This window comes from Ammospiza caudacuta, chromosome 15, assembly GCF_027887145.1.
Source record: "Ammospiza caudacuta isolate bAmmCau1 chromosome 15, bAmmCau1.pri, whole genome shotgun sequence".
NCBI classification, from domain to species: Eukaryota; Metazoa; Chordata; class Aves; order Passeriformes; family Passerellidae; genus Ammospiza; species Ammospiza caudacuta.
This window is the reverse complement of record NC_080607.1, coordinates 2,103,501-2,174,773: the sequence shown is the minus strand read 5'-3', so window position 1 is coordinate 2,174,773 and position 71,273 is coordinate 2,103,501.

Here is a 71,273-nt window from a genome sequence, read left to right as displayed (position 1 = left end):
GCTGTTTTGGACAACTTTTCATTTCTTTATGCAAACACTTGGCAGACCTCCGTGCAACGTCCAGAACACGATGGGAGATGTTTTCTGTGTTCCGCATGTTTTCCTTGCCAGACAGAGTGGAAAAGCTTTCTGCTAGGATGTAGACCACAAAAGACGCTAAAGACGAAGGGACGATGCTCTCCGGAGCTAAGCACCGCTCCCGGGCTTCTTTCGGCAGAAGCGGCGCTAAGAGAGCACTGTGACCGGTACAATCGTCTTTGCGCGAAGAAGCCGCTTCTTCGGCTCCGGGAGCCGGAGAGAGCGGCAGCATCGGAAAGGTGAAGAAGGAAGCTGTACAACACTGGGATTGTGTGCGCAGCTTGCCAACTGATAGAAAACAGTACCTTACACTTTCCTGACCTTTCCAATCACATGAACATTCGATAGGAAGTTATTTTGGACAACTTTTCATTTCTTTATGCAAACACTTGGCAGACCTCCGTGCAACGTCCAGAACACGATGGGAGATGTTTTCTGCGCTGGCGCAGGTTTTCCTTGCCAGACAGAGTGGAAAAGCTTTCTGCTAGGATGTAGACCACAAAAGACGCTAAAGACGAAGGTACGATGCTCTCCGGAGCTAAGCGCCGCTCCCGGGCTTCTTTCGGCAGAAGCGGCGCTAAGAGAGCACTGTGAGCGGTACAATCGTCTTTGCGCGAAGAAGCCGCTTCTTCGGCTCCGGGAGCCGGAGAGAGCGGCAACATCGGAAAGGTGAAGAAGGAAGCTGTACAACACTGGGATTGTGTGCGCAGCTTGCCAACTGATAGAAAACAGTACCTTACAACTTTCCTGACTTTTCCAATCACATGAATATTCGATTGGAAGCTGTTTTGGACAACTTTTCTTCTCTTCTTGTCAAACACTTGGCAGACCTCCGTACAACGTCCAGAACACTATGGGAGATGTTTTCTGTGCTGGCGCAGGTTTTCCTTGCCAGACAGAGTGGAAAAGCTTTCTGCTAGGATGTAGACCACAAAAGACGCTGAAGACGAAGGGACGATGCTCTCCGGAGCTAAGCGCCGCTCCCGGGCTTCTTTCGGCAGAAGCGGCGGTAAGAGAGCACTGTGAGCGGTACAATCGTCTTTGCGCGAAGAAGCCGCTTCTTCGGCTCCGGGAGCCGGAGAGAGCGGCAGCATCGGAAAGGTGAAGAAGGAAGCTGTACAACACTGGGATTGTGTGCGCAGCTTGCCAACTGATAGAAAACAGTACCTTACCACTTTCCTGACCTTTCCAATCCCATGAACATTCGATAGGAAGTTATTTTGGACAACTTTTCATTTCTTTATGCAAACACTTGGCAGACCTCCGTGCAACGTCCAGAACACGATGGGAGATGTTTTCTGCGCTGGCGCAGGTTTTCCTTGCCAGACTGAGTGGAAAAGCATTCTGCTAGGATGTAGACCACAAAAGACGCTAAAGAAGATGGTACGAGGCTCTCCGGAGTTAAGCGCCGCTCCCGGGCTTCATTCGGCAGAAGCGGCGCTAAGAGAGCACTGTGAGCGGTACAATCGTCGTTGCGCGAGGAAGCCGCTTCTTCGGCTCCGGGAGCCGGAGAGAGCGGCAGCATCGGAAAGGTGAAGAAGGAAGCTGTACAACACTGGGATTGTGTGCGCAGCTTGCCAACTGATAGAAAACAGTACCTTACCACTTTCCTGACTTTTCCAATCACATGAACATTCGATTGGAAGCTGTTTTGGACAACTTTTCTTTGTTTCTTTATGCAAACACTTGGCAGACCTCCGTGCAACGTCCAGAACACGATGGGAGATGTTTTCTGTGCTGGCGCAGGTTTTCCTTGCCAGACTGAGTGGAAAAGCTTTCTGCTAGGATGTAGACCACAAAAGACGCTAAAGAAGATGGTACGAGGCTCTCCGGAGTTAAGCGCCGCTCCCGGGCTTCATTCGGCAGAAGCGGCGCTAAGAGAGCACTGTGAGCGGTACAATCGTCGTTGCGCGAGGAAGCCGCTTCTTCGGCTCCGGGAGCCGGAGAGAGCGGCAGCATCGGAAAGGTGAAGAAGGAAGCTGTACAACACTGGGATTGTGTGCGCAGCTTGCCAACTGATAGAAAACAGTACCTTACCACTTTCCTGACTTTTCCAATCACATGAACATTCGATTGGAAGCTGTTTTGGACAACTTTTCTTTGTTTCTTTCAAACACTTGGCAGACCTCCGTGCAACGTCCAGAACACGATGGGAGATGTTTTCTGTGCTGGCGCAGGTTTTCCTTGCCAGACTGAGTGGAAAAGCTTTCTGCTAGGATGTAGACCACAAAAGACGCTAAAGAAGATGGTACGAGGCTCTCCGGAGCTAAGCGCCGCTCCCGGGCTTCTTTCGGCAGAAGCCGCGCTAAGAGAGCACTGTGAGCGGTACAATCGTCTTTGCGCGAAGAAGCCGCTTCTTCGGCTCCGGGAGCCGGAGAGAGCGGCAGCATCGGAAAGGTGAAGAAGGAAGCTGTACAACACTGGGATTGTGTGCGCAGCTTGCCAACTGATAGAAAACAGTACCTTACACTTTCCTGACCTTTCCAATCACATGAACATTCGATAGGAAGTTATTTTGGACAACTTTTCATTTCTTTATGCAAACACTTGGCAGACCTCCGTGCAACGTCCAGAACACGATGGGAGATGTTTTCTGCGCTGGCGCAGGTTTTCCTTGCCAGACTGAGTGGAAAAGCTTTCTGCTAGGATGTAGACCACAAAAGACGCTAAAGACGAAGGTACGAGGCTCTCCGGAGCTAAGCACCGCTCCCGGGCTTCTTTCGGCAGAAGCGGCGCTAAGAGAGCACTGTGAGCGGTACAATCGTCTTTGCGCGAAGAAGCCGCTTCTTCGGCTCCGGGAGCCGGAGAGAGCGGCAGCATCGGAAAGGTGAAGAAGGAAGCTGTACAACACTGGGATTGTGTGCGCAGCTTGCCAACTGATAGAAAACAGTACCTTACACTTTCCTGACGTTTCCAATCACAGAATATTCGATTGGAAGCTGTTTTGGACAACTTTTCTTTGTTTCTTTCAAACACTTGGCAGACCTCCGTACAACGTCCAGAACACGATGGGAGATGTTTTCTGTGCTGGCGCAGGTTTTCCTTGCCAGACAGAGTGGAAAAGCTTTCTGCTAGGATGTAGACCACAAAAGACGCTAAAGACGAAGGGACGATGCTCTCCGGAGCTAAGCGCCGCTCCCGGGCTTCTTTCGGCAGAAGCGGCGCTAAGAGAGCACTGTGAGCGGTACAATCGTCTTTGCGCGAAGAAGCCGCTTCTTCGGCTCCGGGAGCCGGAGAGAGCGGCAGCATCGGAAAGGTGAAGAAGGAAGCTGTGCAACACTGGGATTGTGTGCGCAGCTTGCCAACTGATAGAAAACAGTACCTTACCACTCTCCTGACTTTTCCAATCACATGAATATTCGATTGGAAGCTGTTTTGGACAACTTTTCTTTGTTTCTTTCAAACACTTGGCAGACCTCCGTACAACGTCCAGAACACGAAGGGAGATGTTTTCTGTGCTGACGCAGGTTTTCCTTGCCAGACAGAGTGGAAAAGCTTTCTGCTAGGATGTAGACCACAAAAGACGCTAAAGACGAAGGGACGATGCTCTCCGGAGCTAAGCACCGCTCCCGGGCTTCTTTCGGCAGAAGCGGCGCTAAGAGAGCACTGTGAGCGGTACAATCGTCTTTGCGCGAAGAAGCCGCTTCTTCGGCTCCGGGAGCCGGAGAGAGCGGCAGCATCGGAAAGGTGAAGAAGGAAGCTGTACAACACTGGGATTGTGTGCGCAGCTTGCCAACTGATAGAAAACAGTACCTTACACTTTCCTGACCTTTCCAATCACATGAACATTCGATAGGAAGTTATTTTGGACAACTTTTCATTTCTTTATGCAAACACTTGGCAGACCTCCGTGCAACGTCCAGAACACGATGGGAGATGTTTTCTGCGCTGGCGCAGGTTTTCCTTGCCCGACAGAGTGGAAAAGCTTTCTGCTAGGATGTAGACCACAAAAGACGCTAAAGACGAAGGTACGATGCTCTCCGGAGCTAAGCGCCGCTCCCGGGCTTCTTTCGGCAGAAGCGGCGCTAAGAGAGCACTGTGAGCGGTACAATCGTCTTTGCGCGAAGAAGCCGCTTCTTCGGCTCCGGGAGCCGGAGAGAGCGGCAACATCGGAAAGGTGAAGAAGGAAGCTGTACAACACTGGGATTGTGTGCGCAGCTTGCCAACTGATAGAAAACAGTACCTTACAACTTTCCTGACTTTTCCAATCACATGAATATTCGATTGGAAGCTGTTTTGGACAACTTTTCTTCTCTTCTTGTCAAACACTTGGCAGACCTCCGTACAACGTCCAGAACACGATGGGAGATGTTTTCTGTGCTGGCGCAGGTTTTCCTTGCCAGACAGAGTGGAAAAGCTTTCTGCTAGGATGTAGACCACAAAAGACGCTAAAGACGAAGGGACGATGCTCTCCGGAGCTAAGCGCCGCTCCCGGGCTTCTTTCGGCAGAAGCGGCGCTAAGAGAGCACTGTGAGCGGTACAATCGTCTTTGCGCGAAGAAGCCGCTTCTTCGGCTCCGGGAGCCGGAGAGAGCGGCAGCATCGGAAAGGTGAAGAAGGAAGCTGTACAACACTGGGATTGTGTGCGCAGCTTGCCAACTGATAGAAAACAGTACCTTACCACTTTCCTGACTTTTCCAATCACATGAACATTCGATTGGAAGCTGTTTTGGACAACTTTTCTTTGTTTCTTTCAAACACTTGGCAGACCTCCGTGCAACGTCCAGAACACGATGGGAGATGTTTTCTGTGCTGGCGCAGGTTTTCCTTGCCAGACAGAGTGGAAAAGCTTTCTGCTAGGATGTAGACCACAAAAGACGCTAAAGACGAAGGTACGATGCTCTCCGGAGCTAAGCGCCGCTCCCGGGCTTCTTTCGGCAGAAGCGGCGCTAAGAGAGCACTGTGAGCGGTACAATCGTGTTTGCGCGAAGAAGCCGCTTCTTCGGCTCCGGGAGCCGGAGAGAGCGGCAGCATCGGAAAGGTGAAGAAGGAAGCTGTACAACACTGGGATTGTGTGCGCAGCTTGCCAACTGATAGAAAACAGTACCTTACCACTTTCCTGACTTTTCCAATCACATGAACATTCGATAGGAAGTTATTTTGGACAACTTTTCATTTCTTTATGCAAACACTTGGCAGACCTCCGTGCAACGTCCAGAACACGATGGGAGATGTTTTCTGCGCTGGCGCATGTTTTCCTTGCCAGACTGAGTGGAAAAGCTTTCTGCTAGGATGTAGACCACAAAAGACGCTAAAGACGAAGGTACGATGCTCTCCGGAGCTAAGCACCGCTCCCGGGCTTCTTTCGGCAGAAGCGGCGCTAAGAGAGCACTGTGAGCGGTACAATCGTCTTTGCGCGAAGAAGCCGCTTCTTCGGCTCCGGGAGCCGGAGAGAGCGGCAGCATCGGAAAGGTGAAGAAGGAAGCTGTACAACACTGGGATTGTGTGCGCAGCTTGCCAACTGATAGAAAACAGTACCTTACTACTCTCCTGACTTTTCCAATCACATGAATATTCGATTGGAAGCTGTTTTGGACAACTTTTCTTCTCTTCTTGTCAAACACTTGGCAGACCTCCGTGCAACGTCCAGAACACGATGGGAGATGTTTTCTGCGCTGGCGCATGTTTTCCTTGCCAGACAGAGTGGAAAAGCTTTCTGCTAGGATGTAGACCACAAAAGACGCTAAAGACGAAGGTACGATGCTCTCCGGAGCTAAGCGCCGCTCCCGGGCTTCTTTCGGCAGAAGCCGCGCTAAGAGAGCACTGTGAGCGGTACAATCGTCTTTGCGCGAAGAAGCCGCTTCTTCGGCTCCGGGAGCCGGAGAGAGCGGCAGCATCGGAAAGGTGAAGAAGGAAGCTGTACAACACTGGGCTTGTGTGCGCAGCTTGCCAACTGATAGAAAACAGTACCTTACCACTTTCCTGACTTTTCCAATCACATGAACATTCGATAGGAAGTTATTTTGGACAACTTTTCATTTCTTTATGCAAACACTTGGCAGACCTCCGTGCAACGTCGAGAACACGATGGGAGATGTTTTCTGCGCTGGCGCAGGTTTTCCTTGCCAGACAGAGTGGAAAAGCTTTCTGCTAGGATGTAGACCACAAAAGACGCTAAAGACGAAGGTACGATGCTCTCCGGAGCTAAGCGCCGCTCCCGGGCTTCTTTCGGCAGAAGCGGCGCTAAGAGAGCACTGTGAGCGGTACAATCGTCTTTGCGCGAAGAAGCCGCTTCTTCGGCTCCGGGAGCCGGAGAGAGCGGCAGCATCGGAAAGGTGAAGAAGGAAGCTGTACAACACTGGGCTTGTGTGCGCCAGCTTGCCAACTAATAGAAAACAGTACCTTACACTTTCCTGACTTTTCCAATCACATGAACATTCGATAGGAAGTTATTTTGGACAACTTTTCATTTCTTTATGCAAACACTTGGCAGACCTCCGTGCAACGTCCAGAACACGATGGGAGATGTTTTCTGTGTTCCGCATGTTTTCCTTGCCAGACAGAGTGGAAAAGCTTTCTGCTAGGATGTAGACCACAAAAGACGCTAAAGACGAAGGTACGATGCTCTCCGGAGCTAAGCACCGCTCCCGGGCTTCTTTCGGCAGAAGCGGCGCTAAGAGAGCACTGTGACCGGTACAATCGTCTTTGCGCGAAGAAGCCGCTTCTTCGGCTCCGGGAGCCGGAGAGAGCGGCAGCATCGGAAAGGTGAAGAAGGAAGCTGTACAACACTGGGATTGTGTGCGCAGCTTGCCAACTGATAGAAAACAGTACCTTACCACTTTCCTGACTTTTCCAATCACATGAACATTCGATAGGAAGTTATTTTGGACAACTTTTCATTTCTTTATGCAAACACTTGGCAGACGTCCGTGCAACGTCCAGAACACGATGGGAGATGTTTTCTGCGCTGGCGCAGGTTTTCCTTGCCAGACAGAGTGGAAAAGCTTTCTGCTAGGATGTAGACCACAAAAGACGCTAAAGACGAAGGTACGAGGCTCTCCGGAGCTAAGCACCGCTCCCGGGCTTCTTTCGGCAGAAGCGGCGCTAAGAGACCACTGTGAGCGGTACAATCGTCTTTGCGCGAAGAAGCCGCTTCTTCGGCTCCGGGAGCCGGAGAGAGCGGCAGCATCGGAAAGGTGAAGAAGGAAGCTGTACAACACTGGGCTTGTGTGCGCACCTTGCCAACTGATAGAAAACAGTACCTTACACTTTCCTGACGTTTCCAATCACATGAATCTTCGATTGGAAGCTGTTTTGGACAACTTTTCTTTGTTTCTTTCAAACACTTGGCAGACCTCCGTACAACGTCCAGAACACGAAGGGAGATGTTTTCTGTGCTGGCGCAGGTTTTCCTTGCCAGACAGAGTGGAAAAGCTTTCTGCTAGGATGTAGACCACAAAAGACGCTAAAGACGAAGGTACGATGCTCTCCGGAGTTAAGCGCCGCTCCCGGGCTTCTTTCGGCAGAAGCGGCGGTAAGAGAGCACTGTGAGCGGTACAATCGTCTTTGCGCGAAGAAGCCGCTTCTTCGGCTCCGGGAGCCGGAGAGAGCGGCAGCATCGGAAAGGTGAAGAAGGAAGCTGTACAACACTGGGATTGTGTGCGCAGCTTGCCAACTGATAGAAAACAGTACCTTACCACTTTCCTGACTTTTCCAATCACATGAACATTCGATAGGAAGTTATTTTGGACAACTTTTCATTTCTTTATGCAAACACTTGGCAGACCTCCGTGCAACGTCCAGAACACGATGGGAGATGTTTTCTGCGCTGGCGCAGGTTTTCCTTGCCAGACAGAGTGGAAAAGCTTTCTGCTAGGATGTAGACCACAAAAGACGCTAAAGACGAAGGTACGATGCTCTCCGGAGCTAAGCGCCGCTCCCGGGCTTCTTTCGGCAGAAGCGGCGCTAAGAGAGCACTGTGAGCGGTACAATCGTCTTTGCGCGAAGAAGCCGCTTCTTCGGCTCCGGGAGCCGGAGAGAGCGGCAACATCGGAAAGGTGAAGAAGGAAGCTGTACAACACTGGGATTGTGTGCGCAGCTTGCCAACTGATAGAAAACAGTACCTTACCACTTTCCTGACTTTTCCAATCACATGAACATTCGATTGGAAGCTGTTTTGGACAACTTTTCTTTGTTTCTTTCAAACACTTGGCAGACCTCCGTGCAACGTCCAGAACACGATGGGAGATGTTTTCTGTGCTGGCGCAGGTTTTCCTTGCCAGACAGAGTGGAAAAGCTTTCTGCTAGGATGTAGACCACAAAAGACGCTAAAGACGAAGGTACGATGCTCTCCGGAGCTAAGCGCCGCTCCCGGGCTTCTTTCGGCAGAAGCGGCGCTAAGAGAGCACTGTGAGCGGTACAATCGTCTTTGCGCGAAGAAGCCGCTTCTTCGGCTCCGGGAGCCGGAGAGAGCGGCAACATCGGAAAGGTGAAGAAGGAAGCTGTACAACACTGGGATTGTGTGCGCAGCTTGCCAACTGATAGAAAACAGTACCTTAAAACTTTCCTGACTTTTCCAATCACATGAATATTCGATTGGAAGCTGTTTTGGACAACTTTTCTTCTCTTCTTGTCAAACACTTGGCAGACCTCCGTACAACGTCCAGAACACGATGGGAGATGTTTTCTGTGCTGGCGCAGGTTTTCCTTGCCAGACAGAGTGGAAAAGCTTTCTGCTAGGATGTAGACCACAAAAGACGCTAAAGACGAAGGTACGATGCTCTCCGGAGCTAAGCGCCGCTCCCGGGCTTCTTTCGGCAGAAGCGGCGCTAAGAGAGCACTGTGAGCGGTACAATCGTGTTTGCGCGAAGAAGCCGCTTCTTCGGCTCCGGGAGCCGGAGAGAGCGGCAGCATCGGAAAGGTGAAGAAGGAAGCTGTACAACACTGGGATTGTGTGCGCAGCTTGCCAACTGATAGAAAACAGTACCTTACTACTCTCCTGACTTTTCCAATCACATGAATCTTCGATTGGAAGCTGTTTTGGACAACTTTTCTTTGTTTCTTTCAAACACTTGGCAGACCTCCGTACAACGTCCAGAACACGAAGGGAGATGTTTTCTGTGCTGGCGCAGGTTTTCCTTGCCAGACAGAGTGGAAAAGCTTTCTGCTAGGATGTAGACCACAAAAGACGCTAAAGACGAAGGTACGATGCTCTCCGGAGTTAAGCGCCGCTCCCGGGCTTCTTTCGGCAGAAGCGGCGGTAAGAGAGCACTGTGAGCGGTACAATCGTCTTTGCGCGAAGAAGCCGCTTCTTCGGCTCCGGGAGCCGGAGAGAGCGGCAGCATCGGAAAGGTGAAGAAGGAAGCTGTACAACACTGGGATTGTGTGCGCAGCTTGCCAACTGATAGAAAACAGTACCTTACCACTTTCCTGACTTTTCCAATCACATGAACATTCGATAGGAAGTTATTTTGGACAACTTTTCATTTCTTTATGCAAACACTTGGCAGACCTCCGTGCAACGTCCAGAACACGATGGGAGATGTTTTCTGCGCTGGCGCAGGTTTTCCTTGCCAGACAGAGTGGAAAAGCTTTCTGCTAGGATGTAGACCACAAAAGACGCTAAAGACGAAGGTACGATGCTCTCCGGAGCTAAGCGCCGCTCCCGGGCTTCTTTCGGCAGAAGCGGCGCTAAGAGAGCACTGTGAGCGGTACAATCGTCTTTGCGCGAAGAAGCCGCTTCTTCGGCTCCGGGAGCCGGAGAGAGCGGCAACATCGGAAAGGTGAAGAAGGAAGCTGTACAACACTGGGATTGTGTGCGCAGCTTGCCAACTGATAGAAAACAGTACCTTACAACTTTCCTGACTTTTCCAATCACATGAATATTCGATTGGAAGCTGTTTTGGACAACTTTTCTTCTCTTCTTGTCAAACACTTGGCAGACCTCCGTACAACGTCCAGAACACGATGGGAGATGTTTTCTGTGCTGGCGCAGGTTTTCCTTGCCAGACAGAGTGGAAAAGCTTTCTGCTAGGATGTAGACCACAAAAGACGCTAAAGACGAAGGGACGATGCTCTCCGGAGCTAAGCGCCGCTCCCGGGCTTCTTTCGGCAGAAGCGGCGCTAAGAGAGCACTGTGAGCGGTACAATCGTCTTTGCGCGAAGAAGCCGCTTCTTCGGCTCCGGGAGCCGGAGAGAGCGGCAGCATCGGAAAGGTGAAGAAGGAAGCTGTACAACACTGGGATTGTGTGCGCAGCTTGCCAACTGATAGAAAACAGTACCTTACCACTTTCCTGACTTTTCCAATCACATGAACATTCGATTGGAAGCTGTTTTGGACAACTTTTCTTTGTTTCTTTCAAACACTTGGCAGACCTCCGTGCAACGTCCAGAACACGATGGGAGATGTTTTCTGTGCTGGCGCAGGTTTTCCTTGCCAGACAGAGTGGAAAAGCTTTCTGCTAGGATGTAGACCACAAAAGACGCTAAAGACGAAGGTACGATGCTCTCCGGAGCTAAGCGCCGCTCCCGGGCTTCTTTCGGCAGAAGCGGCGCTAAGAGAGCACTGTGAGCGGTACAATCGTCTTTGCGCGAAGAAGCCGCTTCTTCGGCTCCGGGAGCCGGAGAGAGCGGCAACATCGGAAAGGTGAAGAAGGAAGCTGTACAACACTGGGATTGTGTGCGCAGCTTGCCAACTGATAGAAAACAGTACCTTACAACTTTCCTGACTTTTCCAATCACATGAATATTCGATTGGAAGCTGTTTTGGACAACTTTTCTTCTCTTCTTGTCAAACACTTGGCAGACCTCCGTACAACGTCCAGAACACGATGGGAGATGTTTTCTGTGCTGGCGCAGGTTTTCCTTGCCAGACAGAGTGGAAAAGCTTTCTGCTAGGATGTAGACCACAAAAGACGCTAAAGACGAAGGGACGATGCTCTCCGGAGCTAAGCGCCGCTCCCGGGCTTCTTTCGGCAGAAGCGGCGCTAAGAGAGCACTGTGAGCGGTACAATCGTCTTTGCGCGAAGAAGCCGCTTCTTCGGCTCCGGGAGCCGGAGAGAGCGGCAGCATCGGAAAGGTGAAGAAGGAAGCTGTACAACACTGGGATTGTGTGCGCAGCTTGCCAACTGATAGAAAACAGTACCTTACCACTTTCCTGACTTTTCCAATCACATGAACATTCGATAGGAAGTTATTTTGGACAACTTTTCATTTCTTTATGCAAACACTTGGCAGACCTCCGTGCAACGTCCAGAACACGATGGGAGATGTTTTCTGCGCTGGCGCAGGTTTTCCTTGCCAGACAGAGTGGAAAAGCTTTCTGCTAGGATGTAGACCACAAAAGACGCTAAAGACGAAGGTACGATGCTCTCCGGAGCTAAACGCCGCTCCCGGGCTTCTTTCGGCAGAAGCGGCGCTAAGAGAGCACTGTGAGCGGTACAATCGTCTTTGCGCGAAGAAGCCGCTTCTTCGGCTCCGGGAGCCGGAGAGAGCGGCAACATCGGAAAGGTGAAGAAGGAAGCTGTACAACACTGGGATTGTGTGCGCAGCTTGCCAACTGATAGAAAACAGTACCTTACAACTTTCCTGACTTTTCCAATCACATGAATATTCGATTGGAAGCTGTTTTGGACAACTTTTCTTCTCTTCTTGTCAAACACTTGGCAGACCTCCGTACAACGTCCAGAACACGATGGGAGATGTTTTCTGTGCTGGCGCAGGTTTTCCTTGCCAGACAGAGTGGAAAAGCTTTCTGCTAGGATGTAGACCACAAAAGACGCTAAAGACGAAGGGACGATGCTCTCCGGAGCTAAGCGCCGCTCCCGGGCTTCTTTCGGCAGAAGCGGCGCTAAGAGAGCACTGTGAGCGGTACAATCGTCTTTGCGCGAAGAAGCCGCTTCTTCGGCTCCGGGAGCCGGAGAGAGCGGCAGCATCGGAAAGGTGAAGAAGGAAGCTGTACAACACTGGGATTGTGTGCGCAGCTTGCCAACTGATAGAAAACAGTACCTTACCACTTTCCTGACTTTTCCAATCACATGAACATTCGATTGGAAGCTGTTTTGGACAACTTTTCTTTGTTTCTTTCAAACACTTGGCAGACCTCCGTGCAACGTCCAGAACACGATGGGAGATGTTTTCTGTGCTGGCGCAGGTTTTCCTTGCCAGACAGAGTGGAAAAGCTTTCTGCTAGGATGTAGACCACAAAAGACGCTAAAGACGAAGGTACGATGCTCTCCGGAGCTAAGCGCCGCTCCCGGGCTTCTTTCGGCAGAAGCGGCGCTAAGAGAGCACTGTGAGCGGTACAATCGTCTTTGCGCGAAGAAGCCGCTTCTTCGGCTCCGGGAGCCGGAGAGAGCGGCAACATCGGAAAGGTGAAGAAGGAAGCTGTACAACACTGGGATTGTGTGCGCAGCTTGCCAACTGATAGAAAACAGTACCTTACAACTTTCCTGACTTTTCCAATCACATGAATATTCGATTGGAAGCTGTTTTGGACAACTTTTCTTCTCTTCTTGTCAAACACTTGGCAGACCTCCGTACAACGTCCAGAACACGATGGGAGATGTTTTCTGTGCTGGCGCAGGTTTTCCTTGCCAGACAGAGTGGAAAAGCTTTCTGCTAGGATGTAGACCACAAAAGACGCTAAAGACGAAGGGACGATGCTCTCCGGAGCTAAGCGCCGCTCCCGGGCTTCTTTCGGCAGAAGCGGCGCTAAGAGAGCACTGTGAGCGGTACAATCGTCTTTGCGCGAAGAAGCCGCTTCTTCGGCTCCGGGAGCCGGAGAGAGCGGCAGCATCGGAAAGGTGAAGAAGGAAGCTGTACAACACTGGGATTGTGTGCGCACCTTGCCAACTGATAGAAAACAGTACCTTACCACTTTCCTGACTTTTCCAATCACATGAACATTCGATTGGAAGCTGTTTTGGACAACTTTTCTTTGTTTCTTTCAAACACTTGGCAGACCTCCGTGCAACGTCCAGAACACGATGGGAGATGTTTTCTGTGCTGGCGCAGGTTTTCCTTGCCAGACAGAGTGGAAAAGCTTTCTGCTAGGATGTAGACCACAAAAGACGCTAAAGACGAAGGTACGATGCTCTCCGGAGCTAAGCGCCGCTCCCGGGCTTCTTTCGGCAGAAGCGGCGCTAAGAGAGCACTGTGAGCGGTACAATCGTGTTTGCGCGAAGAAGCCGCTTCTTCGGCTCCGGGAGCCGGAGAGAGCGGCAGCATCGGAAAGGTGAAGAAGGAAGCTGTACAACACTGGGATTGTGTGCGCAGCTTGCCAACTGATAGAAAACAGTACCTTACTACTCTCCTGACTTTTCCAATCACATGAATATTCGATTGGAAGCTGTTTTGGACAACTTTTCTTCTCTTCTTGTCAAACACTTGGCAGACCTCCGTACAACGTCCAGAACACGATGGGAGATGTTTTCTGCGCTGGCGCAGGTTTTCCTTGCCAGACTGAGTGGAAAAGCTTTCTGCTAGGATGTAGACCACAAAAGACGCTAAAGACGAAGGTACGATGCTCTCCGGAGCTAAGCGCCGCTCCCGGGCTTCTTTCGGCAGAAGCGGCGCTAAGAGAGCACTGTGAGCGGTACAATCGTCTTTGCGCGAAGAAGCCGCTTCTTCGGCTCCGGGAGCCGGAGAGAGCGGCAGCATCGGAAAGGTGAAGAAGGAAGCTGTACAACACTGGGCTTGTGTGCGCAGCTTGCCAACTGATAGAAAACAGTACCTTACCACTTTCCTGACTTTTCCAATCACATGAACATTCGATAGGAAGTTATTTTGGACAACTTTTCATTTCTTTATGCAAACACTTGGCAGACCTCCGTGCAACGTCCAGAACACGATGGGAGATGTTTTCTGCGCTGGCGCAGGTTTTCCTTGCCAGACTGAGTGGAAAAGCTTTCTGCTAGGATGTAGACCACAAAAGACGCTAAAGACGAAGGTACGATGCTCTCCGGAGCTAAGCGCCGCTCCCGGGCTTCTTTCGGCAGAAGCGGCGCTAAGAGAGCACTGTGAGCGGTACAATCGTCTTTGCGCGAAGAAGCCGCTTCTTCGGCTCCGGGAGCCGGAGAGAGCGGCAGCATCGGAAAGGTGAAGAAGGAAGCTGTACAACACTGGGCTTGTGTGCGCCAGCTTGCCAACTAATAGAAAACAGTACCTTACACTTTCCTGACTTTTCCAATCACATGAACATTCGATAGGAAGTTATTTTGGACAACTTTTCATTTCTTTATGCAAACACTTGGCAGACCTCCGTGCAACGTCCAGAACACGATGGGAGATGTTTTCTGTGTTCCGCATGTTTTCCTTGCCAGACAGAGTGGAAAAGCTTTCTGCTAGGATGTAGACCACAAAAGACGCTAAAGACGAAGGTACGATGCTCTCCGGAGCTAAGCACCGCTCCCGGGCTTCTTTCGGCAGAAGCGGCGCTAAGAGAGCACTGTGACCGGTACAATCGTCTTTGCGCGAAGAAGCCGCTTCTTCGGCTCCGGGAGCCGGAGAGAGCGGCAGCATCGGAAAGGTGAAGAAGGAAGCTGTACAACACTGGGATTGTGTGCGCAGCTTGCCAACTGATAGAAAACAGTACCTTACCACTTTCCTGACTTTTCCAATCACATGAACATTCGATTGGAAGCTGTTTTGGACAACTTTTCTTTGTTTCTTTCAAACACTTGGCAGACCTCCGTGCAACGTCCAGAACACGATGGGAGATGTTTTCTGTGCTGGCGCAGGTTTTCCTTGCCAGACAGAGTGGAAAAGCTTTCTGCTAGGATGTAGACCACAAAAGACGCTAAAGACGAAGGTACGATGCTCTCCGGAGCTAAGCGCCGCTCCCGGGCTTCTTTCGGCAGAAGCGGCGCTAAGAGAGCACTGTGAGCGGTACAATCGTGTTTGCGCGAAGAAGCCGCTTCTTCGGCTCCGGGAGCCGGAGAGAGCGGCAGCATCGGAAAGGTGAAGAAGGAAGCTGTACAACACTGGGATTGTGTGCGCAGCTTGCCAACTGATAGAAAACAGTACCTTACTACTCTCCTGACTTTTCCAATCACATGAATATTCGATTGGAAGCTGTTTTGGACAACTTTTCTTCTCTTCTTGTCAAACACTTGGCAGACCTCCGTGCAACGTCCAGAACACGATGGGAGATGTTTTCTGCGCTGGCGCAGGTTTTCCTTGCCAGACTGAGTGGAAAAGCTTTCTGCTAGGATGTAGACCACAAAAGACGCTAAAGACGAAGGTACGATGCTCTCCGGAGCTAAGCGCCGCTCCCGGGCTTCTTTCGGCAGAAGCCGCGCTAAGAGAGCACTGTGAGCGGTACAATCGTCTTTGCGCGAAGAAGCCGCTTCTTCGGCTCCGGGAGCCGGAGAGAGCGGCAGCATCGGAAAGGTGAAGAAGGAAGCTGTACAACACTGGGCTTGTGTGCGCAGCTTGCCAACTGATAGAAAACAGTACCTTACCACTTTCCTGACTTTTCCAATCACATGAACATTCGATAGGAAGTTATTTTGGACAACTTTTCATTTCTTTATGCAAACACTTGGCAGACCTCCGTGCAACGTCCAGAACACGATGGGAGATGTTTTCTGCGCTGGCGCAGGTTTTCCTTGCCAGACTGAGTGGAAAAGCTTTCTGCTAGGATGTAGACCACAAAAGACGCTAAAGACGAAGGTACGATGCTCTCCGGAGCTAAGCGCCGCTCCCGGGCTTCTTTCGGCAGAAGCGGCGCTAAGAGAGCACTGTGAGCGGTACAATCGTCTTTGCGCGAAGAAGCCGCTTCTTCGGCTCCGGGAGCCGGAGAGAGCGGCAGCATCGGAAAGGTGAAGAAGGAAGCTGTACAACACTGGGCTTGTGTGCGCCAGCTTGCCAACTAATAGAAAACAGTACCTTACACTTTCCTGACTTTTCCAATCACATGAACATTCGATAGGAAGTTATTTTGGACAACTTTTCATTTCTTTATGCAAACACTTGGCAGACCTCCGTGCAACGTCCAGAACACGATGGGAGATGTTTTCTGTGTTCCGCATGTTTTCCTTGCCAGACAGAGTGGAAAAGCTTTCTGCTAGGATGTAGACCACAAAAGACGCTAAAGACGAAGGTACGATGCTCTCCGGAGCTAAGCACCGCTCCCGGGCTTCTTTCGGCAGAAGCGGCGCTAAGAGAGCACTGTGACCGGTACAATCGTCTTTGCGCGAAGAAGCCGCTTCTTCGGCTCCGGGAGCCGGAGAGAGCGGCAGCATCGGAAAGGTGAAGAAGGAAGCTGTACAACACTGGGATTGTGTGCGCAGCTTGCCAACTGATAGAAAACAGTACCTTACCACTTTCCTGACTTTTCCAATCACATGAACATTCGATAGGAAGTTATTTTGGACAACTTTTCATTTCTTTATGCAAACACTTGGCAGACGTCCGTGCAACGTCCAGAACACGATGGGAGATGTTTTCTGCGCTGGCGCAGGTTTTCCTTGCCAGACAGAGTGGAAAAGCTTTCTGCTAGGATGTAGACCACAAAAGACGCTAGAGACGAAGGTACGAGGCTCTCCGGAGCTAAGCACCGCTCCCGGGCTTCTTTCGGCAGAAGCGGCGCTAAGAGACCACTGTGAGCGGTACAATCGTCTTTGCGCGAAGAAGCCGCTTCTTCGGCTCCGGGAGCCGGAGAGAGCGGCAGCATCGGAAAGGTGAAGAAGGAAGCTGTACAACACTGGGCTTGTGTGCGCACCTTGCCAACTGATAGAAAACAGTACCTTACACTTTCCTGACGTTTCCAATCACATGAATCTTCGATTGGAAGCTGTTTTGGACAACTTTTCTTTGTTTCTTTCAAACACTTGGCAGACCTCCGTACAACGTCCAGAACACGAAGGGAGATGTTTTCTGTGCTGGCGCAGGTTTTCCTTGCCAGACAGAGTGGAAAAGCTTTCTGCTAGGATGTAGACCACAAAAGACGCTAAAGACGAAGGTACGATGCTCTCCGGAGCTAAGCGCCGCTCCCGGGCTTCTTTCGGCAGAAGCGGCGCTAAGAGAGCACTGTGAGCGGTACAATCGTCTTTGCGCGAAGAAGCCGCTTCTTCGGCTCCGGGAGCCGGAGAGAGCGGCAGCATCGGAAAGGTGAAGAAGGAAGCTGTACAACACTGGGATTGTGTGCGCAGCTTGCCAACTGATAGAAAACAGTACCTTACTACTCTCCTGACTTTTCCAATCACATGAATATTCGATTGGAAGCTGTTTTGGACAACTTTTCTTCTCTTCTTGTCAAACACTTGGCAGACCTCCGTGCAACGTCCAGAACACGATGGGAGATGTTTTCTGCGCTGGCGCATGTTTTCCTTGCCAGACAGAGTGGAAAAGCTTTCTGCTAGGATGTAGACCACAAAAGACGCTAAAGACGAAGGTACGATGCTCTCCGGAGCTAAGCGCCGCTCCCGGGCTTCTTTCGGCAGAAGCCGCGCTAAGAGAGCACTGTGAGCGGTACAATCGTCTTTGCGCGAAGAAGCCGCTTCTTCGGCTCCGGGAGCCGGAGAGAGCGGCAGCATCGGAAAGGTGAAGAAGGAAGCTGTACAACACTGGGCTTGTGTGCGCAGCTTGCCAACTGATAGAAAACAGTACCTTACCACTTTCCTGACTTTTCCAATCACATGAACATTCGATAGGAAGTTATTTTGGACAACTTTTCATTTCTTTATGCAAACACTTGGCAGACCTCCGTGCAACGTCCAGAACACGATGGGAGATGTTTTCTGCGCTGGCGCAGGTTTTCCTTGCCAGACAGAGTGGAAAAGCTTTCTGCTAGGATGTAGACCACAAAAGACGCTAAAGACGAAGGTACGATGCTCTCCGGAGCTAAGCGCCGCTCCCGGGCTTCTTTCGGCAGAAGCGGCGCTAAGAGAGCACTGTGAGCGGTACAATCGTCTTTGCGCGAAGAAGCCGCTTCTTCGGCTCCGGGAGCCGGAGAGAGCGGCAGCATCGGAAAGGTGAAGAAGGAAGCTGTACAACACTGGGCTTGTGTGCGCCAGCTTGCCAACTAATAGAAAACAGTACCTTACACTTTCCTGACTTTTCCAATCACATGAACATTCGATAGGAAGTTATTTTGGACAACTTTTCATTTCTTTATGCAAACACTTGGCAGACCTCCGTGCAACGTCCAGAACACGATGGGAGATGTTTTCTGTGTTCCGCATGTTTTCCTTGCCAGACAGAGTGGAAAAGCTTTCTGCTAGGATGTAGACCACAAAAGACGCTAAAGACGAAGGTACGATGCTCTCCGGAGCTAAGCACCGCTCCCGGGCTTCTTTCGGCAGAAGCGGCGCTAAGAGAGCACTGTGACCGGTACAATCGTCTTTGCGCGAAGAAGCCGCTTCTTCGGCTCCGGGAGCCGGAGAGAGCGGCAGCATCGGAAAGGTGAAGAAGGAAGCTGTACAACACTGGGATTGTGTGCGCAGCTTGCCAACTGATAGAAAACAGTACCTTACCACTTTCCTGACTTTTCCAATCACATGAACATTCGATAGGAAGTTATTTTGGACAACTTTTCATTTCTTTATGCAAACACTTGGCAGACGTCCGTGCAACGTCCAGAACACGATGGGAGATGTTTTCTGCGCTGGCGCAGGTTTTCCTTGCCAGACAGAGTGGAAAAGCTTTCTGCTAGGATGTAGACCACAAAAGACGCTAAAGACGAAGGTACGAGGCTCTCCGGAGCTAAGCACCGCTCCCGGGCTTCTTTCGGCAGAAGCGGCGCTAAGAGAGCACTGTGAGCGGTACAATCGTCTTTGCGCGAAGAAGCCGCTTCTTCGGCTCCGGGAGCCGGAGAGAGCGGCAGCATCGGAAAGGTGAAGAAGGAAGCTGTACAACACTGGGCTTGTGTGCGCACCTTGCCAACTGATAGAAAACAGTACCTTACACTTTCCTGACGTTTCCAATCACATGAATCTTCGATTGGAAGCTGTTTTGGACAACTTTTCTTTGTTTCTTTCAAACACTTGGCAGACCTCCGTACAACGTCCAGAACACGAAGGGAGATGTTTTCTGTGCTGGCGCAGGTTTTCCTTGCCAGACAGAGTGGAAAAGCTTTCTGCTAGGATGTAGACCACAAAAGACGCTAAAGAAGATGGTACGATGCTCTCCGGAGTTAAGCGCCGCTCCCGGGCTTCTTTCGGCAGAAGCGGCGGTAAGAGAGCACTGTGAGCGGTACAATCGTCTTTGCGCGAAGAAGCCGCTTCTTCGGCTCCGGGAGCCGGAGAGAGCGGCAGCATCGGAAAGGTGAAGAAGGAAGCTGTACAACACTGGGATTGTGTGCGCAGCTTGCCAACTGATAGAAAACAGTACCTTACCACTTTCCTGACTTTTCCAATCACATGAACATTCGATAGGAAGTTATTTTGGACAACTTTTCATTTCTTTATGCAAACACTTGGCAGACCTCCGTGCAACGTCCAGAACACGATGGGAGATGTTTTCTGCGCTGGCGCAGGTTTTCCTTGCCAGACAGAGTGGAAAAGCTTTCTGCTAGGATGTAGACCACAAAAGACGCTAAAGACGAAGGTACGATGCTCTCCGGAGCTAAGCGCCGCTCCCGGGCTTCTTTCGGCAGAAGCGGCGCTAAGAGAGCACTGTGAGCGGTACAATCGTCTTTGCGCGAAGAAGCCGCTTCTTCGGCTCCGGGAGCCGGAGAGAGCGGCAACATCGGAAAGGTGAAGAAGGAAGCTGTACAACACTGGGATTGTGTGCGCAGCTTGCCAACTGATAGAAAACAGTACCTTACAACTTTCCTGACTTTTCCAATCACATGAATATTCGATTGGAAGCTGTTTTGGACAACTTTTCTTCTCTTCTTGTCAAACACTTGGCAGACCTCCGTGCAACGTCCAGAACACGATGGGAGATGTTTTCTGTGCTGGCGCAGGTTTTCCTTGCCAGACAGAGTGGAAAAGCTTTCTGCTAGGATGTAGACCACAAAAGACGCTAAAGACGAAGGGACGATGCTCTCCGGAGCTAAGCGCCGCTCCCGGGCTTCTTTCGGCAGAAGCGGCGCTAAGAGAGCACTGTGAGCGGTACAATCGTCTTTGCGCGAAGAAGCCGCTTCTTCGGCTCCGGGAGCCGGAGAGAGCGGCAGCATCGGAAAGGTGAAGAAGGAAGCTGTACAACACTGGGATTGTGTGCGCAGCTTGCCAACTGATAGAAAACAGTACCTTACCACTTTCCTGACTTTTCCAATCACATGAACATTCGATTGGAAGCTGTTTTGGACAACTTTTCTTTGTTTCTTTCAAACACTTGGCAGACCTCCGTGCAACGTCCAGAACACGATGGGAGATGTTTTCTGTGCTGGCGCAGGTTTTCCTTGCCAGACAGAGTGGAAAAGCTTTCTGCTAGGATGTAGACCACAAAAGACGCTAAAGACGAAGGTACGATGCTCTCCGGAGCTAAGCGCCGCTCCCGGGCTTCTTTCGGCAGAAGCGGCGCTAAGAGAGCACTGTGAGCGGTACAATCGTCTTTGCGCGAAGAAGCCGCTTCTTCGGCTCCGGGAGCCGGAGAGAGCGGCAACATCGGAAAGGTGAAGAAGGAAGCTGTACAACACTGGGATTGTGTGCGCAGCTTGCCAACTGATAGAAAACAGTACCTTACAACTTTCCTGACTTTTCCAATCACATGAATATTCGATTGGAAGCTGTTTTGGACAACTTTTCTTCTCTTCTTGTCAAACACTTGGCAGACCTCCGTACAACGTCCAGAACACGATGGGAGATGTTTTCTGTGCTGGCGCAGGTTTTCCTTGCCAGACAGAGTGGAAAAGCTTTCTGCTAGGATGTAGACCACAAAAGACGCTAAAGACGAAGGGACGATACTCTCCGGAGCTAAGCGCCGCTCCCGGGCTTCTTTCGGCAGAAGCGGCGCTAAGAGAGCACTGTGAGCGGTACAATCGTCTTTGCGCGAAGAAGCCGCTTCTTCAGCTCCGGGAGCCGGAGAGAGCGGCAGCATCGGAAAGGTGAAGAAGGAAGCTGTACAACACTGGGATTGTGTGCGCAGCTTGCCAACTGATAGAAAACAGTACCTTACCACTTTCCTGACTTTTCCAATCACATGAACATTCGATTGGAAGCTGTTTTGGACAACTTTTCTTTGTTTCTTTCAAACACTTGGCAGACCTCCGTGCAACGTCCAGAACACGATGGGAGATGTTTTCTGTGCTGGCGCAGGTTTTCCTTGCCAGACAGAGTGGAAAAGCTTTCTGCTAGGATGTAGACCACAAAAGACGCTAAAGACGAAGGTACGATGCTCTCCGGAGCTAAGCGCCGCTCCCGGGCTTCTTTCGGCAGAAGCGGCGCTAAGAGAGCACTGTGACAGGTACAATCGTGTTTGCGCGAAGAAGCCGCTTCTTCGGCTCCGGGAGCCGGAGAGAGCGGCAGCATCGGAAAGGTGAAGAAGGAAGCTGTACAACACTGGGATTGTGTGCGCAGCTTGCCAACTGATAGAAAACAGTACCTTACCACTTTCCTGACTTTTCCAATCACATGAACATTCGATTGGAAACTGTTTTGGACAACTTTTCATTTCTTTATGCAAACACTTGGCAGACCTCCGTGCAACGTCCAGAACACGATGGGAGATGTTTTCTGCGCTGGCGCATGTTTTCCTTGCCAGACTGAGTGGAAAAGCTTTCTGCTAGGATGTAGACCACAAAAGACGCTAAAGACGAAGGTACGATGCTCTCCGGAGCTAAGCACCGCTCCCGGGCTTCTTTCGGCAGAAGCCGCGCTAAGAGAGCACTGTGAGCGGTACAATCGTCTTTGCGCGAAGAAGCCGCTTCTTCGGCTCCGGGAGCCGGAGAGAGCGGCAGCATCGGAGAGGTGAAGAAGGAAGCTGTACAACACTGGGATTGTGTGCGCAGCTTGCCAACTGATAGAAAACAGTACCTTACCACTTTCCTGACTTTTCCAATCACATGAATATTCGATTGGAAGCTGTTTTGGACAACTTTTCTTTGTTTCTTTCAAACACTTGGCAGACATCCGTGCAACGTCCAGAACACGATGGGAGATGTTTTCTGTGCTTGCGCAGGTTTTCCTTGCCAGACAGAGTGGAAAAGCTTTCTGCTAGGATGTAGACCACAAAAGACGCTAAAGACGAAGGTACGATGCTCTCCGGAGCTAAGCGCCGCTCCCGGGCTTCTTTCGGCAGAAGCGGCGCTAAGAGAGCACTGTGAGCGGTACAATCGTCTTTGCGCGAAGAAGCCGCTTCTTCGGCTCCGGGAGCCGGAGAGAGCGGCAGCATCGGAAAGGTGAAGAAGGAAGCTGTACAACACTGGGATTGTGTGCGCAGCTTGCCAACTGATAGAAAACAGTACCTTACCACTCTCCTGACTTTTCCAATCACATGAATATTCGATTGGAAGCTGTTTTGGACAACTTTTCTTCTCTTCTTGTCAAACACTTGGCAGACCTCCGTGCAACGTCCAGAACACGATGGGAGATGTTTTCTGCGCTGGCGCATGTTTTCCTTGCCAGACAGAGTGGAAAAGCTTTCTGCTAGGATGTAGACCACAAAAGACGCTAAAGACGAAGGTACGATGCTCTCCGGAGCTAAGCGCCGCTCCCGGGCTTCTTTCGGCAGAAGCCGCGCTAAGAGAGCACTGTGAGCGGTACAATCGTCTTTGCGCGAAGAAGCCGCTTCTTCGGCTCCGGGAGCCGGAGAGAGCGGCAGCATCGGAAAGGTGAAGAAGGAAGCTGTACAACACTGGGCTTGTGTGCGCAGCTTGCCAACTGATAGAAAACAGTACCTTACCACTTTCCTGACTTTTCCAATCACATGAACATTCGATAGGAAGTTATTTTGGACAACTTTTCATTTCTTTATGCAAACACTTGGCAGACCTCCGTGCAACGTCCAGAACACGATGGGAGATGTTTTCTGCGCTGGCGCAGGTTTTCCTTGCCAGACTGAGTGGAAAAGCTTTCTGCTAGGATGTAGACCACAAAAGACGCTAAAGACGAAGGTACGATGCTCTCCGGAGCTAAGCGCCGCTCCCGGGCTTCTTTCGGCAGAAGCGGCGCTAAGAGAGCACTGTGAGCGGTACAATCGTCTTTGCGCGAAGAAGCCGCTTCTTCGGCTCCGGGAGCCGGAGAGAGCGGCAGCATCGGAAAGGTGAAGAAGGAAGCTGTACAACACTGGGCTTGTGTGCGCCAGCTTGCCAACTAATAGAAAACAGTACCTTACACTTTCCTAACTTTTCCAATCACATGAACATTCGATAGGAAGTTATTTTGGACAACTTTTCATTTCTTTATGCAAACACTTGGCAGACCTCCGTGCAACGTCCAGAACACGATGGGAGATGTTTTCTGTGTTCCGCATGTTTTCCTTGCCAGACAGAGTGGAAAAGCTTTCTGCTAGGATGTAGACCACAAAAGACGCTAAAGAAGATGGTACGAGGCTCTCCGGAGTTAAGCGCCGCTCCCGGGCTTCATTCGGCAGAAGCGGCGCTAAGAGAGCACTGTGAGCGGTACAATCGTCGTTGCGCGAGGAAGCCGCTTCTTCGGCTCCGGAAGCCGGAGAGAGCGGCAGCATCGGAAAGGTGAAGAAGGAAGCTGTACAACACTGGGATTGTGTGCGCAGCTTGCCAACTGATAGAAAACAGTACCTTACCACTTTCCTGACTTTTCCAATCACATGAACATTCGATTGGAAACTGTTTTGGACAATATTTCTTTGTTTCTTTCAAACACTTGGCAGACCTCCGTGCAACGTCCAGAACACGATGGGAGATGTTTTCTGTGCTGGCGCAGGTTTTCCTTGCCAGACTGAGTGGAAAAGCTTTCTGCTAGGATGTAGACCACAAAAGACGCTAAAGAAGATGGTACGAGGCTCTCCGGAGCTAAGCGCCGCTCCCGGGCTTCTTTCGGCAGAAGCGGCGCTAAGAGAGCACTGTGAGCGGTACAATCGTCTTTGCGCGAAGAAGCCGCTTCTTCGGCTCCGGGAGCCGGAGAGAGCGGCAGCATCGGAAAGGTGAAGAAGGAAGCTGTACAACACTGGGATTGTGTGCGCAGCTTGCCAACTGATAGAAAACAGTACCTTACACTTTCCTGACCTTTCCAATCACATGAACATTCGATTGGAAGTTATTTTGGACAACTTTTCATTTCTTTATGCAAACACTTGGCAGACCTCCGTGCAACGTCCAGAACACGATGGGAGATGTTTTCTGCGCTGGCGCAGGTTTTCCTTGCCAGACAGAGTGGAAAAGCTTTCTGCTAGGATGTAGACCACAAAAGACGCTAAAGACGAAGGTACGAGGCTCTCCGGAGCTAAGCACCGCTCCCGGGCTTCTTTCGGCAGAAGCGGCGCTAAGAGAGCACTGTGAGCGGTACAATCGTCTTTGCGCGAAGAAGCCGCTTCTTCGGCTCCGGGAGCCGGAGAGAGCGGCAGCATCGGAAAGGTGAAGAAGGAAGCTGTACAACACTGGGATTGTGTGCGCTGCTTGCCAACTGATAGAAAACAGTACCTTACACTTTCCTGACGTTTCCAATCACAGAATATTCGATTGGAAGCTGTTTTGGACAACTTTTCTTTGTTTCTTTCAAACACTTGGCAGACCTCCGTACAACGTCCAGAACACGAAGGGAGATGTTTTCTGTGCTGGCGCAGGTTTTCCTTGCCAGACAGAGTGGAAAAGCTTTCTGCTAGGATGTAGACCACAAAAGACGCTAAAGACGAAGGGACGATGCTCTCCGGAGCTAAGCACCGCTCCCGGGCTTCTTTCGGCAGAAGCGGCGGTAAGAGAGCACTGTGAGCGGTACAATCGTCTTTGCGCGAAGAAGCCGCTTCTTCGGCTCCGGGAGCCGGAGAGAGCGGCAGCATCGGAAAGGTGAAGAAGGAAGCTGTACAACACTGGGATTGTGTGCGCAGCTTGCCAACTGATAGAAAACAGTACCTTACACTTTCCTGACCTTTCCAATCACATGAACATTCGATAGGAAGTTATTTTGGACAACTTTTCATTTCTTTATGCAAACACTTGGCAGACCTCCGTGCAACGTCCAGAACACGATGGGAGATGTTTTCTGCGCTGGCGCAGGTTTTCCTTGCCAGACAGAGTGGAAAAGCTTTCTGCTAGGATGTAGACCACAAAAGACGCTAAAGACGAAGGTACGATGCTCTCCGGAGCTAAGCGCCGCTCCCGGGCTTCTTTCGGCAGAAGCGGCGCTAAGAGAGCACTGTGAGCGGTACAATCGTCTTTGCGCGAAGAAGCCGCTTCTTCGGCTCCGGGAGCCGGAGAGAGCGGCAGCATCGGAAAGGTGAAGAAGGAAGCTGTACAACACTGGGATTGTGTGCGCAGCTTGCCAACTGATAGAAAACAGTACCTTACCACTTTCCTGACTTTTCCAATCACATGAATATTCGATTGGAAGCTGTTTTGGACAACTTTTCTTCTCTTCTTGTCAAACACTTGGCAGACCTCCGTACAACGTCCAGAACACGATGGGAGATGTTTTCTGTGCTGGCGCAGGTTTTCCTTGCCAGACAGAGTGGAAAAGCTTTCTGCTAGGATGTAGACCACAAAAGACGCTAAAGACGAAGGGACGATGCTCTCCGGAGCTAAGCGCCGCTCCCGGGCTTCTTTCGGCAGAAGCGGCGCTAAGAGAGCACTGTGAGCGGTACAATCGTCTTTGCGCGAAGAAGCCGCTTCTTCGGCTCCGGGAGCCGGAGAGAGCGGCAGCATCGGAAAGGTGAAGAAGGAAGCTGTACAACACTGGGATTGTGTGCGCAGCTTGCCAACTGATAGAAAACAGTACCTTACCACTCTCCTGACTTTTCCAATCACATGAATATTCGATTGGAAGCTGTTTTGGACAACTTTTCTTTGTTTCTTTCAAACACTTGGCAGACCTCCGTACAACGTCCAGAACACGAAGGGAGATGTTTTCTGTGCTGGCGCAGGTTTTCCTTGCCAGACAGAGTGGAAAAGCTTTCTGCTAGGATGTAGACCACAAAAGACGCTAAAGACGAAGGGACGATGCTCTCCGGAGCTAAGCACCGCTCCCGGGCTTCTTTCGGCAGAAGCGGCGCTAAGAGAGCACTGTGAGCGGTACAATCGTCTTTGCGCGAAGAAGCCGCTTCTTCGGCTCCGGGAGCCGGAGAGAGCGGCAGCATCGGAAAGGTGAAGAAGGAAGCTGTACAACACTGGGATTGTGTGCGCAGCTTGCCAACTGATAGAAAACAGTACCTTACACTTTCCTGACCTTTCCAATCACATGAACATTCGATAGGAAGCTGTTTTGGACAACTTTTCTTTGTTTCTTTCAAACACTTGGCAGACCTCCGTGCAACGTCCAGAACACGATGGGAGATGTTTTCTGTGCTGGCGCAGGTTTTCCTTGCCAGACAGAGTGGAAAAGCTTTCTGCTAGGATGTAGACCACAAAAGACGCTAAAGACGAAGGTACGATGCTCTCCGGAGCTAAGCGCCGCTCCCGGGCTTCTTTCGGCAGAAGCCGCGCTAAGAGAGCACTGTGACAGGTACAATCGTGTTTGCGCGAAGAAGCCGCTTCTTCGGCTCCGGGAGCCGGAGAGAGCGGCAGCATCGGAAAGGTGAAGAAGGAAGCTGTACAACACTGGGATTGTGTGCGCAGCTTGCCAACTGATAGAAAACAGTACCTTACCACTTTCCTGACTTTTCCAATCACATGAGCATTCGATAGGAAGTTATTTTGGACAACTTTTCATTTCTTTATGCAAACACTTGGCAGACCTCCGTGCAACGTCCAGAACACGATGGGAGATGTTTCCTGTGTTCCGCATGTTTTCCTTGCCAGACAGAGTGGAAAAGCTTTCTGCTAGGATGTAGACCACAAAAGACGCTAAAGACGAAGGTACGAGGCTCTCCGGAGCTAAGCACCGCTCCCGGGCTTCTTTCGGCAGAAGCGGCGCTAAGAGAGCACTGTGAGCGGTACAATCGCCTTTGCGCGAAGAAGCCGCTTCTTCGGCTCCGGGAGCCGGAGAGAGCGGCAGCATCGGAAAGGTGAAGAAGGAAGCTGTACAACACTGGGATTGTGTGCGCACCTTGCCAACTGATAGAAAACAGTACCTTACCACTTTCCTGACTTTTCCAATCACATGAATATTCGATTGGAAGCTGTTTTGGACAACTTTTCTTTGTTTCTTTCAAACACATGGCAGACATCCGTGCAACGTCCAGAACACGATGGGAGATGTTTTCTGTGCTTGCGCAGGTTTTCCTTGCCAGACAGAGTGGAAAAGCTTTCTGCTAGGATGTAGACCACAAAAGACGCTAAAGACGAAGGTACGATGCTCTCCGGAGCTAAGCGCCGCTCCCGGGCTTCTTTCGGCAGAAGCGGCGCTAAGAGAGCACTGTGAGCGGTACAATCGTCTTTGCGCGAAGAAGCCGCTTCTTCGGCTCCGGGAGCCGGAGAGAGCGGCAGCATCGGAAAGGTGAAGAAGGAAGCTGTACAACACTGGGATTGTGTGCGCAGCTTGCCAACTGATAGAAAACAGTACCTTACCACTTTCCTGACTTTTCCAATCACATCAACATTCGATAGGAAGTTATTTTGGACAACTTTTCATTTCTTTATGCAAACACTTGGCAGACCTCCGTGCAACGTCCAGAACACGATGGGAGATGTTTTCTGTGCTGGCGCAGGTTATCCTTGCCAGACAGAGTGGAAAAGCTTTCTGCTAGGATGTAGACCACAAAAGACGCTAAAGACGAAGGTACGAGCCTCTCTGGAGCTAAGCACCGCTCCCGGGCTTCTTTCGGCAGAAGCCGCGCTAAGAGAGCACTATGAGCGGTACAATCGTCTTTGCGCGAAGAAGCCGCTTCTTCGGCTCCGGGAGCCGGAGAGAGCGGCAGCATCGGAAAGGTGAAGAAGGAAGCTGTACAACACTGGGATTGTGTGCGCAGCTTGCCAACTGATAGAAAACAGTACCTTACTACTCTCCTGACTTTTCCAATCACATGAATATTCGATTGGAAGCTGTTTTGGACAACTTTTCTTCTCTTCTTGTCAAACACTTGGCAGACCTCCGTGCAACGTCCAGAACACGATGGGAGATGTTTTCTGCGCTGGCGCATGTTTTCCTTGCCAGACAGAGTGGAAAAGCTTTCTGCTAGGATGTAGACCACAAAAGACGCTAAAGACGAAGGTACGATGCTCTCCGGAGCTAAGCGCCGCTCCCGGGCTTCTTTCGGCAGAAGCGGCGCTAAGAGAGCACTGTGAGCGGTACAATCGTCTTTGCGCGAAGAAGCCGCTTCTTCGGCTCCGGGAGCCGGAGAGAGCGGCAGCATCGGAAAGGTGAAGAAGGAAGCTGTACAACACTGGGCTTGTGTGCGCAGCTTGCCAACTGATAGAAAACAGTACCTTACCACTTTCCTGACTTTTCCAATCACATGAACATTCGATAGGAAGTTATTTTGGACAACTTTTCATTTCTTTATGCAAACACTTGGCAGACCTCCGTGCAACGTCCAGAACACGATGGGAGATGTTTTCTGCGCTGGCGCAGGTTTTCCTTGCCAGACTGAGTGGAAAAGCTTTCTGCTAGGATGTAGACCACAAAAGACGCTAAAGACGAAGGTACGATGCTCTCCGGAGCTAAGCGCCGCTCCCGGGCTTCTTTCGGCAGAAGCGGCGCTAAGAGAGCACTGTGAGCGGTACAATCGTCTTTGCGCGAAGAAGCCGCTTCTTCGGCTCCGGGAGCCGGAGAGAGCGGCAGCATCGGAAAGGTGAAGAAGGAAGCTGTACAACACTGGGCTTGTGTGCGCCAGCTTGCCAACTAATAGAAAATAGTACCTTACACTTTCCTGACTTTTCCAATCACATGAACATTCGATAGGAAGTTATTTTGGACAACTTTTCATTTCTTTATGCAAACACTTGGCAGACCTCCGTGCAACGTCCAGAACACGATGGGAGATGTTTTCTGTGTTCCGCATGTTTTCCTTGCCAGACAGAGTGGAAAAGCTTTCTGCTAGGATGTAGACCACAAAAGACGCTAAAGACGAAGGTACGATGCTCTCCGGAGCTAAGCACCGCTCCCGGGCTTCTTTCGGCAGAAGCCGCGCTAAGAGAGCACTGTGACCGGTACAATCGTCTTTGCGCGAAGAAGCCGCTTCTTCGGCTCCGGGAGCCGGAGAGAGCGGCAGCATCGGAAAGGTGAAGAAGGAAGCTGTACAACACTGGGATTGTGTGCGCAGCTTGCCAACTGATAGAAAACAGTACCTTACCACTTTCCTGACTTTTCCAATCACATGAACATTCGATAGGAAGTTATTTTGGACAACTTTTCTTTTCTTTATGCAAACACTTGGCAGACGTCCGTGCAACGTCCAGAACACGATGGGAGATGTTTTCTGCGCTGGCGCAGGTTTTCCTTGCCAGACAGAGTGGAAAAGCTTTCTGCTAGGATGTAGACCACAAAAGACGCTAAAGACGAAGGTACGAGGCTCTCCGGAGCTAAGCACCGCTCCCGGGCTTCTTTCGGCAGAAGCGGCGCTAAGAGACCACTGTGAGCGGTACAATCGTCTTTGCGCGAAGAAGCCGCTTCTTCGGCTCCGGGAGCCGGAGAGAGCGGCAGCATCGGAAAGGTGAAGAAGGAAGCTGTACAACACTGGGCTTGTGTGCGCACCTTGCCAACTGATAGAAAACAGTACCTTACCACTTTCCTGACGTTTCCAATCACATGAATCTTCGATTGGAAGCTGTTTTGGACAACTTTTCTTTGTTTCTTTCAAACACTTGGCAGACCACCGTACAACGTCCAGAACACGAAGGGAGATGTTTTCTGTGCTGGCGCAGGTTTTCCTTGCCAGACAGAGTGGAAAAGCTTTCTGCTAGGATGTAGACCACAAAAGACGCTAAAGACGAAGGTACGATGCTCTCCGGAGTTAAGCGCCGCTCCCGGGCTTCTTTCGGCAGAAGCGGCGGTAAGAGAGCACTGTGAGCGGTACAATCGTCTTTGCGCGAAGAAGCCGCTTCTTCGGCTCCGGGAGCCGGAGAGAGCGGCAGCATCGGAAAGGTGAAGAAGGAAGCTGTACAACACTGGGATTGTGTGCGCAGCTTGCCAACTGATAGAAAACAGTACCTTACCACTTTCCTGACCTTTCCAATCACATGAACATTCGATAGGAAGTTATTTTGGACAACTTTTCATTTCTTTATGCAAACACTTGGCAGACCTCCGTGCAACGTCCAGAACACGATGGGAGATGTTTTCTGCGCTGGCGCAGGTTTTCCTTGCCAGACAGAGTGGAAAAGCTTTCTGCTAGGATGTAGACCACAAAAGACGCTAAAGAAGATGGTACGAGGCTCTCCGGAGTTAAGCACCGCTCCCGGGCTTCATTCGGCAGAAGCGGCGCTAAGAGAGCACTGTGAGCGGTACAATCGTCGTTGCGCGAGGAAGCCGCTTCTTCGGCTCCGGGAGCCGGAGAGAGCGGCAGCATCGGAAAGGTGAAGAAGGAAGCTGTACAACACTGGGATTGTGTGCGCAGCTTGCCAACTGATAGAAAACAGTACCTTACCACTTTCCTGACTTTTCCAATCACATGAACATTCGATTGGAAGCTGTTTTGGACAACTTTTCTTTGTTTCTTTCAAACACTTGGCAGACCTCCGTGCAACGTCCAGAACACGATGGGAGATGTTTTCTGTGCTGGTGCAGGTTTTCCTTGCCAGACTGAGTGGAAAAGCTTTCTGCTAGGATGTAGACCACAAAAGACGCTAAAGAAGATGGTACGAGGCTCTCCGGAGTTAAGCGCCGCTCCCGGGCTTCATTCGGCAGAAGCGGCGCTAAGAGAGCACTGTGAGCGGTACAATCGTCGTTGCGCGAGGAAGCCGCTTCTTCGGCTCCGGGAGCCGGAGAGAGCGGCAGCATCGGAAAGGTGAAGAAGGAAGCTGTACAACACTGGGATTGTGTGCGCAGCTTGCCAACTGATAGAAAACAGTACCTTACCACTTTCCTGACCTTTCCAATCACATGAACATTCGATTGGAAGCTGTTTTGGACAACTTTTCTTTGTTTCTTTCAAACACTTGGCAGACGTCCGTGCAACGTCCAGAACACGATGGGAGATGTTTTCTGTGTTCCGCATGTTTTCCTTGCCAGACAGAGTGGAAAAGCTTTCTGCTAGGATGTAGACCACAAAAGACGCTAAAGACGAAGGTACGAGGCTCTCCGGAGCTAAGCACCGCTCCCGGGCTTCTTTCGGCAGAAGCCGCGCTAAGAGAGCACTGTGAGCGGTACAATCGTCTTTGCGCGAAGAAGCCGCTTCTTCGGCTCCGGGAGCCGGAGAGAGCGGCAGCATCGGAAAGGTGAAGAAGGAAGCTGTACAACACTGGGATTGTGTGCGCAGCTTGCCAACTGATAGAAAACAGTACCTTACCACTTTCCTGACTTTTCCAATCACATGAACAATCGATAGGAAGTTATTTTGGACAACTTTTCATTTCTTTATGCAAACACTTGGCAGACCTCCGTACAACGTCCAGAACACGATGGGAGATGTTTTCTGCGCTGGCGCAGGTTATCCTTGCCAGAGTGGAAAAGCTTTCTGCTAGGATGTAGACCACAAAAGACGCTAAAGACGAAGGGACGAGGCTCTCCGGAGCTAAGCACCGCTGCCGGGCTTCTTTCGGCAGAAGCGGCGCTAAGAGAGCACTGTGAGCGGTACAATCGCCTTTGCGCGAAGAAGCCGCTTCTTCGGCTCCGGGAGCCGGAGAGAGCGGCAGCATCGGAAAGGTGAAGAAGGAAGCTGTACAACACTGGGCTTGTGTGCGCAGCTTGCCAACTGATAGAAAACAGTACCTTACCACTCTCCTGACTTTTCCAATCACATGAATATTCGATTGGAAGCTGTTTTGGACAACTTTTCTTCTCTTCTTGTCAAACACTTGGCAGACCTCCGTGCAACGTCCAGAACACGATGGGAGATGTTTTCTGCGCTGGCGCATGTTTTCCTTGCCAGACAGAGTGGAAAAGCTTTCTGCTAGGATGTAGACCACAAAAGACGCTAAAGACGAAGGTACGATGCTCTCCGGAGCTAAGCGCCGCTCCCGGGCTTCTTTCGGCAGAAGCGGCGCTAAGAGAGCACTGTGAGCGGTACAATCGTCTTTGCGCGAAGAAGCCGCTTCTTCGGCTCCGGGAGCCGGAGAGAGCGGCAGCATCGGAAAGGTGAAGAAGGAAGCTGTACAACACTGGGATTGTGTGCGCAGCTTGCCAACTGATAGAAAACAGTACCTTACCACTTTCCTGACCTTTCCAATCACATGAACATTCGATAGGAAGTTATTTTGGACAACTTTTCATTTCTTTATGCAAACACTTGGCAGACCTCCGTGCAACGTCCAGAACACGATGGGAGATGTTTTCTGTTCTCCCGCAGGTTTTCCTTGCCAGACAGAGTGGAAAAGCTTTCTGCTAGGATGTAGACCACAAAAGACGCTAAAGAAGATGGTACGAGGCTCTCCGGAGTTAAGCGCCGCTCCCGGGCTTCATTCGGCAGAAGCGGCGCTAAGAGAGCACTGTGAGCGGTACAATCGTCTTTGCGCGAAGAAGCCGCTTCTTCGGCTCCGGGAGCCGGAGAGAGCGGCAGCATCGGAAAGGTGAAGAAGGAAGCTGTACAACACTGGGCTTGTGTGCGCACCTTGCCAACTGATAGAAAACAGTACCTTACCACTTTCCTGACTTTTCCAATCACATGAACATTCGATAGGAAGTTATTTTGGACAACTTTTCATTTCTTTATGCAAACACTTGGCAGACCTCCGTGCAACGTCCAGAACACGATGGGAGATGTTTTCTGTGTTCCGCATGTTTTCCTTGCCAGACAGAGTGGAAAAGCTTTCTGCTAGGATGTAGACCACAAAAGACGCTAAAGACGAAGGTACGAGGCTCTCCGGAGCTAAGCACCGCTCCCGGGCTTCTTTCGGCAGAAGCGGCGCTAAGAGAGCACTGTGAGCGGTACAATCGTCTTTGCGCGAAGAAGCCGCTTCTTCGGCTCCGGGAGCCGGAGAGAGCGGCAGCATCGGAAAGGTGAAGAAGGAAGCTGTACAACACTGGGATTGTGTGCGCAGCTTGCCAACTGATAGAAAACAGTACCTTACCACTTTCCTGACTTTTCCAATCACATGAATATTCGATTGGAAGCTGTTTTGGACAACTTTTCTTCTCTTCTTATCAAACACTTGGCAGACCTCCGTACAACGTCCAGAAAACGATGGGAGATGTTTTCTGTGCTGGCGCAGGTTTTCCTTGCCAGACAGAGTGGAAAAGCTTTCTGCTAGGATGTAGACCACAAAAGACGCTAAAGACGAAGGGACGATGCTCTCCGGAACTAAGCGCCGCTCCCGGGCTTCTTTCGGCAGAAGCGGCGCAAGAGAGCACTGTGAGCGGTACAATCGTCTTTGCGCGAAGAAGCCGCTTCGTCGGCTCCGGGAGCCGGAGAGAGCGGCAGCATCGGAAAGGTGAAGAAGGAAGCTGTACAACACTGGGATTGTGTGCGCAGCTTGCCAACTGATAGAAAACAGTACCTTACCACTTTCCTGACTTTTCCAATCACATGAACATTCGATTGGAAGCTGTTTTGGACAACTTTTCTTTGTTTCTTTCAAACACTTGGCAGACGTCCGTGCAACGTCCAGAACACGATGGGAGATGTTTTCTGTGCTGGCGCAGGTTTTCCTTGCCAGACAGAGTGGAAAAGCTTTCTGCTAGGATGTAGACCACAAAAGACGCTAAAGACGAAGGTACGATGCTCTCCGGAGCTAAGCACCGCTCCCGGGCTTCTTTCGGCAGAAGCCGCGCTAAGAGAGCACTGTGAGCGGTACAATCGTCTTTGCGCGAAGAAGCCGCTTCTTCGGCTCCGGGAGCCGGAGAGAGCGGCAGCATCGGAAAGGTGAAGAAGGAAGCTGTACAACACTGGGATTGTGTGCGCAGCTTGCCAACTGATAGAAAACAGTACCTTACCACTTTCCTGACTTTTCCAATCACATGAACAATCGATAGGAAGTTATTTTGGACAACTTTTCATTTCTTTATGCAAACACTTGGCAGACCTCCGTACAACGTCCAGAACACGATGGGAGATGTTTTCTGCGCTGGCGCAGGTTATCCTTGCCAGAGTGGAAAAGCTTTCTGCTAGGATGTAGACCACAAAAGACGCTAAAGACGAAGGGACGAGGCTCTCCGGAGCTAAGCGCCGCTCCCGGGCTTCTTTCGGCAGAAGCGGCGCTAAGAGAGCACTGTGAGCGGTACAATCGCCTTTGCGCGAAGAAGCCGCTTCTTCGGCTCCGGGAGCCGGAGAGAGCGGCAGCATCGGAAAGGTGAAGAAGGAAGCTGTACAACACTGGGATTGTGTGCGCAGCTTGCCAACTGATAGAAAACAGTACCTTACCACTTTCCTGACTTTTCCAATCACATGAATATTCGATTGGAAGCTGTTTTGGACAACTTTTCTTCTCTTCTTGTCAAACACTTGGCAGACCTCCGTACAACGTCCAGAACACGATGGGAGATGTTTTCTGTGCTGGCGCAGGTTTTCCTTGCCAGACAGAGTGGAAAAGCTTTCTGCTAGGATGTAGACCACAAAAGACGCTAAAGACGAAGGGACGATGCTCTCCGGAGCTAAGCGCCGCTCCCGGGCTTCTTTCGGCAGAAGCGGCGCTAAGAGAGCACTGTGAGCGGTACAATCGTCTTTGCGCGAAGAAGCCGCTTCTTCGGCTCCGGGAGCCGGAGAGAGCGGCAGCATCGGAAAGGTGAAGAAGGAAGCTGTACAACACTGGGATTGTGTGCGCAGCTTGCCAACTGATAGAAAACAGTACCTTACCACTCTCCTGACTTTTCCAATCACATGAATATTCGATTGGAAGCTGTTTTGGACAACTTTTCTTTGTTTCTTTCAAACACTTGGCAGACCTCCGTACAACGTCCAGAACACGAAGGGAGATGTTTTCTGTGCTGGCGCAGGTTTTCCTTGCCAGACAGAGTGGAAAAGCTTTCTGCTAGGATGTAGACCACAAAAGACGCTAAAGACGAAGGGACGATGCTCTCCGGAGCTAAGCACCGCTCCCGGGCTTCTTTCGGCAGAAGCGGCGCTAAGAGAGCACTGTGAGCGGTACAATCGTCTTTGCGCGAAGAAGCCGCTTCTTCGGCTCCGGGAGCCGGAGAGAGCGGCAGCATCGGAAAGGTGAAGAAGGAAGCTGTACAACACTGGGATTGTGTGCGCAGCTTGCCAACTGATAGAAAACAGTACCTTACACTTTCCTGACCTTTCCAATCACATGAACATTCGATAGGAAGCTGTTTTGGACAACTTTTCTTTGTTTCTTTCAAACACTTGGCAGACCTCCGTGCAACGTCCAGAACACGATGGGAGATGTTTTCTGTGCTGGCGCAGGTTTTCCTTGCCAGACAGAGTGGAAAAGCTTTCTGCTAGGATGTAGACCACAAAAGACGCTAAAGACGAAGGTACGATGCTCTCCGGAGCTAAGCGCCGCTCCCGGGCTTCTTTCGGCAGAAGCCGCGCTAAGAGAGCACTGTGACAGGTACAATCGTGTTTGCGCGAAGAAGCCGCTTCTTCGGCTCCGGGAGCCGGAGAGAGCGGCAGCATCGGAAAGGTGAAGAAGGAAGCTGTACAACACTGGGATTGTGTGCGCAGCTTGCCAACTGATAGAAAACAGTACCTTACCACTTTCCTGACTTTTCCAATCACATGAGCATTCGATAGGAAGTTATTTTGGACAACTTTTCATTTCTTTATGCAAACACTTGGCAGACCTCCGTGCAACGTCCAGAACACGATGGGAGATGTTTCCTGTGTTCCGCATGTTTTCCTTGCCAGACAGAGTGGAAAAGCTTTCTGCTAGGATGTAGACCACAAAAGACGCTAAAGACGAAGGTACGAGGCTCTCCGGAGCTAAGCACCGCTCCCGGGCTTCTTTCGGCAGAAGCGGCGCTAAGAGAGCACTGTGAGCGGTACAATCGCCTTTGCGCGAAGAAGCCGCTTCTTCGGCTCCGGGAGCCGGAGAGAGCGGCAGCATCGGAAAGGTGAAGAAGGAAGCTGTACAACACTGGGATTGTGTGCGCACCTTGCCAACTGATAGAAAACAGTACCTTACCACTTTCCTGACTTTTCCAATCACATGAATATTCGATTGGAAGCTGTTTTGGACAACTTTTCTTTGTTTCTTTCAAACACTTGGCAGACATCCGTGCAACGTCCAGAACACGATGGGAGATGTTTTCTGTGCTTGCGCAGGTTTTCCTTGCCAGACAGAGTGGAAAAGCTTTCTGCTAGGATGTAGACCACAAAAGACGCTAAAGACGAAGGTACGATGCTCTCCGGAGCTAAGCGCCGCTCCCGGGCTTCTTTCGGCAGAAGCGGCGCTAAGAGAGCACTGTGAGCGGTACAATCGTCTTTTCACGAAGAAGCCGCTTCTTCGGCTCCGGGAGCCGGAGAGAGCGGCAGCATCGGAAAGGTGAAGAAGGAAGGTGTACAACACTGGGATTGTGTGCGCAGCTTGCCAACTGATAGAAAACAGTACCTTACCACTTTCCTGACTTTTCCAATCACATCAACATTCGATAGGAAGTTATTTTGGACAACTTTTCATTTCTTTATGCAAACACTTGGCAGACCTCTGTACAACGTCCAGAACACGATGGGAGATGTTTTCTGTGCTGGCGCAGGTTATCCTTGCCAGACAGAGTGGAAAAGCTTTCTGCTAGGATGTAGACCACAAAAGACGCTAAAGACGAAGGTACGAGCCTCTCTGGAGCTAAGCACCGCTCCCGGGCTTCTTTCGGCAGAAGCCGCGCTAAGAGAGCACTATGAGCGGTACAATCGTCTTTGCGCGAAGAAGCCGCTTCTTCGGCTCCGGGAGCCGGAGAGAGCGGCAGCATCGGAAAGGTGAAGAAGGAAGCTGTACAACACTGGGATTGTGTGCGCAGCTTGCCAACTGATAGAAAACAGTACCTTACTACTCTCCTGACTTTTCCAATCACATGAATATTCGATTGGAAGCTGTTTTGGACAACTTTTCTTCTCTTCTTGTCAAACACTTGGCAGACCTCCGTGCAACGTCCAGAACACGATGGGAGATGTTTTCTGCGCTGGCGCATGTTTTCCTTGCCAGACAGAGTGGAAAAGCTTTCTGCTAGGATGTAGACCACAAAAGACGCTAAAGACGAAGGTACGATGCTCTCCGGAGCTAAGCGCCGCTCCCGGGCTTCTTTCGGCAGAAGCGGCGCTAAGAGAGCACTGTGAGCGGTACAATCGTCTTTGCGCGAAGAAGCCGCTTCTTCGGCTCCGGGAGCCGGAGAGAGCGGCAGCATCGGAAAGGTGAAGAAGGAAGCTGTACAACACTGGGCTTGTGTGCGCAGCTTGCCAACTGATAGAAAACAGTACCTTACCACTTTCCTGACTTTTCCAATCACATGAACATTCGATAGGAAGTTATTTTGGACAACTTTTCATTTCTTTATGCAAACACTTGGCAGACCTCCGTGCAACGTCCAGAACACGATGGGAGATGTTTTCTGCGCTGGCGCAGGTTTTCCTTGCCAGACTGAGTGGAAAAGCTTTCTGCTAGGATGTAGACCACAAAAGACGCTAAAGACGAAGGTACGATGCTCTCCGGAGCTAAGCGCCGCTCCCGGGCTTGTTTCGGCAGAAGCGGCGCTAAGAGAGCACTGTGAGCGGTACAATCGTCTTTGCGCGAAGAAGCCGCTTCTTCGGCTCCGGGAGCCGGAGAGAGCGGCAGCATCGGAAAGGTGAAGAAGGAAGCTGTACAACACTGGGCTTGTGTGCGCCAGCTTGCCAACTAATAGAAAATAGTACCTTACACTTTCCTGACTTTTCCAATCACATGAACATTCGATAGGAAGTTATTTTGGACAACTTTTCATTTCTTTATGCAAACACTTGCAGACCTCCGTGCAACGTCCAGAACACGATGGGAGATGTTTTCTGTGTTCCGCATGTTTTCCTTGCCAGACAGAGTGGAAAAGCTTTCTGCTAGGATGTAGACCACAAAAGACGCTAAAGACGAAGGTACGATGCTCTCCGGAGCTAAGCACCGCTCCCGGGCTTCTTTCGGCAGAAGCCGCGCTAAGAGAGCACTGTGACCGGTACAATCGTCTTTGCGCGAAGAAGCCGCTTCTTCGGCTCCGGGAGCCGGAGAGAGCGGCAGCATCGGAAAGGTGAAGAAGGAAGCTGTACAACACTGGGATTGTGTGCGCAGCTTGCCAACTGATAGAAAACAGTACCTTACCACTTTCCTGACTTTTCCAATCACATGAACATTCGATAGGAAGTTATTTTGGACAACTTTTCTTTTCTTTATGCAAACACTTGGCAGACGTCCGTGCAACGTCCAGAACACGATGGGAGATGTTTTCTGCGCTGGCGCAGGTTTTCCTTGCCAGACAGAGTGGAAAAGCTTTCTGCTAGGATGTAGACCACAAAAGACGCTAAAGACGAAGGTACGAGGCTCTCCGGAGCTAAGCACCGCTCCCGGGCTTCTTTCGGCAGAAGCGGCGCTAAGAGACCACTGTGAGCGGTACAATCGTCTTTGCGCGAAGAAGCCGCTTCTTCGGCTCCGGGAGCCGGAGAGAGCGGCAGCATCGGAAAGGTGAAGAAGGAAGCTGTACAACACTGGGCTTGTGTGCGCACCTTGCCAACTGATAGAAAACAGTACCTTACCACTTTCCTGACGTTTCCAATCACATGAATCTTCGATTGGAAGCTGTTTTGGACAACTTTTCTTTGTTTCTTTCAAACACTTGGCAGACCTCCGTACAACGTCCAGAACACGAAGGGAGATGTTTTCTGTGCTGGCGCAGGTTTTCCTTGCCAGACAGAGTGGAAAAGCTTTCTGCTAGGATGTAGACCACAAAAGACGCTAAAGACGAAGGTACGATGCTCTCCGGAGTTAAGCGCCGCTCCCGGGCTTCTTTCGGCAGAAGCGGCGGTAAGAGAGCACTGTGAGCGGTACAATCGTCTTTGCGCGAAGAAGCCGCTTCTTCGGCTCCGGGAGCCGGAGAGAGCGGCAGCATCGGAAAGGTGAAGAAGGAAGCTGTACAACACTGGGATTGTGTGCGCAGCTTGCCAACTGATAGAAAACAGTACCTTACCACTTTCCTGACCTTTCCAATCACATGAACATTCGATAGGAAGTTATTTTGGACAACTTTTCATTTCTTTATGCAAACACTTGGCAGACCTCCGTGCAACGTCCAGAACACGATGGGAGATGTTTTCTGCGCTGGCGCAGGTTTTCCTTGCCAGACTGAGTGGAAAAGCTTTCTGCTAGGATGTAGACCACAAAAGACGCTAAAGAAGATGGTACGAGGCTCTCCGGAGTTAAGCACCGCTCCCGGGCTTCATTCGGCAGAAGCGGCGCTAAGAGAGCACTGTGAGCGGTACAATCGTCGTTGCGCGAGGAAGCCGCTTCTTCGGCTCCGGGAGCCGGAGAGAGCGGCAGCATCGGAAAGGTGAAGAAGGAAGCTGTACAACACTGGGATTGTGTTCGCAGCTTGCCAACTGATAGAAAACAGTACCTTACCACTTTCCTGACTTTTCCAATCACATGAACATTCGATTGGAAGCTGTTTTGGACAACTATTCTTTGTTTCTTTCAAACACTTGGCAGACCTCCGTGCAACGTCCAGAACACGATGGGAGATGTTTTCTGTGCTGGTGCAGGTTTTCCTTGCCAGACTGAGTGGAAAAGCTTTCTGCTAGGATGTAGACCACAAAAGACGCTAAAGAAGATGGTACGAGGCTCTCCGGAGTTAAGCGCCGCTCCCGGGCTTCATTCGGCAGAAGCGGCGCTAAGAGAGCACTGTGAGCGGTACAATCGTCGTTGCGCGAGGAAGCCGCTTCTTCGGCTCCGGGAGCCGGAGAGAGCGGCAGCATCGGAAAGGTGAAGAAGGAAGCTGTACAACACTGGGATTGTGTGCGCAGCTTGCCAACTGATAGAAAACAGTACCTTACCACTTTCCTGACCTTTCCAATCACATGAACATTCGATTGGAAGCTGTTTTGGACAACTTTTCTTTGTTTCTTTCAAACACTTGGCAGACGTCCGTGCAACGTCCAGAACACGATGGGAGATGTTTTCTGTGTTCCGCATGTTTTCCTTGCCAGACAGAGTGGAAAAGCTTTCTGCTAGGATGTAGACCACAAAAGACGCTAAAGACGAAGGTACGAGGCTCTCCGGAGCTAAGCACCGCTCCCGGGCTTCTTTCGGCAGAAGCCGCGCTAAGAGAGCACTGTGAGCGGTACAATCGTCTTTGCGCGAAGAAGCCGCTTCTTCGGCTCCGGGAGCCGGAGAGAGCGGCAGCATCGGAAAGGTGAAGAAGGAAGCTGTACAACACTGGGATTGTGTGCGCAGCTTGCCAACTGATAGAAAACAGTACCTTACCACTTTCCTGACTTTTCCAATCACATGAACAATCGATAGGAAGTTATTTTGGACAACTTTTCATTTCTTTATGCAAACACTTGGCAGACCTCCGTACAACGTCCAGAACACGATGGGAGATGTTTTCTGCGCTGGCGCAGGTTATCCTTGCCAGAGTGGAAAAGCTTTCTGCTAGGATGTAGACCACAAAAGACGCTAAAGACGAAGGGACGAGGCTCTCCGGAGCTAAGCACCGCTGCCGGGCTTCTTTCGGCAGAAGCGGCGCTAAGAGAGCACTGTGAGCGGTACAATCGCCTTTGCGCGAAGAAGCCGCTTCTTCGGCTCCGGGAGCCGGAGAGAGCGGCAGCATCGGAAAGGTGAAGAAGGAAGCTGTACAACACTGGGATTGTGTGCGCAGCTTGCCAACTGATAGAAAACAGTACCTTACCACTTTCCTGACTTTTCCAATCACATGAATATTCGATTGGAAGCTGTTTTGGACAACTTTTCTTTGTTTCTTTCAAACACTTGGCAGACATCCGTGCAACGTCCAGAACACGATGGGAGATGTTTTCTGTGCTGGCGCAGGTTTTCCTTGCCAGACAGAGTGGAAAAGCTTTCTGCTAGGATGTAGACCACAAAAGACGCTAAAGACGAAGGTACGATGCTCTCCGGAGCTAAGCGCCGCTCCCGGGCTTCTTTCGGCAGAAGCCGCGCTAAGAGAGCACTGTGAGCGGTACAATCGTCTTTGCGCGAAGAAGCCGCTTCTTCGGCTCCGGGAGCCGGAGAGAGCGGCAGCATCGGAAAGGTGAAGAAGGAAGCTGTACAACACTGGGCTTGTGTGCGCAGCTTGCCAACTGATAGAAAACAGTACCTTACCACTCTCCTGACTTTTCCAATCACATGAATATTCGATTGGAAGCTGTTTTGGACAACTTTTCTTCTCTTCTTGTCAAACACTTGGCAGACCTCCGTGCAACGTCCAGAACACGATGGGAGATGTTTTCTGCGCTGGCGCATGTTTTCCTTGCCAGACAGAGTGGAAAAGCTTTCTGCTAGGATGTAGACCACAAAAGACGCTAAAGACGAAGGTACGATGCTCTCCGGAGCTAAGCGCCGCTCCCGGGCTTCTTTCGGCAGAAGCGGCGCTAAGAGAGCACTGTGAGCGGTACAATCGTCTTTGCGCGAAGAAGCCGCTTCTTCGGCTCCGGGAGCCGGAGAGAGCGGCAGCATCGGAAAGGTGAAGAAGGAAGCTGTACAACACTGGGATTGTGTGCGCAGCTTGCCAACTGATAGAAAACAGTACCTTACCACTTTCCTGACCTTTCCAATCACATGAACATTCGATAGGAAGTTATTTTGGACAACTTTTCATTTCTTTATGCAAACACTTGGCAGACCTCCGTGCAACGTCCAGAACACGATGGGAGATGTTTTCTGCGCTGGCGCAGGTTTTCCTTGCCAGACAGAGTGGAAAAGCTTTCTGCTAGGATGTAGACCACAAAAGACGCTAAAGAAGATGGTACGAGGCTCTCCGGAGTTAAGCGCCGCTCCCGGGCTTCATTCGGCAGAAGCGGCGCTAAGAGAGCACTGTGAGCGGTACAATCGTCTTTGCGCGAAGAAGCCGCTTCTTCGGCTCCGGGAGCCGGAGAGAGCGGCAGCATCGGAAAGGTGAAGAAGGAAGCTGTACAACACTGGGCTTGTGTGCGCACCTTGCCAACTGATAGAAAACAGTACCTTACCACTTTCCTGACTTTTCCAATCACATGAACATTCGATAGGAAGTTATTTTGGACAACTTTTCATTTCTTTATGCAAACACTTGGCAGACCTCCGTGCAACGTCCAGAACACGATGGGAGATGTTTTCTGTGTTCCGCATGTTTTCCTTGCCAGACAGAGTGGAAAAGCTTTCTGCTAGGATGTAGACCACAAAAGACGCTAAAGACGAAGGTACGAGGCTCTCCGGAGCTAAGCACCGCTCCCGGGCTTCTTTCGGCAGAAGCGGCGCTAAGAGAGCACTGTGAGCGGTACAATCGTCTTTGCGCGAAGAAGCCGCTTCTTCGGCTCCGGGAGCCGGAGAGAGCGGCAGCATGGGAAAGGTGAAGAAGGAAGCTGTACAACACTGGGATTGTGTGCGCAGCTTGCCAACTGATAGAAAACAGTACCTTACCACTTTCCTGACTTTTCCAATCACATGAATATTCGATTGGAAGCTGTTTTGGACAACTTTTCTTCTCTTCTTGTCAAACACTTGGCAGACCTCCGTACAACGTCCAGAACACGATGGGAGATGTTTTCTGTGCTGGCGCAGGTTTTCCTTGCCAGACAGAGTGGAAAAGCTTTCTGCTAGGATGTAGACCACAAAAGACGCTAAAGACGAAGGGACGATGCTCTCCGGAGCTAAGCGCCGCTCCCGGGCTTCTTTCGGCAGAAGCGGCGCAAGAGAGCACTGTGAGCGGTACAATCGTCTTTGCGCGAAGAAGCCGCTTCGTCGGCTCCGGGAGCCGGAGAGAGCGGCAGCATCGGAAAGGTGAAGAAGGAAGCTGTACAACACTGGGATTGTGTGCGCAGCTTGCCAACTGATAGAAAACAGTACCTTACCACTTTCCTGACTTTTCCAATCACATGAACATTCGATTGGAAGCTGTTTTGGACAACTTTTCTTTGTTTCTTTCAAACACTTGGCAGACGTCCGTGCAACGTCCAGAACACGATGGGAGATGTTTTCTGTGCTGGCGCAGGTTTTCCTTGCCAGACAGAGTGGAAAAGCTTTCTGCTAGGATGTAGACCACAAAAGACGCTAAAGACGAAGGTACGATGCTCTCCGGAGCTAAGCACCGCTCCCGGGCTTCTTTCGGCAGAAGCCGCGCTAAGAGAGCACTGTGAGCGGTACAATCGTCTTTGCGCGAAGAAGCCGCTTCTTCGGCTCCGGGAGCCGGAGAGAGCGGCAGCATCGGAAAGGTGAAGAAGGAAGCTGTACAACACTGGGATTGTGTGCGCAGCTTGCCAACTGATAGAAAACAGTACCTTACCACTTTCCTGACTTTTCCAATCACATGAACAATCGATAGGAAGTTATTTTGGACAACTTTTCATTTCTTTATGCAAACACTTGGCAGACCTCCGTACAACGTCCAGAACACGATGGGAGATGTTTTCTGCGCTGGCGCAGGTTATCCTTGCCAGAGTGGAAAAGCTTTCTGCTAGGATGTAGACCACAAAAGACGCTAAAGACGAAGGGACGAGGCTCTCCGGAGCTAAGCACCGCTCCCGGGCTTCTTTCGGCAGAAGCGGCGCTAAGAGAGCACTGTGAGCGGTACAATCGCCTTTGCGCGAAGAAGCCGCTTCTTCGGCTCCGGGAGCCGGAGAGAGCGGCAGCATCGGAAAGGTGAAGAAGGAAGCTGTACAACACTGGGATTGTGTGCGCAGCTTGCCAACTGATAGAAAACAGTACCTTACCACTTTCCTGACTTTTCCAATCACATGAATATTCGATTGGAAGCTGTTTTGGACAACTTTTCTTTGTTTCTTTCAAACACTTGGCAGACATCCGTGCAACGTCCAGAACACGATGGGAGATGTTTTCTGTGCTGGCGCAGGTTTTCCTTGCCAGACAGAGTGGAAAAGCTTTCTGCTAGGATGTAGACCACAAAAGACGCTAAAGACGAAGGTACGATGCTCTCCGGAGCTAAGCGCCGCTCCCGGGCTTCTTTCGGCAGAAGCCGCGCTAAGAGAGCACTGTGAGCGGTACAATCGTCTTTGCGCGAAGAAGCCGCTTCTTCGGCTCCGGGAGCCGGAGAGAGCGGCAGCATCGGAAAGGTGAAGAAGGAAGCTGTACAACACTGGGCTTGTGTGCGCAGCTTGCCAACTGATAGAAAACAGTACCTTACCACTCTCCTGACTTTTCCAATCACATGAATATTCGATTGGAAGCTGTTTTGGACAACTTTTCTTCTCTTCTTGTCAAACACTTGGCAGACCTCCGTGCAACGTCCAGAACACGATGGGAGATGTTTTCTGCGCTGGCGCATGTTTTCCTTGCCAGACAGAGTGGAAAAGCTTTCTGCTAGGATGTAGACCACAAAAGACGCTAAAGACGAAGGTACGATGCTCTCCGGAGCTAAGCGCCGCTCCCGGGCTTCTTTCGGCAGAAGCGGCGCTAAGAGAGCACTGTGAGCGGTACAATCGTCTTTGCGCGAAGAAGCCGCTTCTTCGGCTCCGGGAGCCGGAGAGAGCGGCAGCATCGGAAAGGTGAAGAAGGAAGCTGTACAACACTGGGATTGTGTGCGCAGCTTGCCAACTGATAGAAAACAGTACCTTACCACTTTCCTGACCTTTCCAATCACATGAACATTCGATTGGAAGCTGTTTTGGACAACTTTTCTTTGTTTCTTTCAAACACTTGGCAGACCTCCGTGCAACGTCCAGAACACGATGGGAGATGTTTTCTGTGCTGGTGCAGGTTTTCCTTGCCAGACTGAGTGGAAAAGCTTTCTGCTAGGATGTAGACCACAAAAGACGCTAAAGAAGATGGTACGAGGCTCTCCGGAGTTAAGCGCCGCTCCCGGGCTTCATTCGGCAGAAGCGGCGCTAAGAGAGCACTGTGAGCGGTACAATCGTCGTTGCGCGAGGAAGCCGCTTCTTCGGCTCCGGGAGCCGGAGAGAGCGGCAGCATCGGAAAGGTGAAGAAGGAAGCTGTACAACACTGGGATTGTGTGCGCAGCTTGCCAACTGATAGAAAACAGTACCTTACCACTTTCCTGACTTTTCCAATCACATGAACATTCGATTGGAAGCTGTTTTGGACAACTTTTCTTTGTTTCTTTCAAACACTTGGCAGACGTCCGTGCAACGTCCAGAACACGATGGGAGATGTTTTCTGTGCTGGCGCAGGTTTTCCTTGCCAGACAGAGTGGAAAAGCTTTCTGCTAGGATGTAGACCACAAAAGACGGTAAAGACGAAGGTACGATGCTCTCCGGAGCTAAGCACCGCTCCCGGGCTTCTTTCGGCAGAAGCCGCGCTAAGAGAGCACTGTGAGCGGTACAATCGTCTTTGCGCGAAGAAGCCGCTTCTTCGGCTCCGGGAGCCGGAGAGAGCGGCAGCATCGGAAAGGTGAAGAAGGAAGCTGTACAACACTGGGATTGTGTGCGCAGCTTGCCAACTGATAGAAAACAGTACCTTACCACTTTCCTGACTTTTCCAATCACATGAACAATCGATAGGAAGTTATTTTGGACAACTTTTCATTTCTTTATGCAAACACTTGGCAGACCTCCGTACAACGTCCAGAACACGATGGGAGATGTTTTCTGCGCTGGCGCAGGTTATCCTTGCCAGAGTGGAAAAGCTTTCTGCTAGGATGTAGACCACAAAAGACGCTAAAGACGAAGGGACGAGGCTCTCCGGAGCTAAGCACCGCTGCCGGGCTTCTTTCGGCAGAAGCGGCGCTAAGAGAGCACTGTGAGCGGTACAATCGCCTTTGCGCGAAGAAGCCGCTTCTTCGGCTCCGGGAGCCGGAGAGAGCGGCAGCATCGGAAAGGTGAAGAAGGAAGCTGTACAACACTGGGATTGTGTGCGCAGCTTGCCAACTGATAGAAAACAGTACCTTACCACTTTCCTGACTTTTCCAATCACATGAATATTCGATTGGAAGCTGTTTTGGACAACTTTTCTTTGTTTCTTTCAAACACTTGGCAGACATCCGTGCAACGTCCAGAACACGATGGGAGATGTTTTCTGTGCTGGCGCAGGTTTTCCTTGCCAGACAGAGTGGAAAAGCTTTCTGCTAGGATGTAGACCACAAAAGACGCTAAAGACGAAGGTACGATGCTCTCCGGAGCTAAGCGCCGCTCCCGGGCTTCTTTCGGCAGAAGCCGCGCTAAGAGAGCACTGTGAGCGGTACAATCGTCTTTGCGCGAAGAAGCCGCTTCTTCGGCTCCGGGAGCCGGAGAGAGCGGCAGCATCGGAAAGGTGAAGAAGGAAGCTGTACAACACTGGGCTTGTGTGCGCAGCTTGCCAACTGATAGAAAACAGTACCTTACCACTCTCCTGACTTTTCCAATCACATGAATATTCGATTGGAAGCTGTTTTGGACAACTTTTCTTCTCTTCTTGTCAAACACTTGGCAGACCTCCGTGCAACGTCCAGAACACGATGGGAGATGTTTTCTGCGCTGGCGCATGTTTTCCTTGCCAGACAGAGTGGAAAAGCTTTCTGCTAGGATGTAGACCACAAAAGACGCTAAAGACGAAGGTACGATGCTCTCCGGAGCTAAGCGCCGCTCCCGGGCTTCTTTCGGCAGAAGCGGCGCTAAGAGAGCACTGTGAGCGGTACAATCGTCTTTGCGCGAAGAAGCCGCTTCTTCGGCTCCGGGAGCCGGAGAGAGCGGCAGCATCGGAAAGGTGAAGAAGGAAGCTGTACAACACTGGGATTGTGTGCGCAGCTTGCCAACTGATAGAAAACAGTACCTTACCACTTTCCTGACCTTTCCAATCACATGAACATTCGATAGGAAGTTATTTTGGACAACTTTTCATTTCTTTATGCAAACACTTGGCAGACCTCCGTGCAACGTCCAGAACACGATGGGAGATGTTTTCTGCGCTGGCGCAGGTTTTCCTTGCCAGACAGAGTGGAAAAGCTTTCTGCTAGGATGTAGACCACAAAAGACGCTAAAGAAGATGGTACGAGGCTCTCCGGAGTTAAGCGCCGCTCCCGGGCTTCATTCGGCCGAAGCGGCGCTAAGAGAGCACTGTGAGCGGTACAATCGTCTTTGCGCGAAGAAGCCGCTTCTTCGGCTCCGGGAGCCGGAGAGAGCGGCAGCATCGGAAAGGTGAAGAAGGAAGCTGTACAACACTGGGCTTGTGTGCGCACCTTGCCAACTGATAGAAAACAGTACCTTACCACTTTCCTGACTTTTCCAATCACATGAACATTCGATAGGAAGTTATTTTGGACAACTTTTCATTTCTTTATGCAAACACTTGGCAGACCTCCGTGCAACGTCCAGAACACGATGGGAGATGTTTTCTGTGTTCCGCATGTTTTCCTTGCCAGACAGAGTGGAAAAGCTTTCTGCTAGGATGTAGACCACAAAAGACGCTAAAGACGAAGGTACGAGGCTCTCCGGAGCTAAGCACCGCTCCCGGGCTTCTTTCGGCAGAAGCGGCGCTAAGAGAGCACTGTGAGCGGTACAATCGTCTTTGCGCGAAGAAGCCGCTTCTTCGGCTCCGGGAGCCGGAGAGAGCGGCAGCATCGGAAAGGTGAAGAAGGAAGCTGTACAACACTGGGATTGTGTGCGCAGCTTGCCAACTGATAGAAAACAGTACCTTACCACTTTCCTGACTTTTCCAATCACATGAATATTCGATTGGAAGCTGTTTTGGACAACTTTTCTTCTCTTCTTGTCAAACACTTGGCAGACCTCCGTACAACGTCCAGAACACGATGGGAGATGTTTTCTGTGCTGGCGCAGGTTTTCCTTGCCAGACAGAGTGGAAAAGCTTTCTGCTAGGATGTAGACCACAAAAGACGCTAAAGACGAAGGGACGATGCTCTCCGGAGCTAAGCGCCGCTCCCGGGCTTCTTTCGGCAGAAGCGGCGCTAAGAGAGCACTGTGAGCGGTACAATCGTCTTTGCGCGAAGAAGCCGCTTCTTCGGCTCCGGGAGCCGGAGAGAGCGGCAGCATCGGAAAGGTGAAGAAGGAAGCTGTACAACACTGGGATTGTGTGCGCAGCTTGCCAACTGATAGAAAACAGTACCTTACCACTTTCCTGACTTTTCCAATCACATGAACATTCGATTGGAAGCTGTTTTGGACAACTTTTCTTTGTTTCTTTCAAACACTTGGCAGACGTCCGTGCAACGTCCAGAACACGATGGGAGATGTTTTCTGTGCTGGCGCAGGTTTTCCTTGCCAGACAGAGTGGAAAAGCTTTCTGCTAGGATGTAGACCACAAAAGACGCTAAAGACGAAGGTACGATGCTCTCCGGAGCTAAGCACCGCTCCCGGGCTTCTTTCGGCAGAAGCCGCGCTAAGAGAGCACTGTGAGCGGTACAATCGTCTTTGCGCGAAGAAGCCGCTTCTTCGGCTCCGGGAGCCGGAGAGAGCGGCAGCATCGGAAAGGTGAAGAAGGAAGCTGTACAACACTGGGATTGTGTGCGCAGCTTGCCAACTGATAGAAAACAGTACCTTACCACTTTCCTGACTTTTCCAATCACATGAACAATCGATAGGAAGTTATTTTGGACAACTTTTCATTTCTTTATGCAAACACTTGGCAGACCTCCGTACAACGTCCAGAACACGATGGGAGATGTTTTCTGCGCTGGCGCAGGTTATCCTTGCCAGAGTGGAAAAGCTTTCTGCTAGGATGTAGACCACAAAAGACGCTAAAGACGAAGGGACGAGGCTCTCCGGAGCTAAGCACCGCTCCCGGGCTTCTTTCGGCAGAAGCGGCGCTAAGAGAGCACTGTGAGCGGTACAATCGCCTTTGCGCGAAGAAGCCGCTTCTTCGGCTCCGGGAGCCGGAGAGAGCGGCAGCATCGGAAAGGTGAAGAAGGAAGCTGTACAACACTGGGATTGTGTGCGCAGCTTGCCAACTGATAGAAAACAGTACCTTACCACTTTCCTGACTTTTCCAATCACATGAATATTCGATTGGAAGCTGTTTTGGACAACTTTTCTTTGTTTCTTTCAAACACTTGGCAGACCTCCGTGCAACGTCCAGAACACGATGGGAGATGTTTTCTGTGCTGGCGCAGGTTTTCCTTGCCAGACAGAGTGGAAAAGCTTTCTGCTAGGATGTAGACCACAAAAGACGCTAAAGACGAAGGTACGATGCTCTCCGGAGCTAAGCGCCGCTCCCGGGCTTCTTTCGGCAGAAGCCGCGCTAAGAGAGCACTGTGAGCGGTACAATCGTCTTTGCGCGAAGAAGCCGCTTCTTCGGCTCCGGGAGCCGGAGAGAGCGGCAGCATCGGAAAGGTGAAGAAGGAAGCTGTACAACACTGGGCTTGTGTGCGCAGCTTGCCAACTGATAGAAAACAGTACCTTACCACTCTCCTGACTTTTCCAATCACATGAATATTCGATTGGAAGCTGTTTTGGACAACTTTTCTTCTCTTCTTGTCAAACACTTGGCAGACCTCCGTGCAACGTCCAGAACACGATGGGAGATGTTTTCTGCGCTGGCGCATGTTTTCCTTGCCAGACAGAGTGGAAAAGCTTTCTGCTAGGATGTAGACCACAAAAGACGCTAAAGACGAAGGTACGATGCTCTCCGGAGCTAAGCGCCGCTCCCGGGCTTCTTTCGGCAGAAGCGGCGCTAAGAGAGCACTGTGAGCGGTACAATCGTCTTTGCGCGAAGAAGCCGCTTCTTCGGCTCCGGGAGCCGGAGAGAGCGGCAGCATCGGAAAGGTGAAGAAGGAAGCTGTACAACACTGGGATTGTGTGCGCAGCTTGCCAACTGATAGAAAACAGTACCTTACCACTTTCCTGACCTTTCCAATCACATGAACATTCGATAGGAAGTTATTTTGGACAACTTTTCATTTCTTTATGCAAACACTTGGCAGACCTCCGTGCAACGTCCAGAACACGATGGGAGATGTTTTCTGCGCTGGCGCAGGTTTTCCTTGCCAGACAGAGTGGAAAAGCTTTCTGCTAGGATGTAGACCACAAAAGACGCTAAAGAAGATGGTACGAGGCTCTCCGGAGTTAAGCGCCGCTCCCGGGCTTCATTCGGCCGAAGCGGCGCTAAGAGAGCACTGTGAGCGGTACAATCGTCTTTGCGCGAAGAAGCCGCTTCTTCGGCTCCGGGAGCCGGAGAGAGCGGCAGCATCGGAAAGGTGAAGAAGGAAGCTGTACAACACTGGGCTTGTGTGCGCACCTTGCCAACTGATAGAAAACAGTACCTTACCACTTTCCTGACTTTTCCAATCACATGAACATTCGATAGGAAGTTATTTTGGACAACTTTTCATTTCTTTATGCAAACACTTGGCAGACCTCCGTGCAACGTCCAGAACACGATGGGAGATGTTTTCTGTGTTCCGCATGTTTTCCTTGCCAGACAGAGTGGAAAAGCTTTCTGCTAGGATGTAGACCACAAAAGACGCTAAAGACGAAGGTACGAGGCTCTCCGGAGCTAAGCACCGCTCCCGGGCTTCTTTCGGCAGAAGCGGCGCTAAGAGAGCACTGTGACCGGTACAATCGTGTTTGCGCGAAGAAGCCGCTTCTTCGGCTCCGGGAGCCGGAGAGAGCGGCAGCATCGGAAAGGTGAAGAAGGAAGCTGTACAACACTGGGATTGTGTGCGCAGCTTGCCAACTGATAGAAAACAGTACCTTACAACTTTCCTGACTTTTCCAATCACATGAATATTCGATTGGAAGCTGTTTTGGACAACTTTTCTTCTCTTCTTGTCAAACACTTGGCAGACCTCCGTACAACGTCCAGAACACGATGGGAGATGTTTTCTGTGCTGGCGCAGGTTTTCCTTGCCAGACAGAGTGGAAAAGCTTTCTGCTAGGATGTAGACCACAAAAGACGCTAAAGACGAAGGGACGATGCTCTCCGGAGTTAAGCGCCGCTCCCGGGCTTCTTTCGGCAGAAGCGGCGCTAAGAGAGCACTGTGAGCGGTACAATCGTCTTTGCGCGAAGAAGCCGCTTCTTCGGCTCCGGGAGCCGGAGAGAGCGGCAGCATCGGAAAGGTGAAGAAGGAAGCTGTACAACACTGGGATTGTGTGCGCAGCTTGCCAACTGATAGAAAACAGTACCTTACCACTTTCCTGACTTTTCCAATCACATGAACATTCGATAGGAAGTTATTTTGGACAACTTTTCATTTCTTTATGCAAACACTTGGCAGACCTCCGTACAACGTCCAGAACACGATGGGAGATGTTTTCTGTGTTCCGCATGTTTTCCTTGCCAGACAGAGTGGAAAAGCTTTCTGCTAGGATGTAGACCACAAAAGACGCTAAAGACGAAGTTACGAGCCTCTCCGGAGCTAAGCACCGCTCCCGGGCTTCTTTCGGCAGAAGCGGCGCTAAGAGAGCACTGTGAGCGGTACAATCGTCTTTGCGCGAAGAAGCCGCTTCTTCGGCTCCGGGAGCCGGAGAGAGCGGCAGCATCGGAAAGGTGAAGAAGGAAGCTGTACAACACTGGGATTGTGTGCGCAGCTTGCCAACTGATAGAAAACAGTACCTTACCACTCTCCTGACTTTTCCAATCACATGAATATTCGATTGGAAGCTGTTTTGGACAACTTTTCTTCTCTTCTTGTCAAACACTTGGCAGACCCCCGTGCAACGTCCAGAACACGATGGGAGATGTTTTCTGCGCTGGCGCATGTTTTCCTTGCCAGACAGAGTGGAAAAGCTTTCTGCTAGGATGTAGACCACAAAAGACGCTAAAGACGAAGGGACGATGCTCTCCGGAGCTAAGCGCCGCTCCCGGGCTTCTTTCGGCAGAAGCGGCGCTAAGAGAGCACTGTGAGCGGTACAATCGTCTTTGCGCGAAGAAGCCGCTTCTTCGGCTCCGGGAGCCGGAGAGAGCGGCAGCATCGGAAAGGTGAAGAAGGAAGCTGTACAACACTGGGCTTGTGTGCGCACCTTGCCAACTGATAGAAAACAGTACCTTACCACTTTCCTGACTTTTCCAATCACATGAACATTCGATAGGAAGTTATTTTGGACAACTTTTCATTTCTTTATGCAAACACTTGGCAGACCTCCGTGCAACGTCCAGAACACGATGGGAGATGTTTCCTGCGCTGGCTCAGGTTTTCCTTGCCAGACTGAGTGGAAAAGCTTTCTGCTAGGATGTAGACCACAAAAGACGCTAAAGACGAAGGTACGAGCCTCTCCGGAGCTAAGCACCGCTCCCGGGCTTCTTTCGGCAGAAGCCGCGCTAAGAGAGCACTGTGACCGGTACAATCGTCTTTGCGCGAAGAAGCCGCTTCTTCGGCTCCGGGAGCCGGAGAGAGCGGCAGCATCGGAAAGGTGAAGAAGGAAGCTGTACAACACTGGGATTGTGTGCGCAGCTTGCCAACTGATAGAAAACAGTACCTTACCACTTTCCTGACTTTTCCAATCACATGAACATTCGATAGGAAGTTATTTTGGACAACTTTTCATTTCTTTATGCAAACACTTGGCAGACCTCCGTGCAACGTCCAGAACACGATGGGAGATGTTTTCTGTGCTGGCGCAGGTTTTCCTTGCCAGACTGAGTGGAAAAGCTTTCTGCTAGGATGTAGACCACAAAAGACGCTAAAGACGAAGGGACGAGGCTCTCCGGAGCTAAGCACCGCTCCCTGGCTTCTTTCGGCAGAAGCCGCGCTAAGAGAGCACTGTGAGCGGTACAATCGTCTTTGCGCGAAGAAGCCGCTTCTTCGGCTCCGGGAGCCGGAGAGAGCGGCAGCATCGGAAAGGTGAAGAAGGAAGCTGTACAACACTGGGATTGTGTGCGCAGCTTGCCAACTGATAGAAAACAGTACCTTACCACTTTCCTGACTTTTCCAATCACATGAACATTCGATTGGAAGCTGTTTTGGACAACTTTTCTTTGTTTCTTTCAAACACTTGGCAGACCTCCGTGCAACGTCCAGAACACGATGGGAGATGTTTTCTGTGCTGGCGCAGGTTTTCCTTGCCAGACAGAGTGGAAAAGCTTTCTGCTAGGATGTAGACCACAAAAGACGCTAAAGACGAAGGTACGATGCTCTCCGGAGCTAAGCGCCGCTCCCGGGCTTCTTTCGGCAGAAGCGGCGCTAAGAGAGCACTGTGACAGGTACAATCGTGTTTGCGCGAAGAAGCCGCTTCTTCGGCTCCGGGAGCCGGAGAGAGCGGCAGCATCGGAAAGGTGAAGAAGGAAGCTGTACAACACTGGGATTGTGTGCGCAGCTTGCCAACTGATAGAAAACAGTACCTTACCACTTTCCTGACTTTTCCAATCACATGAACATTCGATAGGAAGTTATTTTGGACAACTTTTCATTTCTTTATGCAAACACTTGGCAGACCTCCGTGCAACGTCCAGAACACGATGGGAGATGTTTTCTGCGCTGGCGCATGTTTTCCTTGCCAGACTGAGTGGAAAAGCTTTCTGCTAGGATGTAGACCACAAAAGACGCTAAAGACGAAGGGACGATGCTCTCCGGAGCTAAGCACCGCTCCCGGGCTTCTTTCGGCAGAAGCCGCGCTAAGAGAGCACTGTGAGCGGTACAATCGTCTTTGCGCGAAGAAGCCGCTTCTTCGGCTCCGGGAGCCGGAGAGAGCGGCAGCATCGGAAAGGTGAAGAAGGAAGCTGTACAACACTGGGATTGTGTGCGCAGCTTGCCAACTGATAGAAAACAGTACCTTACCACTTTCCTGACTTTTCCAATCACATGAACAATCGATAGGAAGTTATTTTGGACAACTTTTCATTTCTTTATGCAAACACTTGGCAGACCTCCGTGCAACGTCCAGAACACGATGGGAGATGTTTCCTGTGTTCCGCATGTTTTCCTTGCCAGACAGAGTGGAAAAGCTTTCTGCTAGGATGTAGACCACAAAAGACGCTAAAGACGAAGGTACGATGCTCTCCGGAGCTAAGCACCGCTCCCGGGCTTCTTTCGGCAGAAGCGGCGCTAAGAGAGCACTGTGAGCGGTACAATCGCCTTTGCGCGAAGAAGCCGCTTCTTCGGCTCCGGGAGCCGGAGAGAGCGGCAGCATCGGAAAGGTGAAGAAGGAAGCTGTACAACACTGGGCTTGTGTGCGCAGCTTGCCAACTGATAGAAAACAGTACCTTACCACTTTCCTGACTTTTCCAATCACATGAATATTCGATTGGAAGCTGTTTTGGACAACTTTTCTTTGTTTCTTTCAAACACTTGGCAGACCTCCGTGCAACGTCCAGAACACGATGGGAGATGTTTTCTGTGCTGGCGCAGGTTTTCCTTGCCAGACAGAGTGGAAAAGCTTTCTGCTAGGATGTAGACCACAAAAGACGCTAAAGACGAAGTTACGAGGCTCTCCGGAGCTAAGCGCCGCTCCCGGGCTTCTTTCGGCAGAAGCGGCGCTAAGAGAGCACTGTGAGCGGTACAATCGTCTTTGCGCGAAGAAGCCGCTTCTTCGGCTCCGGGAGCCGGAGAGAGCGGCAGCATCGGAAAGGTGAAGAAGGAAGCTGTACAACACTGGGATTGTGTGCGCAGCTTGCCAACTGATAGAAAACAGTACCTTACCACTTTCCTGACTTTTCCAATCACATGAACATTCGATAGGAAGTTATTTTGGACAACTTTTCATTTCTTTATGCAAACACTTGGCAGACCTCCGTACAACGTCCAGAACACGATGGGAGATGTTTTCTGTGCTGGCGCAGGTTATCCTTGCCAGACAGAGTGGAAAAGCTTTCTGCTAGGATGTAGACCACAAAAGACGCTAAAGACGAAGGTACGAGCCTCTCCGGAGCTAAGCACCGCTCCCGGGCTTCTTTCGGCAGAAGCCGCGCTAAGAGAGCACTGTGAGCGGTACAATCGTCTTTGCGCGAAGAAGCCGCTTCTTCGGCTCCGGGAGCCGGAGAGAGCGGCAGCATCGGAAAGGTGAAGAAGGAAGCTGTACAACACTGGGATTGTGTGCGCAGCTTGCCAACTGATAGAAAACAGTACCTTACTACTCTCCTGACTTTTCCAATCACATGAATATTCGATTGGAAGCTGTTTTGGACAACTTTTCTTCTCTTCTTGTCAAACACTTGGCAGACCTCCGTGCAACGTCCAGAACACGATGGGAGATGTTTTCTGCGCTGGCGCATGTTTTCCTTGCCAGACAGAGTGGAAAAGCTTTCTGCTAGGATGTAGACCACAAAAGACGCTAAAGACGAAGGTACGAGGCTCTCCGGAGCTAAGCGCCGCTCCCGGGCTTCTTTCGGCAGAAGCCGCGCTAAGAGAGCACTGTGAGCGGTACAATCGTCTTTGCGCGAAGAAGCCGCTTCTTCGGCTCCGGGAGCCGGAGAGAGCGGCAGCATCGGAAAGGTGAAGAAGGAAGCTGTACAACACTGGGCTTGTGTGCGCCAGCTTGCCAACTAATAGAAAACAGTACCTTACACTTTCCTGACTTTTCCAATCACATGAACATTCGATAGGAAGTTATTTTGGACAACTTTTCATTTCTTTATGCAAACACTTGGCAGACCTCCGTGCAACGTCCAGAACACGATGGGAGATGTTTTCTGCGCTGGCGCAGGTTTTCCTTGCCAGACAGAGTGGAAAAGCTTTCTGCTAGGATGTAGACCACAAAAGACGCTAAAGACGAAGGTACGATGCTCTCCGGAGCTAAGCGCCGCTCCCGGGCTTCTTTCGGCAGAAGCGGCGCTAAGAGAGCACTGTGAGCGGTACAATCGTCTTTGCGCGAAGAAGCCGCTTCTTCGGCTCCGGGAGCCGGAGAGAGCGGCAACATCGGAAAGGTGAAGAAGGAAGCTGTACAACACTGGGATTGTGTGCGCAGCTTGCCAACTGATAGAAAACAGTACCTTACAACTTTCCTGACTTTTCCAATCACAGGAATATTCGATTGGAAGCTGTTTTGGACAACTTTTCTTCTCTTCTTGTCAAACACTTGGCAGACCTCCGTACAACGTCCAGAACACGATGGGAGATGTTTTCTGTGCTGGCGCAGGTTTTCCTTGCCAGACAGAGTGGAAAAGCTTTCTGCTAGGATGTAGACCACAAAAGACGCTAAAGACGAAGGGACGATGCTCTCCGGAGCTAAGCGCCGCTCCCGGGCTTCTTTCGGCAGAAGCGGCGCTAAGAGAGCACTGTGAGCGGTACAATCGTCTTTGCGCGAAGAAGCCGCTTCTTCGGCTCCGGGAGCCGGAGAGAGCGGCAGCATCGGAAAGGTGAAGAAGGAAGCTGTACAACACTGGGATTGTGTGCGCACCTTGCCAACTGATAGAAAACAGTACCTTACCACTTTCCTGACTTTTCCAATCACATCAACATTCGATAGGAAGTTATTTTGGACAACTTTTCATTTCTTTATGCAAACACTTGGCAGACCTCCGTACAACGTCCAGAACACGATGGGAGATGTTTTCTGTGCTGGCGCAGGTTATCCTTGCCAGACAGAGTGGAAAAGCTTTCTGCTAGGATGTAGACCACAAAAGACGCTAAAGACGAAGGTACGAGGCTCTCCGGAGCTAAGCACCGCTCCCGGGCTTCTTTCGGCAGAAGCCGCGCTAAGAGAGCACTGTGAGCGGTACAATCGTCTTTGCGCGAAGAAGCCGCTTCTTCGGCTCCGGGAGCCGGAGAGAGCGGCAGCATCGGAAAGGTGAAGAAGGAAGCTGTACAACACTGGGATTGTGTGCGCAGCTTGCCAACTGATAGAAAACAGTACCTTACCACTCTCCTGACTTTTCCAATCACATGAACATTCGATTGGAAGCTGTTTTGGACAACTTTTCTTTGTTTCTTTCAAACACTTGGCAGACCTCCGTGCAACGTCCAGAACACGATGGGAGATGTTTTCTGTGCTGGCGCAGGTTTTCCTTGCCAGACAGAGTGGAAAAGCTTTCTGCTAGGATGTAGACCACAAAAGACGCTAAAGACGAAGGTACGATGCTCTCCGGAGTTAAGCGCCGCTCCCGGGCTTCTTTCGGCAGAAGCGGCGCTAAGAGAGCACTGTGAGCGGTACAATCGTCTTTGCGCGAAGAAGCCGCTTCTTCGGCTCCGGGAGCCGGAGAGAGGGGCAGCATCGGAAAGGTGAAGAAGGAAGCTGTACAACACTGGGCTTGTGTGCGCAGCTTGCCAACTGATAGAAAACAGTACCTTACCACTTTCCTGACTTTTCCAATCACAGGAATATTCGATTGGAAGCTGTTTTGGACAACTTTTCCTCTCTTCTTGTCAAACACTTGGCAGACCTCCGTACAACGTCCAGAACACAATGGGAGATGTTTTCTGTGCTGGCGCAGGTTATCCTTGCCAGACTGAGTGGAAAAGCTTTCTGCTAGGATGTAGACCACAAAAGACGCTAAAGACGAAGGTACGATGCTCTCCGGAGCTAAGCGCCGCTCCCGGGCTTCTTTCGGCAGAAGCCGCGCTAAGAGAGCACTGTGACCGGTACAATCGTCTTTGCGCGAAGAAGCCGCTTCTTCGGCTCCGGGAGCCGGAGAGAGCGGCAGCATCGGAAAGGTGAAGAAGGAAGCTGTACAACACTGGGATTGTGTGCGCAGCTTGCCAACTGATAGAAAACAGTACCTTACCACTTTCCTGACTTTTCCAATCACATGAACATTCGATAGGAAGTTATTTTGGACATTTTTCATTTCTTTATGCAAACACTTGGCAGACCTCCGTGCAACGTCCAGAACACGATGGGAGATGTTTTCTGCGCTGGCGCAGGTTTTCCTTGCCAGACAGAGTGGAAAAGCTTTCTGCTAGGATGTAGACCACAAAAGACGCTAAAGACGAAGGTACAAGGCTCTCCGGAGCTAAGCACCGCTCCCGGGCTTCTTTCGGCAGAAGCGGCGCTAAGAGAGCACTGTGAGCGGTACAATCGCCTTTGCGCGAAGAAGCCGCTTCTTCGGCTCCGGGAGCCGGAGAGAGCGGCAGCATCGGAAAGGTGAAGAAGGAAGCTGTACAACACTGGGCTTGTGTGCGCAGCTTGCCAACTGATAGAAAACAGTACCTTACCACTTTCCTGACTTTTCCAATCACATGAACATTCGATAGGAAGTTATTTTGGACAACTTTTCATTTCTTTATGCAAACACTTGGCAGACCTCCGTGCAACGTCCAGAACACGATGGGAGATGTTTTCTGCGCTGGCGCAGGTTTTCCTTGCCAGACAGAGTGGAAAAGCTTTCTGCTAGGATGTAGACCACAAAAGACGCTAAAGACGAAGGTACAAGGCTCTCCGGAGCTAAGCACCGCTCCCGGGCTTCTTTCGGCAGAAGCGGCGCTAAGAGAGCACTGTGAGCGGTACAATCGCCTTTGCGCGAAGAAGCCGCTTCTTCGGCTCCAGGAGCCGGAGAGAGCGGCAGCATCGGAAAGGTGAAGAAGGAAGCTGTACAACACTGGGATTGTGTGCGCAGCTTGCCAACTGATAGAAAACAGTACCTTACCACTTTCCTGACTTTTCCAATCACATGAATATTCGATTGGAAGCTGTTTTGGACAACTTTTCTTTGTTTCTTTCAAACACTTGGCAGACATCCGTGCAACGTCCAGAACACGATGGGAGATGTTTTCTGTGCTTGCGCAGGTTTTCCTTGCCAGACAGAGTGGAAAAGCTTTCTGCTAGGATGTAGACCACAAAAGACGCTAAAGACGAAGGTACGATGCTCTCCGGAGCTAAGCGCCGCTCCCGGGCTTCTTTCGGCAGAAGCGGCGCTAAGAGAGCACTGTGAGCGGTACAATCGTCTTTGCGCGAAGAAGCCGCTTCTTCGGCTCCGGGAGCCGGAGAGAGCGGCAGCATCGGAAAGGTGAAGAAGGAAGCTGTACAACACTGGGATTGTGTGCGCAGCTTGCCAACTGATAGAAAACAGTACCTTACCACTTTCCTGACTTTTCCAATCACATGAACATTCGATAGGAAGTTATTTTGGACAACTTTTCATTTCTTTATGCAAACACTTGGCAGACCTCCGTACAACGTCCAGAACACGATGGGAGATGTTTTCTGTGCTGGCGCAGGTTATCCTTGCCAGACAGAGTGGAAAAGCTTTCTGCTAGGATGTAGACCACAAAAGACGCTAAAGACGAAGGTACGAGGCTCTCCGGAGCTAAGCACCGCTCCCGGGCTTCTTTCGGCAGAAGCGGCGCTAAGAGAGCACTGTGAGCGGTACAATCGTCTTTGCGCGAAGAAGCCGCTTCTTCGGCTCCGGGAGCCGGAGAGAGCGGCAGCATCGGAAAGGTGAAGAAGGAAGCTGTACAACACTGGGATTGTGTGCGCAGCTTGCCAACTGATAGAAAACAGTACCTTACCACTTTCCTGACTTTTCCAATCACATGAACATTCGATAGGAAGTTATTTTGCACAACTTTTCATTTCGTTATGCAAACACTTGGCAGACCTCCGTGCAACGTCCAGAACACGATGGGAGATGTTTCCTGCGCTGGCGCAGGTTTTCCTTGCCAGACTGAGTGGAAAAGCTTTCTGCTAGGATGTAGACCACAAAAGACGCTAAAGACGAAGGGACGATGCTCCCCGGAGCTAAGCGCCGCTCCCGGGCTTCTTTCGGCAGAAGACGCGCTAAGAGAGCACTGTGAGCGGTACAATCGTCTTTGCGCGAAGAAGCCGCTTCTTCGGCTCCGGGAGCCGGAGAGAGCGGCAGCATCGGAAAGGTGAAGAAGGAAGCTGTACAACACTGGGCTTGTGTGCGCAGCTTGCCAACTGATAGAAAACAGTACCTTACCACTTTCCTGACTTTTCCAATCACATGAACATTCGATAGGAAGTTATTTTGGACAACTTTTCATTTCTTTATGCAAACACTTGGCAGACCTCCGTGCAACGTCCAGAACACGATGGGAGATGTTTTCTGCGCTGGCGCAGGTTTTCCTTGCCAGACAGAGTGGAAAAGCTTTCTGCTAGGATGTAGACCACAAAAGACGCTAAAGACGAAGGTACAAGGCTCTCCGGAGCTAAGCACCGCTCCCGGGCTTCTTTCGGCAGAAGCGGCGCTAAGAGAGCACTGTGAGCGGTACAATCGCCTTTGCGCGAAGAAGCCGCTTCTTCGGCTCCGGGAGCCGGAGAGAGCGGCAGCATCGGAAAGGTGAAGAAGGAAGCTGTACAACACTGGGATTGTGTGCGCAGCTTGCCAACTGATAGAAAACAGTACCTTACCACTTTCCTGACTTTTCCAATCACATGAATATTCGATTGGAAGCTGTTTTGGACAACTTTTCTTTGTTTCTTTCAAACACTTGGCAGACATCCGTGCAACGTCCAGAACACGATGGGAGATGTTTTCTGTGCTTGCGCAGGTTTTCCTTGCCAGACAGAGTGGAAAAGCTTTCTGCTAGGATGTAGACCACAAAAGACGCTAAAGACGAAGGTACGATGCTCTCCGGAGCTAAGCGCCGCTCCCGGGCTTCTTTCGGCAGAAGCGGCGCTAAGAGAGCACTGTGAGCGGTACAATCGTCTTTGCGCGAAGAAGCCGCTTCTTCGGCTCCGGGAGCCGGAGAGAGCGGCAGCATCGGAAAGGTGAAGAAGGAAGCTGTACAACACTGGGATTGTGTGCGCAGCTTGCCAACTGATAGAAAACAGTACCTTACCACTTTCCTGACTTTTCCAATCACATGAACATTCGATAGGAAGTTATTTTGGACAACTTTTCATTTCTTTATGCAAACACTTGGCAGACCTCCGTACAACGTCCAGAACACGATGGGAGATGTTTTCTGTGCTGGCGCAGGTTATCCTTGCCAGACAGAGTGGAAAAGCTTTCTGCTAGGATGTAGACCACAAAAGACGCTAAAGACGAAGGTACGAGGCTCTCCGGAGCTAAGCACCGCTCCCGGGCTTCTTTCGGCAGAAGCGGCGCTAAGAGAGCACTGTGAGCGGTACAATCGTCTTTGCGCGAAGAAGCCGCTTCTTCGGCTCCGGGAGCCGGAGAGAGCGGCAGCATCGGAAAGGTGAAGAAGGAAGCTGTACAACACTGGGATTGTGTGCGCAGCTTGCCAACTGATAGAAAACAGTACCTTACCACTTTCCTGACTTTTCCAATCACATGAACATTCGATAGGAAGTTATTTTGGACAACTTTTCATTTCGTTATGCAAACACTTGGCAGACCTCCGTGCAACGTCCAGAACACGATGGGAGATGTTTCCTGCGCTGGCGCAGGTTTTCCTTGCCAGACTGAGTGGAAAAGCTTTCTGCTAGGATGTAGACCACAAAAGACGCTAAAGACGAAGGTACGATGCTCCCCGGAGCTAAGCGCCGCTCCCGGGCTTCTTTCGGCAGAAGCCGCGCTAAGAGAGCACTGTGAGCGGTACAATCGTCTTTGCGCGAAGAAGCCACTTCTTCGGCTCCGGGAGCCGGAGAGAGCGGCAGCATCGGAAAGGTGAAGAAGGAAGCTGTACAACACTGGGATTGTGTGCGCAGCTTGCCAACTGATAGAAAACAGTACCTTACCACTTTCCTGACTTTTCCAATCACATGAACCTTCGATAGGAAGTTATTTTGGACAACTTTTCATTTCTTTATGCAAACACTTGGCAGACCTCCGTGCAACGTCCAGAACACGATGGGAGATGTTTTCTGCGCTGGCGCAGGTTTTCCTTGCCAGACAGAGTGGAAAAGCTTTCTGCTAGGATGTAGACCACAAAAGACGCTAAAGACGAAGGTACAAGGCTCTCCGGAGCTAAGCACCGCTCCCGGGCTTCTTTCGGCAGAAGCGGCGCTAAGAGAGCACTGTGAGCGGTACAATCGCCTTTGCGCGAAGAAGCCGCTTCTTCGGCTCCGGGAGCCGGAGAGAGCGGCAGCATCGGAAAGGTGAAGAAGGAAGCTGTACAACACTGGGCTTGTGTGCGCAGCTTGCCAACTGATAGAAAACAGTACCTTACCACTTTCCTGACTTTTCCAATCACATGAACATTCGATAGGAAGTTATTTTGGACAACTTTTCATTTCTTTATGCAAACACTTGGCAGACCTCCGTGCAACGTCCAGAACACGATGGGAGATGTTTTCTGCGCTGGCGCAGGTTTTCCTTGCCAGACAGAGTGGAAAAGCTTTCTGCTAGGATGTAGACCACAAAAGACGCTAAAGACGAAGGTACAAGGCTCTCCGGAGCTAAGCACCGCTCCCGGGCTTCTTTCGGCAGAAGCGGCGCTAAGAGAGCACTGTGAGCGGTACAATCGCCTTTGCGCGAAGAAGCCGCTTCTTCGGCTCCGGGAGCCGGAGAGAGCGGCAGCATCGGAAAGGTGAAGAAGGAAGCTGTACAACACTGGGATTGTGTGCGCAGCTTGCCAACTGATAGAAAACAGTACCTTACACTTTCCTGACTTTTCCAATCACATGAATATTCGATTGGAAGCTGTTTTGGACAACTTTTCTTTGTTTCTTTCAAACACTTGGCAGACATCCGTGCAACGTCCAGAACACGATGGGAGATGTTTTCTGTGCTTGCGCAGGTTTTCCTTGCCAGACAGAGTGGAAAAGCTTTCTGCTAGGATGTAGACCACAAAAGACGCTAAAGACGAAGGTACGATGCTCTCCGGAGCTAAGCGCCGCTCCCGGGCTTCTTTCGGCAGAAGCGGCGCTAAGAGAGCACTGTGAGCGGTACAATCGTCTTTGCGCGAAGAAGCCGCTTCTTCGGCTCCGGGAGCCGGAGAGAGCGGCAGCATCGTAAAGGTGAAGAAGGAAGCTGTACAACACTGGGATTGTGTGCGCAGCTTGCCAACTGATAGAAAACAGTACCTTACCACTTTCCTGACTTTTCCAATCACATGAACATTCGATAGGAAGTTATTTTGGACAACTTTTCATTTCTTTATGCAAACACTTGGCAGACCTCCGTACAACGTCCAGAACATGATGGGAGATGTTTTCTGTGCTGGCGCAGGTTATCCTTGCCAGACAGAGTGGAAAAGCTTTCTGCTAGGATGTAGACCACAAAAGACGCTAAAGACGAAGGTACGAGGCTCTCCGGAGCTAAGCACCGCTCCCGGGCTTCTTTCGGCAGAAGCGGCGCTAAGAGAGCACTGTGAGCGGTACAATCGTCTTTGCGCGAAGAAGCCGCTTCTTCGGCTCCGGGAGCCGGAGAGAGCGGCAGCATCGGAAAGGTGAAGAAGGAAGCTGTACAACACTGGGATTGTGTGCGCAGCTTGCCAACTGATAGAAAACAGTACCTTACCACTTTCCTGACTTTTCCAATCACATGAACATTCGATAGGAAGTTATTTTGCACAACTTTTCATTTCGTTATGCAAACACTTGGCAGACCTCCGTGCAACGTCCAGAACACGATGGGAGATGTTTCCTGCGCTGGCGCAGGTTTTCCTTGCCAGACTGAGTGGAAAAGCTTTCTGCTAGGATGTAGACCACAAAAGACGCTAAAGACGAAGGGACGATGCTCCCCGGAGCTAAGCGCCGCTCCCGGGCTTCTTTCGGCAGAAGACGCGCTAAGAGAGCACTGTGAGCGGTACAATCGTCTTTGCGCGAAGAAGCCGCTTCTTCGGCTCCGGGAGCCGGAGAGAGCGGCAGCATCGGAAAGGTGAAGAAGGAAGCTGTACAACACTGGGCTTGTGTGCGCAGCTTGCCAACTGATAGAAAACAGTACCTTACCACTTTCCTGACTTTTCCAATCACATGAACATTCGATAGGAAGTTATTTTGGACAACTTTTCATTTCTTTATGCAAACACTTGGCAGACCTCCGTGCAACGTCCAGAACACGATGGGAGATGTTTTCTGCGCTGGCGCAGGTTTTCCTTGCCAGACAGAGTGGAAAAGCTTTCTGCTAGGATGTAGACCACAAAAGACGCTAAAGACGAAGGTACAAGGCTCTCCGGAGCTAAGCACCGCTCCCGGGCTTCTTTCGGCAGAAGCGGCGCTAAGAGAGCACTGTGAGCGGTACAATCGCCTTTGCGCGAAGAAGCCGCTTCTTCGGCTCCGGGAGCCGGAGAGAGCGGCAGCATCGGAAAGGTGAAGAAGGAAGCTGTACAACACTGGGATTGTGTGCGCAGCTTGCCAACTGATAGAAAACAGTACCTTACCACTTTCCTGACTTTTCCAATCACATGAATATTCGATTGGAAGCTGTTTTGGACAACTTTTCTTTGTTTCTTTCAAACACTTGGCAGACATCCGTGCAACGTCCAGAACACGATGGGAGATGTTTTCTGTGCTTGCGCAGGTTTTCCTTGCCAGACAGAGTGGAAAAGCTTTCTGCTAGGATGTAGACCACAAAAGACGCTAAAGACGAAGGTACGATGCTCTCCGGAGCTAAGCGCCGCTCCCGGGCTTCTTTCGGCAGAAGCGGCGCTAAGAGAGCACTGTGAGCGGTACAATCGTCTTTGCGCGAAGAAGCCGCTTCTTCGGCTCCGGGAGCCGGAGAGAGCGGCAGCATCGGAAAGGTGAAGAAGGAAGCTGTACAACACTGGGATTGTGTGCGCAGCTTGCCAACTGATAGAAAACAGTACCTTACCACTTTCCTGACTTTTCCAATCACATGAACATTCGATAGGAAGTTATTTTGGACAACTTTTCATTTCTTTATGCAAACACTTGGCAGACCTCCGTACAACGTCCAGAACACGATGGGAGATGTTTTCTGTGCTGGCGCAGGTTATCCTTGCCAGACAGAGTGGAAAAGCTTTCTGCTAGGATGTAGACCACAAAAGACGCTAAAGACGAAGGTACGAGGCTCTCCGGAGCTAAGCACCGCTCCCGGGCTTCTTTCGGCAGAAGCGGCGCTAAGAGAGCACTGTGAGCGGTACAATCGTCTTTGCGCGAAGAAGCCGCTTCTTCGGCTCCGGGAGCCGGAGAGAGCGGCAGCATCGGAAAGGTGAAGAAGGAAGCTGTACAACACTGGGATTGTGTGCGCAGCTTGCCAACTGATAGAAAACAGTACCTTACCACTTTCCTGACTTTTCCAATCACATGAACATTCGATAGGAAGTTATTTTGGACAACTTTTCATTTCGTTATGCAAACACTTGGCAGACCTCCGTGCAACGTCCAGAACACGATGGGAGATGTTTCCTGCGCTGGCGCAGGTTTTCCTTGCCAGACTGAGTGGAAAAGCTTTCTGCTAGGATGTAGACCACAAAAGACGCTAAAGACGAAGGTACGATGCTCCCCGGAGCTAAGCGCCGCTCCCGGGCTTCTTTCGGCAGAAGCCGCGCTAAGAGAGCACTGTGAGCGGTACAATCGTCTTTGCGCGAAGAAGCCACTTCTTCGGCTCCGGGAGCCGGAGAGAGCGGCAGCATCGGAAAGGTGAAGAAGGAAGCTGTACAACACTGGGATTGTGTGCGCAGCTTGCCAACTGATAGAAAACAGTACCTTACCACTTTCCTGACTTTTCCAATCACATGAACCTTCGATAGGAAGTTATTTTGGACAACTTTTCATTTCTTTATGCAAACACTTGGCAGACCTCCGTGCAACGTCCAGAACACGATGGGAGATGTTTTCTGCGCTGGCGCAGGTTTTCCTTGCCAGACAGAGTGGAAAAGCTTTCTGCTAGGATGTAGACCACAAAAGACGCTAAAGACGAAGGTACAAGGCTCTCCGGAGCTAAGCACCGCTCCCGGGCTTCTTTCGGCAGAAGCGGCGCTAAGAGAGCACTGTGAGCGGTACAATCGCCTTTGCGCGAAGAAGCCGCTTCTTCGGCTCCGGGAGCCGGAGAGAGCGGCAGCATCGGAAAGGTGAAGAAGGAAGCTGTACAACACTGGGCTTGTGTGCGCAGCTTGCCAACTGATAGAAAACAGTACCTTACCACTTTCCTGACTTTTCCAATCACATGAACATTCGATAGGAAGTTATTTTGGACAACTTTTCATTTCTTTATGCAAACACTTGGCAGACCTCCGTGCAACGTCCAGAACACGATGGGAGATGTTTTCTGCGCTGGCGCAGGTTTTCCTTGCCAGACAGAGTGGAAAAGCTTTCTGCTAGGATGTAGACCACAAAAGACGCTAAAGACGAAGGTACAAGGCTCTCCGGAGCTAAGCACCGCTCCCGGGCTTCTTTCGGCAGAAGCGGCGCTAAGAGAGCACTGTGAGCGGTACAATCGCCTTTGCGCGAAGAAGCCGCTTCTTCGGCTCCGGGAGCCGGAGAGAGCGGCAGCATCGGAAAGGTGAAGAAGGAAGCTGTACAACACTGGGATTGTGTGCGCAGCTTGCCAACTGATAGAAAACAGTACCTTACCACTTTCCTGACTTTTCCAATCACATGAATATTCGATTGGAAGCTGTTTTGGACAACTTTTCTTTGTTTCTTTCAAACACTTGGCAGACATCCGTGCAACGTCCAGAACACGATGGGAGATGTTTTCTGTGCTTGCGCAGGTTTTCCTTGCCAGACAGAGTGGAAAAGCTTTCTGCTAGGATGTAGACCACAAAAGACGCTAAAGACGAAGGTACGATGCTCTCCGGAGCTAAGCGCCGCTCCCGGGCTTCTTTCGGCAGAAGCGGCGCTAAGAGAGCACTGTGAGCGGTACAATCGTCTTTGCGCGAAGAAGCCGCTTCTTCGGCTCCGGGAGCCGGAGAGAGCGGCAGCATCGGAAAGGTGAAGAAGGAAGCTGTACAACACTGGGATTGTGTGCGCAGCTTGCCAACTGATAGAAAACAGTACCTTACCACTTTCCTGACTTTTCCAATCACATGAACATTCGATAGGAAGTTATTTTGGACAACTTTTCATTTCTTTATGCAAACACTTGGCAGACCTCCGTACAACGTCCAGAACATGATGGGAGATGTTTTCTGTGCTGGCGCAGGTTATCCTTGCCAGACAGAGTGGAAAAGCTTTCTGCTAGGATGTAGACCACAAAAGACGCTAAAGACGAAGGTACGAGGCTCTCCGGAGCTAAGCACCGCTCCCGGGCTTCTTTCGGCAGAAGCGGCGCTAAGAGAGCACTGTGAGCGGTACAATCGTCTTTGCGCGAAGAAGCCGCTTCTTCGGCTCCGGGAGCCGGAGAGAGCGGCAGCATCGGAAAGGTGAAGAAGGAAGCTGTACAACACTGGGATTGTGTGCGCAGCTTGCCAACTGATAGAAAACAGTACCTTACCACTTTCCTGACTTTTCCAATCACATGAACATTCGATAGGAAGTTATTTTGCACAACTTTTCATTTCGTTATGCAAACACTTGGCAGACCTCCGTGCAACGTCCAGAACACGATGGGAGATGTTTCCTGCGCTGGCGCAGGTTTTCCTTGCCAGACTGAGTGGAAAAGCTTTCTGCTAGGATGTAGACCACAAAAGACGCTAAAGACGAAGGGACGATGCTCCCCGGAGCTAAGCGCCGCTCCCGGGCTTCTTTCGGCAGAAGACGCGCTAAGAGAGCACTGTGAGCGGTACAATCGTCTTTGCGCGAAGAAGCCGCTTCTTCGGCTCCGGGAGCCGGAGAGAGCGGCAGCATCGGAAAGGTGAAGAAGGAAGCTGTACAACACTGGGCTTGTGTGCGCAGCTTGCCAACTGATAGAAAACAGTACCTTACCACTTTCCTGACTTTTCCAATCACATGAACATTCGATAGGAAGTTATTTTGGACAACTTTTCATTTCTTTATGCAAACACTTGGCAGACCTCCGTGCAACGTCCAGAACACGATGGGAGATGTTTTCTGCGCTGGCTCAGGTTTTCCTTGCCAGACAGAGTGGAAAAGCTTTCTGCTAGGATGTAGACCACAAAAGACGCTAAAGACGAAGGTACAAGGCTCTCCGGAGCTAAGCACCGCTCCCGGGCTTCTTTCGGCAGAAGCGGCGCTAAGAGAGCACTGTGAGCGGTACAATCGCCTTTGCGCGAAGAAGCCGCTTCTTCGGCTCCGGGAGCCGGAGAGAGCGGCAGCATCGGAAAGGTGAAGAAGGAAGCTGTACAACACTGGGATTGTGTGCGCAGCTTGCCAACTGATAGAAAACAGTACCTTACCACTTTCCTGACTTTTCCAATCACATGAATATTCGATTGGAAGCTGTTTTGGACAACTTTTCTTTGTTTCTTTCAAACACTTGGCAGACATCCGTGCAACGTCCAGAACACGATGGGAGATGTTTTCTGTGCTGGCGCAGGTTATCCTTGCCAGACAGAGTGGAAAAGCTTTCTGCTAGGATGTAGACCACAAAAGACGCTAAAGACGAAGGTACGATGCTCTCCGGAGCTAAGCGCCGCTCCCGGGCTTCTTTCGGCAGAAGCGGCGCTAAGAGAGCACTGTGAGCGGTACAATCGTCTTTGCGCGAAGAAGCCGCTTCTTCGGCTCTGGGAGCCGGAGAGAGCGGCAGCATCGGAAAGGTGAAGAAGGAAGCTGTACAACACTGGGCTTGTGTGCGCAGCTTGCCAACTGATAGAAAACAGTACCTTACCACTTTCCTGACTTTTCCAATCACATGAACATTCGATAGGAAGTTATTTTGGACAACTTTTCATTTCTTTATGCAAACATTTGGCAGACCTCCGTGCAACGTCCAGAACACGATGGGAGATGTTTTCTGCGCTGGCGCAGGTTTTCCTTGCCAGACAGAGTGGAAAAGCTTTCTGCTAGGATGTAGACCACAAAAGACGCTAAAGACGAAGGTACGAGGCTCTCCGGAGCTAAGCACCGCTCCCGGGCTTCTTTCGGCAGAAGCGGCGCTAAGAGAGCACTGTGAGCGGTACAATCGCCTTTGCGCGAAGAAGCCGCTTCTTCGGCTCCGGGAGCCGGAGAGAGCGGCAGCATCGGAAAGGTGAAGAAGGAAGCTGTACAACACTGGGATTGTGTGCGCAGCTTGCCAACTGATAGAAAACAGTACCTTACCACTTTCCTGACTTTTCCAATCACATGAATATTCGATTGGAAGCTGTTTTGGACAACTTTTCTTTGTTTCTTTCAAACACTTGGCAGACATCCGTGCAACGTCCAGAACACGATGGGAGATGTTTTCTGTGCTTGCGCAGGTTTTCCTTGCCAGACAGAGTGGAAAAGCTTTCTGCTAGGATGTAGACCACAAAAGACGCTAAAGACGAAGGTACGATGCTCTCCGGAGCTAAGCGCCGCTCCCGGGCTTCTTTCGGCAGAAGCGGCGCTAAGAGAGCACTGTGAGCGGTACAATCGTCTTTGCGCGAAGAAGCCGCTTCTTCGGCTCCGGGAGCCGGAGAGAGCGGCAGCATCGGAAAGGTGAAGAAGGAAGCTGTACAACACTGGGCTTGTGTGCGCACCTTGCCAACTGATAGAAAACAGTACCTTACCACTTTCCTGACTTTTCCAATCACATGAACATTCGATAGGAAGTTATTTTGGACAACTTTTCATTTCTTTATGCAAACACTTGGCAGACCTCCGTACAACGTCCAGAACACGATGGGAGATGTTTTCTGTGCTGGCGCAGGTTATCCTTGCCAGACAGAGTGGAAAAGCTTTCTGCTAGGATGTAGACCACAAAAGACGCTAAAGACGAAGGTACGAGGCTCTCCGGAGCTAAGCACCGCTCCCGGGCTTCTTTCGGCAGAAGCGGCGCTAAGAGAGCACTGTGACCGGTACAATCGTCTTTGCGCGAAGAAGCCGCTTCTTCGGCTCCGGGAGCCGGAGAGAGCGGCAGCATCGGAAAGGTGAAGAAGGAAGCTGTACAACACTGGGATTGTGTGCGCAGCTTGCCAACTGATAGAAAACAGTACCTTACCACTTTCCTGACTTTTCCAATCACATGAATCTTCGATTGGAAGCTGTTTTGGACAACTTTTCTTTGTTTCTTTCAAACACTTGGCAGACCTCCGTACAACGTCCAGAACACGATGGGAGATGTTTTCTGTGCTGGCGCAGGTTTTCCTTGCCAGACAGAGTGGAAAAGCTTTCTGCTAGGATGTAGACCACAAAAGACGCTAAAGACGAATGTACGATGCTCTCCGGAGTTAAGCGCCGCTCCCGGGCTTCTTTCGGCAGAAGCGGCGCTAAGAGAGCACTGTGAGCGGTACAATCGTCTTTGCGCGAAGAAGCCGCTTCTTCGGCTCCGGGAGCCGGAGAGAGCGGCAGCATCGGAAAGGTGAAGAAGGAAGCTGTACAACACTGGGATTGTGTGCGCAGCTTGCCAACTGATAGAAAACAGTACCTTACCACTTTCCTGACCTTTCCAATCACATGAACATTCGATAGGAAGTTATTTTGGACAACTTTTCATTTCTTTATGCAAACACTTGGCAGACCTCCGTGCAACGTCCAGAACACGATGGGAGATGTTTTCTGCGCTGGCGCAGGTTTTCCTTGCCAGACAGAGTGGAAAAGCTTTCTGCTAGGATGTAGACCACAAAAGACGCTAAAGAAGATGGTACGAGGCTCTCCGGAGTTAAGCGCCGCTCCCGGGCTTCATTCGGCAGAAGCGGCGCTAAGAGAGCACTGTGAGCGGTACAATCGTCGTTGCGCGAGGAAGCCGCTTCTTCGGCTCCGGGAGCCGGAGAGAGCGGCAGCATCGGAAAGGTGAAGAAGGAAGCTGTACAACACTGGGATTGTGTGCGCAGCTTGCCAACTGATAGAAAACAGTACCTTACCACTTTCCTGACTTTTCCAATCACATGAACATTCGATTGGAAGCTGTTTTGGACAACTTTTCTTTGTTTCTTTCAAACACTTGGCAGACATCCGTGCAACGTCCAGAACACGATGGGAGATGTTTTCTGTGCTGGCGCAGGTTTTCCTTGCCAGACAGAGTGGAAAAGCTTTCTGCTAGGATGTAGACCACAAAAGACGCTAAAGACGAAGGTACGATGCTCTCCGGAGCTAAGCGCCGCTCCCGGGCTTCTTTCGGCAGAAGCGGCGCTAAGAGAGCACTGTGAGCGGTACAATCGTCTTTGCGCGAAGAAGCCGCTTCTTCGGCTCCGGGAGCCGGAGAGAGCGGCAGCATCGGAAAGGTGAAGAAGGAAGCTGTACAACACTGGGATTGTGTGCGCAGCTTGCCAACTGATAGAAAACAGTACCTTACCACTTTCCTGACTTTTCCAATCACATGAACATTCGATAGGAAGTTATTTTGGACAACTTTTCATTTCTTTATGCAAACACTTGGCAGACCTCCGTACAACGTCCAGAACACGATGGGAGATGTTTTCTGTGCTGGCGCAGGTTATCCTTGCCAGACAGAGTGGAAAAGCTTTCTGCTAGGATGTAGACCACAAAAGACGCTAAAGACGAAGGTACGATGCTCTCCAT